The following is a 72,089-nucleotide window of genomic DNA, read 5'->3' as shown; positions in this document are numbered from 1 at the left end:
TGTACAAATTTTAAAACTCACATAACCTTTCATTGATCTTTCATCAACACACTGATGACCCTTTTGGTGTTGATGTGTACATATATGAATCTCTAATAAAGTAGGCTCACTTCCAAGTGCCTCTTTCTACAAATAAGGCGGGTTTTTAAAATAATAAAAAGAGTTGTGTTACTAGTTCGTTAATGTATCTGTGTAATAAAAGTTAATATTTTTCCAAATGTTGCCTTTGCTCAGAGCGAGTCACTAAACCACTGATATGGAGGGACCTCCTTAAGCCCCCACACATTTGGAAGCTTTATTTTGCTTATTTTGCTCCCTCCTAGTATAATCTAGGGAGCCCCGAGCTTTAATCAATTCACCCCAAATACTCTCACTAATCCATAAGGGGCGTTCGCCCAACTTTTTTATGTTCGTAAACATATATCACAAGCAATTTGAACCCTCATTTCAAAATTATTTCTTATCCATGCATTATGTTGAGGCAACCACCTAAGTCGTTTTGTCTAAAAAAAGTCAAATATATAAGATGTTAGCAGCTCTTGTATAAATATATGTATACTTATCATAATTACAACTAATATACCACAAACTCCCTGATTTACATATCTCGAACATCCTATGGGATTCTCTAAGATATATAAGGAGCATCATACTTAATCATAATGATGTCCCTAATTTTATGCATTGGTTGTGGAGGGATTAAATCTACATAAAATAATAAAATTCATATATTAATACAAGTTCATCAAACTAAGCAAATAAAAATAAATTAACATTACAAACTTATGTGTCCCCCTCGGGCTTTATGTACATCTTTCCTTTGATTGTGTTTCCTTCTCACCCCTCTGCTTTATAGAAGTAGATGATCTAGTTTGATGTGACTAGATTGGAGGTGGGTAACAATAAGGCTCTTGGAAGGAGGATGTATACATGTTGGCAGAATAGTCTGTGAAGGCGGTGGAGGATAACATAGATAATAGGAAGTAGAATACACATGATTTGGATATAGGAATCATGGGTTACTATCAGTAGGAGAGAGAAAGTGAGTGGTCTATCCTACTATGGGTTACGTGAGGTGCTTCATTGGCCCTAGTTGATTGGTCAAGCATATCACAACCCAACCTGATAAAACCCATAGACTAGATATGTTATATCATGTTACCTTGCAGTAAGCAAATCCTAAGATCTAATTTTGAAAAAAAAAAAGATTTTCTTTCAAATTCTTACTTGAAACTAACCACATACCATAGAGTTACTAATAATATCGAGCATTATAAATAACTCATTACAAAAAATTTCTTTTTTATTTATCATCAAAATGCATATAAGAAAATAGTGCATGATTATAGACAATTGACCTTGCTTTCCACTAAACTGGGGTTAAGGGGGGTTGACTTGGTCAAATTGACCAAGCTAGACCCTAAGACCACTTCTATTAAGTTCAGTGAGTCAACCTAAGTTTGTTGAGCCCATATTGAGGTCTTGGGTCAACTTGGTTCACCAAGTCAACCTAGTTTGACCAAACTAGCCTAAATCACCCTTATTTAGGTTTCAATCAATTTCAAATCCTCCTTTGCTCAATCCTTAATCAATTTGGGCTTGATTGACCATGCTGACCTAGTCAACACTTGGCTTGGTAAAGCCAAGCCTAATTTGGTCAAATTTGATTTATTTAGGTCAAATTAATGACTCCCTTAGCATTTAAACCCATCCAAGCCTCCCCTTGACCCAAAACACTGCCAAAGAGGCTTAGATCCCTCCTAAATAACCCTAAAAGTCATCCTAGTTGTCCATCATAAGTTTGGGACTACAAATAGGGGTCTAAGGCTTTATTAGAGAGGATCTTATTTTTTAATTTTGCCCTAAGCCTCCTCAAGCCTGATCCTTGGTTCCATTAAGCTCCCTTAGTCTCCCTCCACCTCTCCCAAGTCAAATCCACCATTGAGACCCGACTGGCGACAATTTTTTGGAGACCCAAAGCCTTAATCCATCCAAGGAGTATATCTTTCAATCTAGAGCATTTCGAGCCACGATTCTTTCTACATGGACAGCCTACAAGTGTAATAAGCCCAATATATCCTGAATCCAACATATGGATTAGATATAATCTCAAATCCTAGTTTAGAATACTTAGATTTAAATAACTTTTCATAAAGTACATTTTGGACTGCAATATTGGTTCCTCATGAATGCTTTTTATGTATATATTTTATGTTTAATATTTTGCTTGATTTTATCCACCTGATCGAGAGAGAGAGCCAAAAAAAACCCTCTCTAGGGGTTAGTTTATGTAAACTTTATATTACTTGTGATCTGAACCGTTGATCTTACGATCAACGGCTCGGATCTAGCCATTCTACGATTCATTTTGACTGCGAATTTGATCCTATGTTAGTTTTCTTCATCTAACATGATCTCCGCCATCCATTTAAAATAGTTCTCAATTGGATGGCCACAGTTAACTGCTGACGCAGATAAGTGGAAAGCATGTGGGGCCCGCCATCATTCCTATCATGAGGCGAATCGCCAATGATTGGCCTGCTATTATGAGGCTTGGATCTATAAACAGGATGCTGCCACGTAGCCTCCGACATCGTTTTGTTTTTAAAATTAGTTCTAAAATTTAATTTAAATCCTTTTTAAATTAGAATTCTTCAAAAAATTTATTTAAAATTATTTTTAAATAAAAAATATATATAATATATCAAAATTTTTAGAATTTAATAACTTTTAATTTAAAATTAAAATTACCTTAACATATATTATATATTTTAAACTGTTTTTAAAACCTTATATTTTTAAATGTTTAATTAATATTTAATTATATATTTTATTAATCATATTAAATTCAATTTATATCAAACAAATTAGTATAATACCTTAACATTTTTAGAAAATTAACTAATTTTATCTAAAATTTATTTTTGAGATTAAAAGTTTAATTAATCTTAATAATCTTTATTATTTAATTACTTTAATATTTAACTAATATTTAATTAAATATTTTCAAAATTAAAAATTTATTTTGAATTATCTTAAATTATTTTTAAATGATCAAAAGATATCTAAAAAATATTCTAAATATATATTTTTTACTTTATTTCAAAACTTATATTTATGTATATAGGTTAATAACCATATGAAATCCCCTCCACACTCTCTTGAAACTCCCTTTAAGGATTTTCTCCCTCTCAAACTCCACCCTTTCCTATCTCCGTTTCAAGCCTCTCTCTTCAAGTTTTTTCCAAAAGAATGAATACTCAATGCATTCCAAAGATACTTACAACATCTTTGAAGAAAGCTTAAATAGAGGGCTTCAAAAACTCTAGAAATTTAATTCGGTCGTTAAAGAACGTACAGTGCAATATTGAGATCGTCATGTATGATTAGTTCAAAATAGCCCTTTTAGCCAATACGATTAGCATTGCCTTGTACAATTAGTTCAAGTATTTGAGCAGATCATCCAGTATGATTATGAGATCATCCAAAATGATTAGTTCAATTGACATGCACTTTGTGTATCTTTTGATTTTGGCGTATATTGCACATCTTTCAACTTTTGGCTCATTTTGTTCCTCATTTCATTTTTGTAATTTTACTTATTTTCTTAATCTAAAAGATTCAAAGCAAACCCGGTTCAAAGCAAACCCGATTCAATGATAAAGATGAACAGCTTGATTAAAAAAATTTATGAAGTGGATTCATCATCTTGCAAAATATTCCAATAAGATAGAAGAAATGTAGGATGATAAAATAGATTTAATTTTAAAGTCCAATTCATAAATTGATATAGTTTTTTATTCAAAAGTACAACAGCCTCATTAAGAAAATGAGAAAGAGAGATACAATCATGAATTTTCTTCCTTTAATAATTTAGAAAAGTCAATCACCACTTGCTTAAATGTTTTAGGTGAAAAAGAGGTAATATTTTCATTAAAAAAAATTGATATAAGTGAATTGATTTTCTTATGTAAATATAATATGAAATGTGATTTGTGTGTGTTGATCAAAGATAAATCATAAAAATATACATAAAAATAAAATAAAATAAAATAATTACAAATAAAATATATAAAAATAGCAAATAAAATATTTATAATGAACAAAATAATACAAAGAACATATATACATGCATTATCTAATACACATAAACACACAAACAAAGCTTTATACCTCATTATTTTGTTCCTGATCTGGTGATTGAAAAGTTAGGTCTGCCTATGAGATCTTTTGCCTTTTATCATTTTCTCTTATTACAATCAGTTTATTTTTACTCTTTTCCTTTATAGGAAAAGTTTTTATATTAGGGCACTAATTTTTTATATATCCAGATTTCCTACACCTAAAGGAAATAACATCTGAGAAAAACTTAACATTCTTACATTTTTTATCTTTATTCCACTTTTGTCGTGTTGATATTTGTACTTTAGTAGATTTTCTAATCGGCTTGTAATTGATGATATCTTTTTTACTCTCAACATATACTAAGTTGCTTTTATCCATATATTCTGCTTTTAGCACTATAGTTTCACCTACATTAAAAAGTCTTTAACTAACATTGTTCTTGTAGGAAATGAGTTAGCCAATCAGATTATCAATAGAATAATCATTCAAGTGTTTTGATTCATACATAATAGTAAATTTAGCATGAAATTTATCAAGTAGAGAATGTGGAATTTCATTTACTTTTTTAAAGTTTGAAGTTCTTTAGCTAAAGCATGTAATGATGTTACAATTTGAGTAAACGTAATATACATGTCTAGGATTTTTTTATAAGATTTCATGCAAAATAGTTCATAATCGTACATTAAAATATTTAATTTAGATGCTTGACTTCAATAGTACCTATGTATGTAGCGCATAATTTATCCCAAATTTCTTTGTTAGTAGTACATGTAGATATTCTCATGCAATCGTCAAAATTTAAAGCACGAAAAAATAATTCAAGCATTTAGCATTCAATTGAGCATTAATTTATTCTATTCTACTTCATTTAGTAAAAGGATTATTAGTTTTAATTTCATTTATAGTACGAGATGGTACATAATAACCAATTTGAATCATATGTCACATTCGATAATCAATTGATTATAAAAACATATACATGAAAATTTTTCAAAAATAAAAAAAAAAATATTTTCAAATAAAAGTGGTCGCATGATTAAATATCCTCCCACAATGTTATAATTTCCAAAGTTAGCCTTTAATCTTTTTTCAAATGTTTTCTAAAACTTAATTTATGAATACCACTTTGATAGCACTTGAAAGTTCATGACTGGTGTTAGTTCCTAAAGAACTAGTCCTGATGCTAACCAAGAGAGGGTGAATTGGATATTTAAATGCTTTTTTATTGAAAAGAAAATCTTTTTATAACTCGATGTGGAAGCAAATTATATTCACAATAAAACGATAAATAAGATATTTCACCTATTAAATAAATATCACAAAAATATATGTAAAAAATAAAGTGCAAAAATAATAATAGGAATGAACATAATAGATTTATAGTGGTTTGGTCCTACCTGACTTACGTCCACTCCTCGAAGGCACCCTCTGAGTATTATACTAAAACCTTTTAATGTCTCTCATTTTCCCCCAGAGCAAGGTGAAGAAACCCTTATAAAACCTCTCCACCAACCTGGTACGATAGAGGATTGAAACTCCTTTCATAGATAGAGAATCTTGATGCCATTTTCTCCCTCTAGGAGATGGTAGAGAACTACAAATCCCTTTCATTGCCTTGGTGCAGAGGAGTAGCCGGGTCCTTCGACACCAAAGAGATCTTCTTCTTCCCAAAACTTTCCTCAAGATAAACCTTGAATCTGATAGTACTAAGATGCAAGCTTGCCATAGCAACCGTATGAAATCCCCTCCATATTGTCTTAAAATCCCCTACAAGGATCTTCTCCCTCTCAAACTCCACCCTTTCATCTCTATCCCTTTCAAGGCTCTCTCTTTAAGTTTTCTCCAAAAGAATAAAGACTCAATGCATTCCAAAGATACTTACAATGTCTTTATATAAAGCTTAAATAAATGGCTTTCAAAATCCTAAAAATTCAATATTGCAAATCTGGATTCATAGATTATAATTTTGATGATAGCAAACATTTTTGACACTTCTATTTTTCTACGATTATCCTGCCTACTAATATTTCAGGTCCACAAGATCAATTGCAAATCAATCCAGTTTAAGATTGGGTAGATTAAGTCTAAGTCAGTCTGTAAGCATTCGTTAAGTATTTTTACCTTTTCTTGAGTCAATTTTAATAAAGTGGTCCTGATTCTAAGTAACCTTGCACACACACACTCAGGGCAAAAAATTTTATCTATTTTTAGAGTTTTATATTTTTAATCATATCATCCGGGACAATCCAAAATCGTCTTGGATGATCAATTAAAAATTAAAACCCTAATTAGGGCATCCTAGTTAAGGTATTTTAAATTAAGCAAATCATCTTGGATGATATTAGCATCATCCTGGATGATAGGCTCTAATCAGAAAAATTCAGCCACCAACTCTTTTAGGCATGTTATTATTTTTGGACATCTTCTAGGACATCGTCCAGGACATCATTCTGGATGATGCTTTACAATTATGCCTACATTAGTTATATGATTAAGGAAAGCAATTAAGGTTTGATTGATCAATCATATCATCTTAGACGATCGTAAAATTATCTGAGATAATAAGTTAAACAAACCTTAGTTTCTTCTTAGATGACCAGAATGATATTCTGAATGATATGTATTGATTTGAACTAATCATACAGGATGGTCAATAAATCATCCTAGATGATCAATTATTTTTTCATCATCCAGATAAGTAATGTATGGCCGAATAGATTGATGGTTTGGATGATTTTGACATCTTGAACTAATTGTACGGGACGATGTCCTATCATCCTGGATGATCAGAACAAACAAACCTTCTAATTATTCAGCCTTAACCAGATCATCCTGGCTGATTAAGCTAAATTTATACTGATTGTCCTAGATGATCTTTGACGAATAATTATAAATTAGGGCAAATTTGAAGCCCTTCTATATAAGATCTCTTATTTACTCAAGATCTGATCTTTTAATGATGTCCTGGCCTAAGAGAGCCAAGAGGAGAGGGAGAGAAAGGGAGAGAGAGAGAATCTTATGAAGGGAAGTTTGTGAAGGTTTCATAAAGGTTATTCCAAATAAGGATCCGAGTCATCTTCTCTGGTCATCATCCTTGGTTCCTTAAAGATTCTAGAGAGGTTTACTTCAATAATTAATCGAGGTTCTTTGCTTGCTTCATGAGGAAGCAAAAGAAGTTGGGTTATCTACCTGCTTCAGGAGGAAGAGAAAGGAGCCAGGTTCTCTACCTCACTAGAGTCGGTGGAAAGCAGGTTTGTATAGGCTTCTCTACCTTATTGTGAGAGCAAAAGGACAGTCACTGAGTTTAGTGCAATACTTGGAGGAGAGGCTCTAGGGAGTGGACGTAGGTCAAGTTGACCAGACCACTATAAAATTTGTGTGTTCTTTTTTATTGCATTTTTGTATTTAATTTTCACTTTATTTTTGTGATGAATGATCATCTGGTTTGTGATTTTAAAATATTTCAAAAGATCATGATTTTTTGTTTAAGAATTTTTAAAATACCAATTCAACCCCCCCCCCCTCCCCTCTTGGTTATCCTCGGGCTAGTTCATAAGGGCTTAACATTCCTAACAAACTTTCATTCAATTCTACCATTAAAGATCATATAGTATGATCCTGAGTTCATCCTATATAATTAGTTCAAAATAGCTCTTTTAGCCAGTACGATCAGCATTACCTTATACGATTAGTTCAAGTATTTGAACATATTATCTAGTACAATTAAGAGATCATCCGGGACGATTAGTTTAACTGACATATATTTCATCTGGGATGAAACATGGAATGACTAAAATTATCCATGTTGATCGTCTAGTATGATCCAGTTAGTACAGTATAATCAGAATATTAAAATTAAGCATATTCAATTGACTACTCATATGATCAAATTAGGCATGATTTGTATAGATCGTCCAAAATGATGTACATCGTCCTATATGATTAGAATAAAATATGAAATTCAAAATCTTATCTAAATTATAATTGGCCGCTATTTTTTAAGAACATAACTTATCATCATGGACGATATAAATCATTCAATATGATTAGTTAGATGAGATAATAGTACAATATGATTAGTTCAAAAATTAAACTTCTGATTTTGACTCAATCTCACTCTTTCTGAATGTGTGTGTGTGCATGGTCACTAAGCTAGTATACACCCTTACAGGACTTAACTCAAAAAATCAAATATACATCAATAATTATTATAAAAATCTTTGCAGTATAACCTATTATACCCAATTCTGAGCCTTGAATCTTCGTTGGATGGTGCATGACATACTTGAAATCTTAGTACACACACAAATAAATATACATTACAAATATAATAAGATATAAGGATGTGAGTCATAATGTTTATTATCATAAAAAATATAAACTCATGAGCTCGAGTTGCAACAATTTATATTTATTAATTTACATTAACATATTATTTAATTATGTTCAAATGCATCATTTTTAGGCATCCAAGTGAAGAAAGTTATGTTAAAATGTCTAGAATAATGTAAACATTAAGTGTTCTTAATTAAAATGTATTTATCTTTGTCTAAATGTATAGGAGAAGATTACCATTTGTTTGAAATTATGGGAAATTCTATCAAAATCTAATAAGGAAGTTTGCAAGTATGTTATGTGTTCCATTATATTAAGGTGGAAATGGGAAATATCATCAAGAAGCTCTCATTAGGAAATGTTATCTTCTATTTGGAGAAACTGAATGGTGTTGTCAAAAGTTCCCTTTTAGACAAAATATCTGAAGGTTATCTTCTGCTAAAGGAACTTGAATATATTATGAAAATTTCTCTTTAAAAAAGAATACACGAAGGAAAATAATAAGTACAAATTTGAGTAACTCATACAACACTATCCAATGCAATTAACCTATCATTATGTATATTACTTAACAAATGTAAGAGACCATATGATACAATTCATGGTGCAGTAGTAGCTCTATCCATATCATTATCTCAAAAAAAAAATTGGATGGATATCTACATAATATAGTTTCAAGCATCTAGGCATATGCTTTATTTAGGATAACTTTCTTTTTGCTTTCTAAATCAGCTTTGTAGTACAAAAAGCTCTTGAACTAAAAAAATTTGTACAAAAAGTTGCTTTAGAAAGCACTAAGAAAGTTATCTCAACTGAATTCATAAAGAGTAAGATGTTTAACTAAAGCCATTAAAAGACAAATTACCCAAGCTACCTGGGTTTCCAACCTTCTTTCCCTTGTGCTGGAAATGGAATGGGTTTTACAACTACCAACTATGTCTATATGGCAAAAGTAGTTGAAGAAGGTCCACAAAAGTAGTTGAAGAATCTCTTCTTGGACCCTTTATTATCATTCCATTAGAAAATGCTAAGGCGTATGATCAAGTAAAAACTAGTCAAGTACTTGATGCAATCCAATGTTAATGATTTCAACCAACTGGCTATAAATAAACCCGACCTCCCCTAAGCTACATGCCATTTCATGAATGACCTAAATGGCATGCTCTAGTTTGTTTCAAAACTCTGGAGCCATGTAGTCCTTATCTTGTAGTACAGTTGGGAAAGGAAACATTACAGGTGGGAATGGTGAAATAATGGGAAAATAAATATATCTACAAATATCAATATAGTTCTAAATAAGATTAAAATATAGCTTCTACTTTATTCATCAATTTTGAATCAAACTATGTTGTTGTAGTAAATTGGTCTTCAAAGCTATCATCTTCCTATTTAGGAAGCTCTTTGGTAGGAATATAATTGAGGTAATATTAATGCAATGGCTGAGAATAATATCAATAATCTATAAATATGATAAAATATAAAAAAAATCCCCAATCAAATATCAAGATTGATCTTGAAAAGGATAATACATATGACTAAAAATTCTTTGATCTTTTTGTGTCAATCATCTTAGTAATTTTTTTCCATAAAACCTTATAAGGAGGTGTTTGTACTACTATTGAATTATTATCAAGATGTTATTTTTTAGATAATGACCTTTAAAAAGGGTCAATTGGTGGGTACCATGTTTATCCATTACATGATAATATCCTCCACTACCAAATCTATTATGCGAGGACCTTCCAACATAGATCTAATTTCCCACCTTGTCATTTATAAGTTAGAAAGGAGTAAAAATAAAAGATATTTCAAGTAGAATATTCATATGAAAAGATAGGAAGAGAAGTTCTCTAGAAAAATTCTAAACCACCACCTCCCAAAACTCATGAAAATTTTTATATTTTAACCCAAGAATTCACTTATAGTTGTAAATTTTTCATATTTTAATTTTATGGGTTATGGATCTCACAAATGAATTTTCTTCATAAACTTAATTATATCCTAAGAGGAGCTTAAGAATACTCTAAATAAAATAAATTAAGCTTATGTCAAATCTCGGGTTGATTTATCACATAATGATATAGTCATTTGAGTTTGAGGAGCCTAACGTTTTAAGGCTAAACCTAGCCATAAGATAGAGGGACATCTTTATATCACAATGGGCATCTTCCTTGCAACAAAATAATGAATGGGCTTTAATGGGTTAATGAGCATATTTTAAATATTAAGAAAAGGTAGATATGACCTTGTGGTTGATGCATGCCATCAACTTAAATATTAATACCTATCAATTTTGTCACCACTTAAAGTGATACACATCACCACCCATAAGCTCGATGCAAGTCAATTACACAAATGCTAATGTTGATTGACTTCATCGCCAGTTATCACCAATAATATCAATGCACATTACCATTAATACGATTGAGCACACCATCAACACCAATGCAAATGCCTACTAACTTCATCACGTAATGTTACTAACAACTAATTTAATGTATAATATTTCCAATAAAGTTATTGAACATCATCAATAACAACTCCGACACTCGATGTCAATAGTATTTATACTTGACTTCTTGGTCTATAATATCATCTACTCAAAGGATAGTAGAATAACAAACTATAAATGATCTCTTAAAAATAATTCCAATACCTCCAAGTTCCTCCAATTTTTATCATGAAATACATAATCCATAGTTCATACATTATAAATTGTATTAACATATTCTTCAATTACATTGAAGGACATAATTTACAAACAACAACATGCATTAGTTGAATCAGTTTAGCTGGCCCAGCCCTCATAATTTTTTCCCTTTTTAGGTTTCCAGGAAAAAAAATTGTATCACCTATGAGTTGTTCTTGCCTTGTCTTATATATATATGTGTGTGTGCGCGCGTGCGCGCGCGAGATCTTTGTATAATATTAAAATGAGAAAATCTATTTTTTCTAATCTCTTGAATTTTCTAAAATGTAATAAATAATAATAATGCCATCTTTCATTTAGTTGTGTTTGATTTTGAAATCTCATCAAGATTAGTAATGGGTCAAATTTTATGAATTGTTTGAAGTTATCCAAAGAAGAAAATTTGGGCTGGTACTACCCATCTTTAATTGACATACTCCTAAATGTTGTAATTGTAATACAATCACAAATATCAAATTGCCTTTTCCATGCAATATCATCAAAATCTTTCAAAAATTCAGCTTGCACATATCAAGGAGAAATTATTGCTATGTCATGTCATATATTTTAAAAATCTACATAATCATATGATGTGTCACATCTTGATTAACTCATATTAGATAAAATTCAAATCAATATTATTATTTAAATATTCTCAACAAACTTTTATGATTATTTATTTATTTTAATATAAATATAATATAAATTTTAATTAATTAGTTATATATTATATTTATCTTAAAATAAATTCCAACTCAAAAGTATCCAATCATATTTGATATTGACATTAATATCTTATAATTCAGTTGACAGACCTAATGGATTGATATGAACATCACAATCTTTTATTGTCTTCCATTACGTTTTCTATATTATATTCTTTATGTTAGGAATGTATGATCAAATTCAAATCATATTCAACAACTTTTGTGTATTATTTATTTAGAAATGAAGTTAGAATATATTAATTTATATAAGTTGAATGACAAAATTATGTCACAATATTTATTTTTATGACTCGTACCTTTAATTTTACACATTATGGGCTATATCTCAATGTAACTAAACTTGTTACGTGCTACAAAATTTATTGTGATAGAATGTTTTTAATATCTTAGAGAGTTCTTTAGCGGTCTTGCTTCTTGAACCTCCTTTTTTCATGTAGACAATTGGGAATGGGACATATTTTATATGTTTTTTTTTTTTTTTTTTTTTTTTTTTTTTTTGAGTGGCTTTTTGGTAAATCTAATTCTATGTCAATGCGGTTCATATTAATTTTCTTTATCATAGATTATTTATAAAATATTTGAGTATCTTAATAATCTCATAATCAAATGATATCTGACACGTTAGATATGCCTCATTGATCCGCTTAATTTTACTATAAGCTCACAATATATGAAGATTATTTGGTCCCTTAATTAATGTTCAAAAGTTGTTTAATATGTTTCATGTGTTTGATTGAAGCTAATTTGGAGTCAGATCGGATCATTCGTAATGTTGATTGGTGTGTGTCATCTTGATGTTCCGTTTGAAAATAAGTTTGATGAAATCACGGTTTTGATGGTCATGAATTCAATTTCGCTTGCTTCCAACTTAAATATTAGCTCAATATTTGTGCCAATCAATCAAATTTTTTAGATGTATCAAAATTAGCGAACAATATAACAAATATTTCAAGAAGAATAAAATCAATTCATTAAACAAATAGAGCTAAATCAACAAATATTTATAGCATTTTTTCTATCATAAACATCCTTATAAATGTCTAATAGTTTAATTATATTGTTCAATAATTTAGTTTTATTTATCTAATTTTTATTAGTTTTATCATCTAATAATTTTTAATATTAATATATATATATATATAACCCATAAAGTCATAATCAAAATCTATCATAAAAATAAATATGGAGATATTATGGTTTGACGACGGTTATTTGAAGACGGTGTTGAATGATGCTGGTTGAATGAAAGTTTTTATATGTCAATAGTCAGACAATATTAATTCAGTAATTGAGCTCTTTGATTTTATGGCAATTTCCAAGCTTAAGATTCATCTCCCATCCCTCCATTCATATGGATAAAGAAGATCTATTTATAATTTTTTAGAATGACAATATTCATAAATATAACCAAAATTCAGAATAATCTATCGAATGACATATATATATTGATTCCCTTAATTATATACTATACTTTGAGTATTCAAGTGTCTTCATAATGTTAAAATTATGTGATCTTATGCTCATTGAATTCATCACATCAAAACACTCAATTTGACTATAAGTATGTATGATCGTCCAATCGATTTCTTGAAATTTCTTCAAGTGCTTGATTTGAGCTCATTTAGAGTCGAATTTGAAAAATTTTGGTGGCGTAGCTTCATCTCGTCTACGCATTCAAATTAAGTCAAATTTGATCAATATATTTTCAAAACTTATGACTATTTATTCAAGTGTTATTCTCACATATATTTTAAAAATAGTGGAATACATAACTCAAATTTTATTCATACTTAGGTTTCGTTTAGGACGGCTTTCTTTCTGCTTCTTAAAGCGGCTTTTTAGTAAAAAAATTAAAAATTTTAAACTAAAAAGCTGCTTTAAGAAGTAGTAAGAAAGCCGTCACAAACAAAGTCTTTATATTTCAAACCTATCACCTTTTTAATGAATTATAAAAGTGAAAAAAAAAATCAATAGTTTCATCTCTAAAGTATCTGATTCAATAGGGACATCGATAGCATGAAATTGATGTGGAAAAAAAATTATGGAAATTGAGTTTAAAATGGCTACCGCCAATAATTGGGCTAACATCTACGCTTATGGCTCCCTAATGATAATGAAAATTTTGTTTAAAAAAAAAAAAAGAATAAATGTAAAAAAAAAATATTGCAAATAATCAAAGAAAGAGAGGTAGAGGATTGTTAGAATGAATGATTTAATAATTTAGGCAATGATATCAAACTCCTTTCCAAAATAGCACATTTAACTCTAGAAGAGTCATAAATCAATGAGAAGATGGAGCTGATGGAGGTTTATCATGGTAAAAAGGTTCTTAATATAATAAATAGACAATTGATTAAGAAGTCATTAGTCCTTTAAAGGGAAAAATTACTTGATTTGTTACTAACCAATTTTAGATGAATTTGGTTTGTTAAACTTAAGAGTGACTTTTCCTCGTATCAAGACGAGGCTAACCCAATTCACCTAAATTTGGCCACACTGCATTTTTTTTTTAAGGAAAAAAATTCCATTCATAAAAGGAAGAATACAAACAAGTCCTACAAAGGATAAAGTCAAAAATACATAGCTAAAGCAAAAAAGATACATCAATCAGTAATGAAGGCAAAAGCCAGTTAGGCTAAGTCATTGGCAAAGACTCTTTTTGCAACCACCCAGTAGCTAGGTAAGGACCATACATAGAAGCAATCAAATAATAATCCACACTAATGGAATGGGCAAATCAAATCTCATAACCCAAAAAGGCCACCAATCAGAGCAAAAAGAAGTACCACCAAACGTTATCTACAAGCCATAATTCAGCTTGTACATATCAAGGAGAAAACCTTGCTATGTCATGTCATATATCTTTAAAAATCTACATAATTATATGATGTGTCACATCTTGATTAACTCATATTAGATAAAATTTAAATTTTCTCAACAAAAATTTATAATTTATTATTTATTTTAATATAAATATAATGTAAAATCTAATTAATTAGTTATATATTATATTTATCTTAAAATAAATTCCAACTCAAAATTATCCAATCATATTTGATATTGACATTAATATCTCATAATTCAATTGACAAACCTAATGGTCCAATGGATGATGTGAACTTCACAATCTTTTGTTGTGTTCCATTATATTTTCTATTGCATATATTCTTTATGTTAGATGTATATGATCATATTCAAACACTTTTATGTATTATTTATTTTAAAATGAAGTTAAAATATATTAATTTTTGTAAGTTGATATAACATTTCTCTAAGATTCTTCATGTCCCTCCTCTCATTATTTTGTGCAATGACAAAATTATGTCACAATATTTATTTTTATGACACATATCTTTAATTTAACACATTATGTATAATTTATCTGTCGATGTAACTAAACTTATTACATACTACAAAATTTTTTGGTGATAGAGTGCTTTTAATATATTACAGTTCTTTAGTTCTCCTGTTTCTCAAATCTCTTTTTTCATGTAGAAAATATTTTAGAGGGGTTTTTTTTTTGTAAATCTTATTAGAATTTAAAACACTTTGTACATACAGTCCATATTGATCCTCTTAATCATAGATTATTTATCGAAATGCGAATATCTTAATAATGTCATAATCAAATGACGTTTGACTCGTCAATTCTCTCGATTTGACTTCAAGCACACAATATATGTACGCTGTTTGATCCACCAATTAATATTCATAAGTTTTTGAATGCATTTTACATGCTTGATTGAAGCAAATTTGGAGTCAAATAGAATCATTGGTGAAATATATTGATGGTAGCATGCGGTCAAGATGTTCAATTTGATTATAAATTTATTGAAATGAGAGCTTTCATTGTCATGAATTTAATTATGCCATCTTCCAATTTAAATCCTACCTTTTTATTCAGGCCAATCATTTAATATGAATTTTCATTGGTTAAGCTGCATTGTCCTTATCAAGAACTGCATACAATATAAGACTTGTCGGGCATCTTCTTCTTCCTCACATTCACACAATAATTATTTTCTACTGTAATGCCCTATTTAACAATGCTTGAAGCCCCCCCTTTTTTTTGTCTTAATCCCCAAAAGATGCCTTTGAGAAGTCCCATTAGCTTGAAATCCGAGTCATGGACAGCTTCTTCAATGGGATAAATATTTAATTCTTAACTATTTTCTTTTTTAAATTATTTTTATGGTAGCTGTGTGTGAGATAGTTGATGTGATATTTTTTGAAATTAGTATTTAATTTCTCATATTTTATCTGTTGTTTAGTCTATCAAGGTATTTCACTTTTTTTTTAATATTTAAATTAATTAAGATAACTTTATATACATATCATATATGCAAGATTCGAACTCAAAACTTCTTAGTTGACAGTCAAAGCTCACAACAAATAGACCAACGAGAATTGCTTATATTTCACTTGTGAATGCTATATTTTCTTTCGAATAAAATAATTTAAATTTCATTTGTGATGATTGTAAAATTAGTTATGGAAAAATATATATTTTTTAAATTATAATAATGACTATTTGGTTAATAAAAAATGGTGTAACTTATTTTAAAGATGGGGTTTTTTTAAACTTTAGCATTTACTTTAAACAATAGGAATGTGAAGTAAAATTTTGACAAATTTCAAATTTAGTCTATAATTCTTTTCCAATATATTTAAAATTTGTTATTTTTTTATCTAATTCCAAAATACACATTTTTCAAAGTTAGGTGGTTTCAATAATTTCAGCCGCAAGCTCTGCTAGGGTTTCGCATGTGTTTTCCCGGCGGCGGATCTTCTCGGTAGTCCTGTCCGTCTGGATGGAATAGGAATGTGAAGTAAAATTTTGACAAATTTCAAATTTAGTCTATAATTCTTTTCCAATATATTTAAAATTTGTTATTTTTTTTATCTAATTCCAAAATACACAAGTTGTTTCAGCTATCATAGCCGACTGCAACAAATGGCTACTGTCTTTGTTTAATGCTGCCTCCACTACTATCGGTCATTGACCACCATCATCATTAGGCCCTACACTGTATTCATTTTGCTTCAAACCTAACAAGAAAAAAAAACATCACTTAAATTTATTTTACCCAAATCCAAATAACTCTAAATATTTCAAATAGATTAAAATTTTAAAAAATAATAGTTCTTTTCAACAAACCAATTAGCCCCTAAGAGTTAGAGTTTCTTCTTTAAAAATTTTGAAAAGTAATATTTAATAACTATCATGTGCTAGAATATTTTAATTATCAAAAGTTCTATTAAATTCTCACCACAAAAATTAAAAATAAAAATAAAAATAGTGAAGATTATTATAAATAAAATATTTTACAGTCGACTTAAGTGCAGCCTTAGATAGCTTATTATTATTATTTTCTAAAATTTAAAAAAAAATCATATATTTAAATGAATTTTATTATTTAATAAAATAGTAAAATGTGAAATATGCTGAATTGGATATAAATTTGATCATTCCAATGCTTTAAATGATATTTTTTAAAAAATATGCTAATGATTTATTTAATTTTGTTTATCTATTCTCAGCATCACAGTGAAAATGGATAATAAGGGTCTCTTTGAGGGGAAATTATTACATGTGGTCACCAGACGCCGTTCAGATATGAATTCGAGAGCGCCACATCATCATTTTGTTGCGTACTGGTAATGTTTATCGCTGTGTATCGTTGTGTACCAAGTGACGTGATGCATCCTAATTTTCCTATTGACAGTCCTGTGACCACAGATACAGCTTTTTTATTGCTTTGTTTTTCATATAGCAATTAAAATTTTATTTGGCTACTATATTCTCACTATTTTGTTTTTCATTACTTTTTCAGAAATATCGACAGTAAAAAGCTATTTTTTGCAACTAAAATAATTAAGATGTTTTTTCTAAAAAGTTATAGTTCTTCTAAATAAATTCTAAATATTGATAAAAGGGCATAATTAACTTCAAAAATGTATCCATCCTCTTGTCCCCATTAAACAAAGCCTCCATGATTGCGCTAATGTACTTTTGTGTATTAAGTTTTTGCATGTCCTTTTTCAATTAGAAAATACTTTTAAAAAAAAATTATATTTAAATCAATATATTGTTTTAGTCAATTCAGCTTCGTTTCATCATAACTCTTGTATCTGCCTCCTCGACTCTAATGTCAAATCCTCTTTTTTTTTTTTTTTCTGTGCTTGAAAAGAAATATTTCACTAAAAAAATAAAGAGATTATTAGAAAGTGATATGTTTCACAAAGCTTGTATGAAATATAATTTTCTTTATAAAATATATTGTACTTGGTTCAATTTTTATTTTTTATTTTTAAGTAGAAAATCTTTTTTAAAATTTTTCTTATATGATATTGCTCAAAAAAGTAATTGGATCAAATATTAATTTTCTCATAATTTTTTGCTAAAAAATAAAAAAATTAAGATAGTAAAAATTAAAAAAATAATTTTGTGAACACCGCGATTTTTTATTGCAATAAATTTGTAGTTGAAATGACCACACAACAAGATGGTTTTGTTAATACAAAAATCATATAAAATGACCACAAAAGTGAGCTCAAAAGTATTATTAGACCTTCCAAAAGTTATTTAAAGGGTTGAACAAAATCTGAGTTTTAAGCAAGGTTTCAAAAACTAGATCGGACTAGCTGGTTTGATCGATTCAACCGTGTACTGATCAACTGTCCGATCTGATCCAGTTTAAAAATTAGCTTCGCATCAAACCAGCTATAATTGGTGTTTCAATTGGTAAATCTTTAAACCAGTTCAGGTTGGAAAGAACTGACCGATTCTATAAATTTTTTTTAGATTCTAAATAAAGTATAACAATATATTTTAATTTGGTAAATTCTTTAAAATTTTTTAATTTTTTTATTAAACATTGAGATTAATTACACCATAATACATGAATGTCATCTCACAATATATATTTTATTAAAAAAGAATGTATTTCACATAATATAAAAGGTTAAAAGGCAATCATCTCAAACTCTCATATGATGTTGGACAAAAAAGTTATGTGAATACTATATGAGCTAAAATGTGAGTTTGCACTTCATTGGGCCTCAAATTTGGACTAGTTGGGCAGCAAATTTGGGTTGGTTTTATTATATTATCCGACTCGACCGATCGAATCATGAACCTCTCCTTCTTTATATTCGTTGTCCGGTCTGATTTTCACAACCTTGGTTTTAAGTACTCAGTTTAAAAAAGTGTATTAGTGATACGACTTCAAAAGCCAAAGATCACATAATTGATAGGATCTTTACTGATATTGATACAACATGGCATAATATATATTAATGGACATTGATAGGTAATGTAGTACACATACACAACATATTATCATGGCATATCAATTAATAAACCTGTTATTATTTGATACATTATTAATGTTATCTCAGGTGGACGGATTTCTTTTGCTTACTGAATCGCTTTTCTATTTCTCGTCTTATTGGTTTTATTTATGATTACTGGTCATGCAAAGATGGAATGATGTGTTTGTACGAGTTATATTGATGGCATAATGATTGATATGAGTTTAGACTAAGCATGCATATTGATCCTTTGGTTTTGCATTGAATATAGTGGTAAGATTTAATCTTTTTTTGGACTTTTTAAGCTCATTATGTGCTTTTATCAATTTCAGGTCAGGGAAAAGGTCGGCATACTGCTGAGTGAGGCTAATCTCATATTATCAAGTTACTTTTATTTTCTTTTATATTTTCTTTGTTTCTTTTTTAGTCAAGAGCTTCAAATATATTATTAATTATATATGGTATGCTGACTATTGTAAATGAGATTTTGATGAATGATATAGTGATATATATATAACTTTAGTTGCTTGTGCTGAAAGTAATGTATATTAAATAGATTTTATAGAAGCTCTAGTAGATGAATAAAAAAATAGATAATTCTTTTAAGTTAGAACTTGCGAGTGTTACATTACTTTATTTTGAGTACATTCAAAACATTGAGATTTTTAATGTGGATCACACCTTGTCTCTTCCCTTTTTTATATCCTTGCATGAATATCTTGTAATGAAACTCACTATTTTAATGGTCTCTACTACTGCCAAAGTCTTTTGTAATACAATTGACTAGTATCCATCATTTCTCATCAACGTCATCAGTATTCAACACCCTTGACCATCACCTTAGACTATAGCCTCCAATAGTCCAAATTTTTATATTCTATTCTAGCTTCTCTAGCTATTGAGGAGGGCAGGTTTCTATGCTTTATACTCAACCTAATTGCTCTATTTCAATTGGGTTATGTCTCATGATTTTTTTTTTCTTTTGAGATTTTTCATATGATTTTTTGTTGTTGTTTATGTGGGCAAATTTCTATCTGTTTATATGAGTGTGAGAACTATTTTTTTGTTGGTTAAGAAGTAAAACTCAATCTCCATATCCATGAACTTTATCACAAGTAACATTTTAATAGTATTTATAGGAAGCATTCTTACCCTCATCAATAAACAACTAAATCATGTGAAGATAGTCCACACATTGGAGCCTTAACATCCTTTATTTATGCATTCATAATCAATAATCAAGATTGAAAGAACTTATGGCACGAGAGAAACTAGAGAACTGCTATAACATTAATTGTAAATCTTAACATTATTGTTTACATTGTTTGAGATATATAGAGAGAAAGGGGAGACAGTCCGTTACACAGGACAGAGCTTTTTTCAAAGAAGTAATAATGTAAGAAGATGGTTTAGTGCTTCCTGTGCTTCTATTATGCATGTAGTGGTTGATGGATAAGTGCAGATATGGTTGGCTATCTTTTCACCAAATGTATATAGCTTATCACCGCCCCTCAAACTAAGTATCATGGGATTCGATAGTTAGTTTGGAGCGAAGTTCATTGATCTGTTTCGAAGGTAGAGCCTTGGTCAAGATGTCCGATGGTTGATCCTGGGAGGAAATATGGTGAACTGTGATCTCCTTTGCACTGATCCTATCGCGGATGAAGTGGTAGTCTATTTCGATGTGTTTGGTGCGAGCATGAAAAATTAGGTTATTGGCTAAGGCCATAACTGAAATGTTATCGCAATGTAGAGGTGTGGCAAGTGGCTAAGGGATGGCAAAATATGTTAGTAGATGGCTTAGCCACACTATATCAGTTGCTGCTATTGCTAGAGCCCGGTACTCCGCTTCCATGGATGATTTAGCGACTGTTGGTTGTTTCTTGACGCTCCATGAGATAAGCATGTTGCCAAGGTAGGAGTAGTGTCCAATGGTGGACTTGCGGTCTGATGGATCAGACGCCCAATTAGCATCTGACTAAGAATGGAGAATGAGATCTCCACGAGTGATCAGCAATCCAAAAGCTGTTGTTCCCTTGATATAGAGTAGGAGACGTTTAAGTTTGTGGAATTGAATATTGAGAGGTTGATGCATGGCTTGGCAGAGGAGATTTGTAGTAAAGGCTATGTCTGGGCGTGTAATGGTGATGTACTGGAGCGAACCTATTATCTTGCAATATAGGAGTGGATCAGTGAAGGGTAGATGGCTGTCTGCAGTAGATTTGGACTGAACGTAGATGGGGGTAGGCACGGGTTTGCAGGTTTCCATACCAGCAAGGCGTAGAATGGAGTCAACATATGTGGCTTGGTGAAGAAAATAGGAGTTGGGTAGTTGAGTGACTTGAATGCCTAGGGATCGTGATATAGGACCAAGATCTTTGTGTTTAAAGTGATGTTGGAGATTTGAAGGATGAGTGTGATGTGATTATTGTTATTTTCTGTGTTGTGACGCTTTAGATTCTAATTTGGAAGAAATTTTCTTTTATCTTTTAATATACAATAACTAGAGTGACCTAATTTCTTTTATCAATATAAATATCAACAAAAATAAAATGATCGATTAAAATATCAATGTATACATATGTATTCATTTTCTTAAAAAATATATACACTACTCAAAATCTATATAATCATATTAAAGTTACTTTGTCCTGAGTATAAAAGAATAACTGAAATAATAAAAATTTGAACTTAAAGAATCCTAATTAATCTCACCCCCTATGCCATTGCCTTGATATAAAATTATTTAATCACATATAATAAGCTCAAGAGCCCATCAAGTAACTAAATCCTATACAGAGCATAACAAAGGAGCGGTAAACATGTTAGTAATCAAATCATAACATTAGCATTCATATGATTATGAATCAATGTAGAAGTAGTGAAACTCACATGTAGTAGCAGTAAAGTCTATAAATGGTAAAATAATATAGTATTTAAGCCAGTATAGTAGTATAGTGGAGAAATTAGTAAAACAATATGGGTGTTAAATTAATAAAGCAGTCACTATATTGATACTATCAATAAGTAAAAAAATATATATAAAGTGATAAAACAAAATATCAGATAGAACTATCAAAATCATACCAATACATTAAAATTATATAAATGTATGCACACGCATCATATCAATATCTTAATTATATGCTTAGTATATCACATGCTCAATATCAATAATTAATACAATGAATTAATAATAGTAACAATAACATTAAATCAGTAATAATATCAATAATATTATCAATGTTCATATTAACATCAATAAAACTAGTGGCAGTAGCAGTAAAATAATGCATTAAAAATAAATTAGTACAATATTAATAAATCTATATAATAATAAGAATAATGCCTTAAAAATATGTATTTCAATACTCACACAAAATAAGTATTGGTTTAGGTAGTATTTTTTCAATAGTAAGTTGTTTGTAACCATTAACACAATAAATAGAGTCATCACTCCTTGTTTGTGGCATAGTAATCACCTCTTTATAATTTTCAATCATTGTCATATATATAAATTAGTAGAGGATAATACCAAATCACAGTATTTAAAGAAAAACTCATTGGCCCTCCATTATGTACAGTTCAAATAAATAAGATTTTACTTATCTTCACACGTATTATTATCACATTATTATAACAATAATAATGATCAGCTATTACCCAATCGTAGACCCATTTTCATTCTTATTGCATGTATTATGAGTATGATTAAATAAAAATGATAAACTTTTTATTTGGTATAAATCATACAAAATTCAATAACTTTTATTTTAATTGAAAAAATTCAATAATATTGCAGTTAAAATGCTCATATTGACGATATCTATTGCATACCAAAAGTTATGTTGTGAAGTTTCCAAAAACTCAAGCTATTAAAACTTTTATAAGTTTTGACCAAATTTAAATACATAAAACATAGAATATACTAAATATTTGAAAATAAAAAATATGGTAATTGTTCGTTAAAATGAGACAAGCAAAATTTACAATAGGGTCGATTGAGAAGATCGCTTCATGATCTCCAAATTTTAACTTTTATTTTCTCTCTCCTAACTTTCTCTCTCCTAACTTTCTCTCTTAAATTCCACTTTTCATTCTCTAGCATGAGGAATCTTAAAAATGAATGGTTTTTAAAGAAATGGCTTAAGTGGTAATAAATATTTAAATTAAAATAATAATATTAAGTAAATATAATTATGTAATTATTTAATTTTTAGCAAACTATTTTTAAAAATTCTTTAATATTTTCAAATCAAAAGCTCCAAAAATTATTTAAAAAAATCATAAAATAACTCATTATATTTAAAAAAAATTGGTTAAATTGATTTACAAAATGAACACCTAACAATTCCCCCCCGCACCCGCCCCACCAACACACACACACACTTATAGCTGATATTATGTCAATTATCTTTTAAGGATTTTTGCTCTAATACCCAAAAAGTAAAGAAAAATTAATATAATTAAAGCACTATAATATCTATGTTATGGCAAAGATGATTTATGATTTAAACTTATATTGACTCCTAAACATATTTATTTAACTAGGTCAAAATATGATTTATTATACAAGTATAATCAAATATTTTGAAATAAGTATATATTGAACTCTATAAATTATGTTATATTAGTATTTCATTTTTTTAACTTAAGTTATTGAAATTTCATTAAACTGTTATTTAATATTTAGAATTGGATATTGATATATGTGATAGATAAGGGAAGATCGAATTCTATTGAGTTGGATGTGCTCACACTATTATTTTTAATATTTTAGGAGAAGGAAACAACCTGATAGAGTAGAAAAGTACGTGCAGAAGTAGGAGCTTTTAAGCCTTAATATTTGAGGTATTAATTTTTGTAATCGAGTCTTTCAAAATTTAGAAAATTGGAAAGCTAACTAGATTAGTGTAATTATGCTTTAATGAAATAAAATTTGTGATATGAGTTAATATATATCCATTTTAATAAAATGGATTATGTTTATACTGCTTAAATTAGTAAATTTTTTGTATCTCTATTCATCTCTAATTGATGGATGAGTTAATTAATTATATAATTAAAGATTTCAATTATTCCATTAGATCTTAGGGCATCAAAAAAGTAAGTCATGACATCATGTGGGCTTCAAAAGAGTGAGATTGTTTACCAGACATTGAGATAGAATCTGATATATCGGAAAGACCCATAGATATAAGGTGGGTTCATGAGCTTTAATGGGAGTAATACTAGGATAAGGTCCCAAAAAATTTTGCTAACTACTTATAAGGGATAATAAATATTTTTTTATTATTTTAGATTCTAAGAATTAAAATTTTCTTTGGGCATAAGCCTTATTGTAAATTATATTTTAGGGTATAATACTAAGGGATTGTTTGGCTGGCTAAAAAAGAAATGCATTGTAAAAGGAATGTAGTGTAAAAGGAATGCAATGTAAAATGAATACTTTGTAGTTATTTGAATAAATGTAAAGTAAATGCAAGTGAATTATATTTTTTTGTTTGGTTTGAAGTAATGAATATAGTGTAAAGTTTAAAAATGGTATGACCAATGATGGAGGTGGCAGTGGTGGTGGTGATTAGCGACGAGTGTTGGTCGTCGTCAGTGGTGGCCAAAGGCAGCACGGTGGTTGTCAACAATGGGAGTTGCTAGCCAGTGGTTGTCATGGCCAACGACAAGTGGTGGTGGCCATCGACAATGGTGGCCAGCGGTGGGGGCTAGTGGGGATAGGAGCGGTGGTTAGCGATAGTCAAGCGACCTTGCTTGTGGTGTGAATAGTTCTCATTCAAAATTGGCCGAGTTTGATTTACTCCAAAAATGAATTAAAATTATTCGCACTACATTTATTTTACATTGCTCCACTTGTATTCCAACCAAACACCAAAATTTTAAAAACCCCTTCATTTGGAAAACGTTACACCACTTGTATTTCAGCCAAATTGCCCCTAAATAAAACTCTCGATTAGGGATATTTTTTCAATTGAAATAAGGATTGAAAGCCAAAGTATTTCAATGTTAAGGATCTCATCATGAGATTCGAATATCTCAAGATACCTTCCTAATTATAGAGGTTAATATCTATAGCATAATGTATATGATCGTACAATGGGTTACCTTGGGTGGAAATTTTGAAAAACTTTAAACTCACCAAAAGTATCAACACAAACATACTATGTGGGTGTATTAATCTCAATGAAATGTAAAAAGGTGTTGTTGTTCACAACTTAAAACATAAGGTAACCCATCAAGTAGGTATCTGGTAGCATTTAGGCAACTTAGCTAAGACAACTATGTTTTTCTTTAGGTTAAAATTCATTAGGTATTTATATTGAGTGAATATTGAAGGATTGGGCAAGAGTATAAAAATGGATGTGATCTCTTCTCAAGAGTGCAAGATATTTCTAAGCAACCCATTGAGCTATATGTTAAAGGGTTGGACATAAAATTATGGGCTTAGTTATTGATAAGAGATTTACTCTCTATGAGGAAGATAATGATTCATATGGAATTAACTCTTGGAGGAAGGATTTCTCAAGAGAGACTTAAAAGTGTTCATCAAAGTCTATAAGAGATATATGATAAACTTAATAATCATAAGACCATAGATGCATTATGACACCATTGTTTTATAATGCAAATCAAATTGAATCTAAATATTGGTCTAAAGCAAATGATCTAGTCTTATGATTTGATAAAGGAAGAAATTAAGAGTTAAAATCATGAATTAAGGTACTAAAAGCAAATATCAAAACTCTTAGATTTGTGACTCACAACATAACATTCTCAAGAAATTTGGTAGCAACATAACACATAGCATAAGGTGTTTGTAAAGGATAAGCTATAAATTCTATTGAGAAAATGTTTTCCCAAGATGGGAGAAAAATATTATATTGAGAGAATGTGATACTCAAGAAATGTTGCAAAGTGAGAATCTAGTTCTTGAGGTAAAGCACCAACATTATGTCAAGAGAAGTGAAACTTCTAAAAGATTTTCACCATAATTGTGTGGCTAATAATGGTAAGAGCCATATGATAACTCATATAGGGATGGTCCACTAAGTCTCAGGTAGCTTGTTTAGGCACAAAGGAAGGCTTTAGATGTTGAGAAAAGATTATCTTTAAACAAACATCTAATAAACATGGCATGATGTTCACGATATGTCTAGCATGTTGGCATTGAATGGGCTTCACATAAAGATATATAATCATCAAATAGAATTGCATGCCAACGTTGTAGTATTGGTTCATGCAAATATCTCTAAAGAAGATGCTAAGATCATTGAAAACTCTAGGATCTTCAAAGTTAGAAAAGGTGTTGTGATCTTTAAAGTTGTAAAAGATGTTGAGATCTTTAAAGTTGGACAAGACATTGTGATATTTAAAGTTTGAGAAGACATTGTAATTTTTAGATTTGGAGAATGTGATAAATCTTCAAAGGAGATGAGAATTTTAGCATCTTCAATATTAGAGAATATGTTTATATCTTTATAGTTGGAGAAGATGTTGAGATTTTGTATGCTTGAAAATGCACTAATATCTTCAAAGTTCAAAAAGATGCTTAGATCTTTGAAGTTGAAGAATGCACTAAGACCTTTGAAGTTAGAAATATACTTAGATCTATTTGGTTAGTTTAGAGGTAAAAAAAGAGAAGATTCATGGATGATATTAGAAGATCAATAATAGGATTACTTATTATCAAGATCATAGACATAGTAATATATTAAGGTTTTAGTGACACCTTTTAATTATTGAATTAAGAGGGAATGAACCTTGGAGAATTTCAACTATGGGTAGGGGAGAGAGAGATGTTTAAGATTTAACTATGAATGTAATTACACAATAAAATTAAGAGTAGATTGTAAACTAGAGAGTTAGGGTTACTAATAAAGAAATTCATTTTTGGTTGATGATGAATTCAATCTTAAAATCTTTGCACTTAATGAACTCTTCTTTGTTGAATTTTTTTAATCAGAACATTCCTTGTCCACTTTGTAGCTCTCAAATTGGTGAGAGAATTTGAGTGGGCCAGTGACGAGAGAGGGAGATGCCTAAAAGAAGAGGGAAAAAGTAAGTAATAACTATGGGTTTGAAGAATAATCCTTACATTTAATTAATAAGGAGATTTTTTATAATTAAAAACTTCATTATAATATTAAGAAAATACGAGACTGATAAATAAATTTATGGATATATCCTAAACGTTGTCCTTACTTCTATTAGCTTCTCATAAATAAATTCATTATATAATTCGGTTGCTATATTATATAACTTATCCTCTTAATTATGAATACAATTAAGATTAGATTTCTCTTTCTCTTAAGGTAGTTAACCCCATATTTATAGATATTTAATTCATATTTTAAATGTTAGCATTGATATTCTCTCTCTTACATTTATATCAAATATTGCATCCTTAATGTAGCATGATATGCTTTATACACCCATTTAGATACGTTGGGCTTGACTTAGGCTTTGTTTGGGACGGCTTTCTTACTGCTTCTTAAAGCAGCTTTCTAGTATAAAATTTAAAAATTTTATACTAAAAAGCCGCTTTAAGAAGCAGTAAGAAAGTAGTCCCAAACAAAGCCTTAGTCCAACTATTTGACTTGATTTTTGGGTTTGACTTCTCATATGACTTAACTTTGAACATAGGGTTGGCTTTGTGTTTAATGATCAACTTTTTTAAGAGTCTATTGAATAATGAGGAAACTACATTTTACTTACAAATGAATTTAGCATATAAATAAATCACTTACAAGTATTCACTAGCTTCACCATCAAGTTCATGTTAGTGGTCTTAATTGATACTCTTCATGGTAGTTTTATTTATTGATGCAATTTAAAAAATTTCTATATAAAACATTTTATTAGACAACTATTTTTTGGGAGAATTTGATTCTTATAATAAAAGTGGAAGATTGCTAGAATTTACTTATATAGAATAATACTTGTGTATCGTTCCATAAATTAGAGTAACAAAATGGCCCTAAACTCTAATATATCATGGTTTGGCTAGAATAATATATAAATATCTAATTATTTTGATGGATACTTTTTTGTCGTTATTTTATTATGAAATATATATAATGACTCTTTACTTGTTCAATTTTGAGGGATTAACTAGTTGGTTAGATAAAGTCAAGTGGCCAACTCTTAAGTGGTTGACAATCATACCAAACAAAGTAAGAATCAAATATCTTAAAGAAAGAGTCATCTTCAAGCAATTATTAAAAGGGAAAACAAAATTCATTTCATAAATAAAGCTGAAAAATGTCACAAGAGTTTCACACATTTATAAAATAGGTATTGCATTCTATAACCTTATGGTTAATACTAAAAGATAATAAATAAACATATAATTAAAGGCTGGTCTACTTGACCCAAATTTCCTCCTAATCATTTTCCTTTGCCCTGCCCAAATTTAACATATCACTTGGAGATATAAATAACGATAAGAACTAAGATATTTGTACTGGATTTGGGTTGTGACAAACTATTTTTACTTTTTTTAATATATATATTTTATATTTATTTCCTTAATGTCTTCTAGTTTAAATTTGATTTGTATTTGTGATCAAATTTTTTTATGATTTTAAGAATTTTATACTTTAAAAACAAAGTTGTGAACCAAATCAATCATGTTATTTTTTATATGTGTTGTACTATCATTCCCTAGCGATAACAAATGGATTAATCAAAATCATAGCCATAAGATTAGTGTTCATAAAATTTGAATTAGATAACAAGATCCTTACTGATAACTCTAAGAATGATAACATAATGATCTAAATTAGATGTTGTGCAATGATTTTTAAACTGGGGTTAATAGGGATATGCTTTATTAAAATTAATCTATGAGTTGATAATACTTTGACATAATTGTGTGTTGTACAAGATAGAACATTATCCTCCTTTTTCAAATCTCATTGTTAGAAGATCATCATCCTTTTCAAATCCCATTGTGTGAAAATCATCTAAACAAAAATCATAGTAACTTTGACTAAACACTTAAAAATTAATCAGTAATATACGTTATGATCAAATTAATAATTATCTACATAATGATTAACTAAACAATGTAAAGATTTGCTGTGATTGCCCTTACTAGGCATGAAAAAAAAAAAGATTTATGAATATGCTACTTAAATTTATCATATATAGTTATGTTATGAATATTCTTTAGAAAAGAATCATTTTATTAGAAATTGAGAAAAAAATTAGCTTTAAGTTATGTTATGAATATTGATAAGTAGTGAAAATTTGATGAATAGAAGCAGGAGAACATGAATTAGAGAGCATAGAAGTCATCATGCTCTCAGAAATTGTGAGGAGATTTTAGGGTTCCTCTTCAAGATCTCCTTTGTCTCGTATGGGGGCGATTCTTTGGCTAGTTTTGTTGTCTTTGTTCTCTTTAGTTTTCTCATTGGTGCTCTTAGTGTTTTCTTCCTTTTTTGTTGAAGTGTTTTCTTGGATGGGTGTAGATGATGGCCTCGCCATCGTCTTCCAACCCATGGCTTTCAAATAATGATACTAAATCTAGATCTTTTAAAGATGTCCTCACGGGCTCCTCTTCTTTTCTGAAACTTGATTTTGTTTACTCAACTTACAAGGGTTTGTCGGCTTTGATGTTCGATGATAAAGTTGTATCTGTTACAAACGTAGATTTGATGATAACAAATATTTTTAGCTTTCTTGTTTATCTACTACTGTTACTACTACACGTCTATTTTGGTTGCCTTGCCTACTAACTTCTTAGGTCCACAAGGTCAATTGCAAATTAAGCTAACTTAAGATTGGGTAGATTAGGACTGAGTCTATCTATAAGTGTAATTCTAGTATTTTTATCTTTTCTTGAGTCAAATGTAATAAGGTGGATCCTGATGCTTAGTAACCTTGCACACACACACTAAGGGGAAGAAATTCTAAAGGCTTAAGTATTTGTCTATTTTTGATCATATTGTACAAGGCGATCCAAAAATCATCTTGGATGATGAGTTAAAAATATAATTCCCGATTAGGCCATCTGTGTTAAGTCTGCTGAATTAAGCAAATCATCCTAGACGATCTTTACATCATTTTGGACGATATGCTCAAATTAAAAAATCTCAGTTGCCAAACTCATTTAGTTAAGATTTTATTTAAAGGATTTTATTCTAATCGTACAGGATGATCACATATCGTACTAGATGATGCATTACAATCATGTTTAAATTACTCAAGTGATTAAGGAAAGTAATTAAGGTTTGATTGATCGATCATATCATCCTGGATGATCGCAGGATCGTCTTAGACGATCAGTTAGAAAAATCTTAGTTTTCTCCTGAATCTTCTGGATGACTAGAACGATTTGGTGGCTGATCAATTGAAATTCTTCATAATCCAGATGAATCACTTGAATGACAAGAATGATATGCTGGATGATAATCCTTGATTTTAAACAAATCGTATAGGACGATCCAAGAATCGTACTGGATGATATGTTATATTTCTTCATCGTCCAACATGTATCTCTTGGACGACCAGAATGATATGCTGGATGATTTGTACAATTTTGAACTAATCGTACAGGATGATGTCCACATCATCCAGGATGATCAAAACAAAGAGTGAGTTTTAATCGTCTAGCCCACCTAGATCATCCAGGGTGAAACGACTGAAATAGACTAATCGTACAGGACGATCTGTCGATCATCTTGAATGATCTTTGACAACAAGTTGAAAATTAGGGTAAATTTTAAGCCCTTATTTATAAGATCTCTTTGTTTATTCATGTAGAGATCTTTTGTTGCTTTTTTGACCTAAGATAGTTTAGAGAAAGAGAGGGAGAGCTTGGGAGATAGAGAGAGAATCTTATGAAGAAAAGTTTATGAGGTGTTCAAAAATGTTGCTTCAAGCAAGGATTTGATTTGTCTTCTCCATTCATCATTATTGGCTCCTTGGTGGCTCAAGGAAGGTCTTTTTCAGCAATTGATCAAGGTTTTCTGCTTGCATTAGGAGGAAGCAAAAAGAGGTAAGGTTCTCTAACTCATCGGAGTCAGTGAAAAGGAGTTTGTAAAGACTTCTCTGCCTTGTCGTGGGAGCAAAGGGAGAGTCACTATGTTTTAGTGCAATATCCAGAAGAGAGGCTCCGGGGAGTGGACGTAGGTCAAGTTGACCGAACAACTATAAAATTCTGGTGTGTTCTTTCCATATTTTTTCTTGCACTTTATTTTTTCATATATTAATTTTTGTGGTTGATTGTGCTTGTTTTAAAATATTCAAAAATGTTTCAAAAAGTTTTTATTTCATATTTAAGAATTTTTAAAATGACCAATTCACCCCCCTCTTGGTTAGCCTCGAGCTAGTTCATAAGGGCTTAACAACCCTAATGAACCTTTAGTATCTTAACTTGCTGCTCATTTTGCTTTTACTTTGGTGGGTAAATTTGTTCTTTGTAGACCTAATCTAGATGTTATTCTCAAGTTTTTTGTGAATCTAAAACTTTCCGACTCTTTTTCGATGGGTCTTATGGATCAATGACACATTGCTATTTTAACTAACGAATGATCTGGACTATAGTCAAATTTTTTTTCTAGGATATCTTATTATATCGTTGGATATCAAATGTGGATACTAAAATGGACTATGACTTTTAATGTTCATGAGGAATCTCTGATAATTCCTTTGGATTTCATTTCAAAATCTAAGATAACATTTCTTTAATTCTCAAGTTCTTTTTGCCCTTGCCTCCATTTTTGGTCGACCACTCCAAACCGACCAAACTACTTCTAACATTTCCCGGCTCTTAGTGGCTAGGGTTATGGTTAAATTGGATGTTTCTGAGAAACATCCTAAGGAAAATTGGATTGGATATGAACTGAATGGCTACTTTCAAGAAGTCAAATTTGAGAATTTTCCTACCTTTTGCTCACATTGTAAAATGCATGGTCATTGTGTGTATGATTGCTTTATTTTACATCCATAATGATGAAATCAAAAAGATAAATCAAAAGTTCCTGAGGGGGGAAATATCGGAATAAATGACTGGGAAATAATATCATCTCTAAATAATGAGGATGCTTTGGTGGAACAACAAAATTTGGAGAAGGTGCAAAATGTTACCATTGAAGGTGAAATAGTAATGAGGCTAGAAAGATTAAACTTTATGATGGTTCTAAGGTGTAGGGAGTTAAGCAACAAGCCAATCAAAAAGCTTATGCTAATGAAATAGAGATATTAAAGATGGGGAATTTGTGGATGAGCAAATGTTAGCTTTAGTGATGTCGGATGCTACTAACATAAAAGTTTCATAATTGGTTACTAATGTTAAAAATATTGAGTGCAGTAACGTGCCAACTAATCCTTCTATGTTGAATGTGCAGGAAGGAGAATTCATTTCTACTTCCAATCTTATGGAAGGAGGCGCCACAAATTATAAGAGTGCGACTTTAGATAATGGTAAATGTTTGACTAGTATTATGACCTCCATGTCTCTTCATACTGTTGATGAATTAGTGAAATGTAATGATGAAGTTGACATTGATATGCACTTATCTCATATGAAAGACTTTACGGTTGTTTCACATAAAAAAATAAGAAATAAAAAAGCCAAGGTGCTAAATCACCTAGAAGTACTCAATCTCAAACTTCGAATAAAATGATTTTAATGATTAAGTCCATTATTTGGAATGTTAGGGGCATTGGGTGCCCTTCTTCTAGGATTAGAGTTAGGAATTTATGTCGTGTTCATAATATTTTCTTTATCATTATTATTGAACCTGTTATTTTGGCTTCTAAATTGAATTAGACGACTACTTTGCTTGGTTTCAAACATAGTTGGGCCAATGTTTCTAATAAAGTTTGGATTCTATGGAAAGATCCAATTACTATTTATGTTGTTGGAGATTTTACTCAAGTTTTGCATTGTAAAATAGAATGCATGAATTTTGTTTTATATGCATCCTTTGTTTATGTTGCATCATCTCGTTTAATAAAAAAAAATCTTTGGCAATAAATGTCTAATTTTTGTGGTCTTATAGATGCTCCTTGTCTTGTTGGTGGTGACTTTAATGCCATATGTAACTCGAGTGAGAGGCTTGGCAGTTTCCCTTCGAATTATCAATCTATGGATGATTTTAATAATATGATTTTGGATTGTAAGCTGGTTGATATAGGTTTCTCTGATAATTCTTACACTTGGGATCATGGTAACATGTGGCAAAGGCTTGATAGGGTGCTTTTTAATTATTTATGGATGAATGCTTCTAGTAATACTTTTATTGAACATCTTAGTAAAACATTTTTAGATCACTCTTCCCTCCTGATTGGAGTTAAGTCTAGGAATAATAATTATATTCCTTCTTTTAAATTCCAAAACATGTGGCTCCTTAATGATACTATTTTTAATTTAGTCAAGGAGAATTTGGAAGCTCCCCTTCACCCTGATAATTCTATTAAAGGAATGATTAGACTTTGGCTTAAGCTTAAAAGACTTAAGTTTATAATTAATTGGTGGAATAGGCACAATTGCAATAATACTGAATCTAAGATATGGCATAATAATATTCCTTCTTCTATTGTTATCTTTTTTTGGCGTCTTATGAACAACTATGTGGCTACCGATGATATTTTAATTAAGAGAGGTTTTATTATGCTTCTAAGTGTCAATGTTGCTACCATGTGGAAAACTTGCATCATGTTTTCCTTTTGGGTCCTATTGTTGTAAAATTTGGATCTATTTTGAGGATATTTTTCAAGTTAATTATTTCAATGTTAATTTGTCTATTAGGGATATGATTAATCAGTGGTTTACTAAACCCAAAGGTCATATTACTCATCTTATATCTTTTCTTATTTTATAGCACCTTTGGCTAGTTAGAACAACTCCCTTTTTAATGGTTTTCCCATGAAGGTTGATCAAATTATTCATACCATTAAAGATAAAATGAATATATTGTTTAATGTCTATCTTTTAACTGTGAAGAATTTTAAAGGTTGTACCTTTTTTGCTAAGGAGTTGGGTATTGTTTTAAATATTCATGAGCACATCGACGTTCCCAAGTTGGTGTACTGGCTTAAACCTCTGATTAATACTTATAAGCTTAATTGTGATGGGTCAGTGAAAAATAATTCGTGCTGATGTGGTGGTATTATTAGAGATTTGATTGGTAATTTTGTCATTGCTTATGCCATTCCTCTTCATAAGCGTTCTGTTAATTTTGTTGAGCTATATGCTATCTTTTATGGTTTGAACCTTTGTTTATCCTTTGGAATTAGTCACATTTGGATTGAAGTTGATGCAATGCATATGATTTTTTGTCTCAAAGACATGTATGATAAAGTTTGTAGTCCTTATTTATTCTATCTCATTAGGGGTACTTAATAAATGCTTCTTTATTTTCAAGTAAAATTTACTCATATTCATAGAGAAGAAAATTATTGCGCCAATTGGTTTCTTATCCTGGGCTCCAACTTGCAAAATGCTACTGAATTATTTTATGTTGATTTGTCAATCTTTATTGAAGGCCTTATCTGGTTGGATAAATTGGGTTTGCCTTATGTTAGAGGTTAAGTGGGTATGTTTTTTGGTTTTATTTTGATATCTGTACAAAATGCATTATTTTTCATTAAGCGGTTGCTGAGCCTTTGGTTTCTGCCGGTTAAGAATTATTTGAGCCTTATTAATGTCCCCTACATCTAGATTTTCCCTTTGAATGGTAATTTGGATAACCTGTTGTTTGGTTTACTGGTTCATTACACTCTTTCTGGGTCTATATGATTTTATGTTTCTTTCTTATTATCTGATGACCTGCTGCTTCTTGTTTTGTTGGATGTGGATTTGTTGATGGATGAGTAGAATTCTGGCCTTATTGATGGGTCATATTTGGAGGTTTGCTGGAGTTTTTCTGGATCTGGGTGGTGGGGCGGCTTGCCTGCATCCCTCCCTTTATGAGTATTCTTTGTGGTGTAGTATCCCTTGCTGTTAGTTTGGAAGTGGAATTAGATGGTATAAACAATCTCTTATTGTGGTGTTTTACTTTATTGGATGTTGGTTGATTATATTAAGTCCGTTAGCCTTTATGCTGCAATGCGCAGGTGTAGTTTGGATGTACTGTTTTGGTTTTTACTCCATTTATATGATTGGTTTTCGTTTCTTTCATTACATGTATTTTGGTTTCTCACTTTTCCTTTTTGCAGGGAATTTTAATTTGATTGATAACGGCTATACCAGGTTTAATTTTCAGTTTTTGTTATTTTATTATTTTAATAGAATTTTGCAGGAACATTTTGGTGCTGATTGTTTAGTTCCTAATTTTTTGCGAGAAAAAATCGTGATGATTGAGTATCCTTTTTTCTTCCTTTATGTTTGGGTGATGGCTACTGGCCAACCTAGAGTGTTCTTAGGAGATTTTGAATATGGTAGTAGGGAACTTGAGTTTATATGTTTTTTTTATTACTATTGTAGCTCTTTTGAGCATTAGCGGCTCGAGATCCTTTCAAGGATCTTGTATTCTTTTATTTTAATTAACGCGTAGGCCTCTTCGTGAGTTTCTACTTAAAAAGAAGAATTTTATTTTATAAATAATTAAAATTTAAAAAAAGTATGAAATTGCAACAATATACATATATTTGCAAAGAATATTCGGGCGAGTAATTGGGAAATGGGAAGAGACTGAGCCTACTAGTGACTGCAAGGTAAATTTGAATTCCCGTGAGAGCTAGGGCAGTAGTGGGAGGGAAATGAAGTAAAAGGGCCTCAAGTACCCAGCCGCTGCTGTGGCGTTGGAGTCATTGTGTTGGGGACAGCGGAAATAATGGGGTAATTGAAAGAGAAAAGCTGTCTTAGCTTTGACCCCTCTCTTCTTTACATACGCAAAACATGAAATCAAATATAACGCACACCCGACCCCATCAAGACTTGCCTTTTATTTTTCTTTATTCGCTTTTGTTCCTTTGCGTTTCTCTTCGCACTCCCATCTCTCTCGCCATCTCCTTTTCTGGATGCCGGAGGAAGTTCGGAGCTGGAGGAAGGGTTGTGGAACTCTAAAGTTGCGATCTTTTTTATCAAGGTAGTACTTTTTGGTCATTTTGTTTTTCTTAAATTTCTATCTTTTTGCTAGGTTTTTTTTGCTGCTCTTTTATGCCTTTTTCTTTTCTTTTTTGTAGCTGGGTTTTCTTTAGTTGATGTTTATGTTGAAATTGGTCTTGATTCATGATAATTAGTAGCTGTTGTTGTGATATCTGTGTTGGTTTATGCTTTTGTGCCGGGATAATTCATGAGAAGGGGAAAGCAATGGGGTTTTGATGACTGGCTAGGTTTTATCTCTAGTGCTGCTGTTATTACTGAGGTTCTTCGCTCATTGATGATCTTTGCTTTATCAGATTTTTGCATAAAGATTTGAAATTTGGTGAGGCTTGCATGTTCTTCCGTCCATGATTTTCAAAAATTTTAACATGTTTCCCGTTTTTTGAAAGAAAGGACATTTTTAAAAGGTAAGTATGCAATGCTCTGAAACTTCCCTTTTTTTTCGGTTCTCACTTTAATGAATGTCACTTTTTTAGATGGGATTTTTATTCTAGTTCGACGTTTCGTGCGAAAGATTGTATTCTGATTCTCCAGCTTCTCATAAGCTTCGAACTAGATGTTTCCTCTGACTTACCTTTCTCTTTGTTGTGGTATCATTATGGCATCGCTCATTATACGCTTTGCTCTGTCATTCCCCCTTTAGAAAAATCTCGCATTGCAATGAGTGCTTCGTACGTTTTACTGTAGATTTGAGTGACTTGTTTGTCGCTTTGCTTCAGTTGCTCCTACCTTCTTCTGTATGATCTCATTTTACAAGTTTCACTCCTTGTACCAAAATCAAGGGCTTAGATGTTCTTTTTTTTGAAGTTTCAAGAAGATATAATATAAGTGGTGGTACAGTTTCTGGATCTGCAGCGTAATTTTATTTTTTTTCAGAGAATAGTTGATTTAATTAGCGTAATTACCCAAAATTTTGTCTTTTTGTGAGGATTCAAACATTTGACCCTTTGTTTGGAGGGAACAACAGTTATATTGCTGGTGCTATGCCTTCGGTTTACTTGAATATTGTCTTCTATGGTCTGGGCCGTGTTATTTAGTCAATTCTATGATAGTATTTCATTTTTCTTTTTCCCTATATGTAGCTTTATTATTTCATTTACTATAAGGACTATACAATCTTCATGTTTTAGCTGTTCTGTTAAATGTTTTCCCTTGCATAATTAGTGAATCCTACGGCTTCGATGTGATGGCAGATAATTTACTAAGGCGTGCATATAATATTAACGGAGAAAGTTGCAATCAAATCTAATGCTGTGGGTCGGAATGCTTGCTTTTTTCATTTGAACCTATGGAACATGCCGTTTGCTGCACAGTTTTCGTAGGTATATAAAGTCCTTTCTTAATTGATGGCTTCAAAGGCTATCACTAGTGCAATTCAAGAGCAGCAAATGAAAGGAGCTATTGATCAAGCAATAGAGTCAAGCCATGACAGGTCTCCTTTGCAGATTCCTAAGCCCACCAAGTCAGAACCTGCTGCGCCAAGAAGGTTTCCAGAATCTGCATGCCATAACGCAACAAAGAATACTTCCACCGATATAGCTGAACAAAGGCCAAGCCACCATAGAAAGTGTTCGGTTGACTCTTTACCTGCTTGCATTAATTCAATGTCCATTCATTCTTCTGAGCCCAATATGCATTCCCTTGTTGAAAATCTAAAAGATTCAATTAAAAAAGTTGATACACGAGAAATTATTCAGTTAAATGGGCACAAAATCTTAGAAGGTAGTGGGGATCAAGAAAAGAAAATCTCCGAGCAGAACAGTGTAAAGGATAGTTCAGCATCTGCAAAAATGAGTGATGGAACAAGTAGCTTAGCGAAGACTAGTGGAAGTGCTAAGATCAGTGGCCGGGCTGACCTTTTTGAAAGTGGTAAGAGTAGCATGTGCAGGGCCAGCACAAGTAGTGATATCAGTGATGAGAGTTCCTGTAGCAGTTTCAGTAGCAGTATTAACAAACCTCATAAAGCAAATGATTCAAGATGGGAAGCAATTCAGGTTGTCAGGGCTAGAGATGGGGTTCTTGGTTTAAGCCATTTCAGGCTTCTAAGGAAGTTGGGATGTGGCGATATTGGGAGCGTATACCTTTCAGAGCTGAGTGGTACAAAGTGTTACTTTGCTATGAAGGTTATGGACAAGGGTTCTCTTGCAAGTCGCAAAAAGCTTCTTAGAGCTCAAACAGAAAGGGAAATACTGCAAACCTTAGACCATCCTTTTCTTCCAACTTTATATACTCATTTTGAGACTGATAAGTTCTCATGTTTGGTAATGGAGTTCTGTCCTGGTGGAGATCTACACACCCTTCGCCAGAGACAACCAGCCAAGCATTTTACAGAGCAAGCTGTGAAGTATGGACTATATCTTATGTCTTTGCTTTTACTGTATTGATATGTTCTCTTTCTGAGCCATTTGTACTTGATTACTTGCCTTTCAATGGCTTGCTTGAATATCTGTTTTACTTGGCTTTTTTCAAGTATGGCATATTGCTAGTTCTTAATGAGATGCATAAATAAATAATGTTTTACTGTATTTTGTATATTCGTCATCATCATTGTCATCATTAGCCTTAAGCAAACTATCATTCACTTTGTGAATCCTCATTCTATGTTCTTCCTATTGAGTGTTACATGAGATGTTAACTCTTAATTAAACAAGCTTTTAGTACAACTCTTGATCATATTATTTTTCATTTACTATTTTATCATCATGTTCCTTCAATCTTTATTTCATCTATTTGTGTTATCATGCATCTTTTGCCCTCCCTTGTCGTATATAACTCTATTTTTTACTGTCTTATTATGAATAGTTGTTGTCTCACTCTTCATTTAGGGGTTGTTTGGTTGGAATACAAAGTAATGTAAAGTATTCCAATGCAGGTGTTTGGTTGGAATACAAATTCATACAAAGTAAAACAAAGTAAATGTAGTGTAAATAATTTTAGTTCATTTTTGAAGTAAACCAAACTCGCTCAGTTTTGAGCGAGAATTATTTATACCACAAGCAAGCTCGCTTTATTGCCGACCACCACCGCCGCCACCTGTCGGGCTCACCACCGTCAGTCACTGCCGCGGCCACCACCACCAGCTGGCGGTTGCCGCAAGCCACCACTATTGTCGGCCATCACCACCACCCGTCGGTTTCCGCCGCCACACGTTGCTGGCCACCACCCATTGCTGGCCACCACCAGCCGTGGGCCACCTTCACTGCCGCCACCTACTATCAACCGCCGGTTGCCATCGATCACCACCGCCGTTGCCCCCTATCGACCGCCATCATGTTTGGACTTTACAATACATTCATTACTTTAAACCAAACAAAAAGAATCATTCGCACATTCATCCGAACTACATCAAAGTATTTCTTTTATTTGGCATTCTTTCTTTAACCAACTAAAGAACCCCTTAGTATATTAGTTTCAGTTTATCCATTTTAGTTTTACCAGTCGTTCATCATAAGTTCTCATTTACCATGCTCAACTTAATTTTCAATGACCTCATTTTTGCTTAATACTTGGATTCATATAAAATATCTTATCTAATTGGAAGTTTAGAAAACTTTCCTTTGAATCTATGTGATTTTACTCTTTTACATAGCACTCTTGAAGTAGTGATTTTATTAGGATAACTTTTTAAGTCCAGAATTTATTCTCATCTATATTTCATTTTTTATACTACATTATAGATATCTATTGCTATGACATTTCTTTATCACTTGATCTTTCTACAATATTAATTGATAATTATCTATTTTACTTTCAGTGAAATTGCATATCATGCAATCAATTGAAGATTTCCAATATTCTTCCTTTTTTACTTTAACAGGCATCTCAACTAATATAAGAATGTTTTTCACAAAGAATATATATACTAAGATGCCTTACTTTAAATCTCTCTTTTATGCATCTCAGTAAGTAACATGATTAATATAAACTTAATGACGACCTTTTATATAATGTTGCAATGAAATACAAACCTTTGACCGCAGTTACTAATGCTTCTCTCATATCTCTATTTTCAATGCATCTTTGGTAGAAATTCTCTTTAATTCTCACTAATAAATTATTGTGGTACTAAATTATTTATTATTTTGATCATCAATAAACACGACATGATGACTTCTTGCTCTCTACATTTTCAATAATTGGCAAAGCAAAAAGATGACTCAGCTGTAAATTGGCTCTATGTACTCTGATTACTTCTTGCATACTAGCAATGTTTTGAAAGCAAGCTTTAAGCAAAATAAAGCACACTTTGAAGCAGAGCAATCCCAAAATATGTTAAAGTTTGAGCCTTAAATTGTTCGTGGTATGAAGCTGTTGCTTCCTGATGTAAAACCTATGCTTCATGCTGCCTTTGAAACATAGAAAGCTCGCACTTTTTTTTTTTTTTTTAATTCTGACAGCTGATTCAAATTTTTATCCTATTCAAAAGAAAGTGAAGAAAAATATATTAACAAAAAGGGGGAAAAAACCCACACTTTTCATCTATCTCAAAATCCCTCTTCTACAGGTTCAGGATAAAAATGCTTCATATCATTCCCATCTCAGCATCTCTTTTATCATATTTTTGTATCTCACCTCACTTTATCTATACTCTCTTTTCCTATAAACCTTAAGCATTACAAGTATTTTTTTTAATTATTTATGATATTCTTTTCCTCATTCATCCAAATGAAAAAGAATTTTTTTTATTAATCTCCTTATTGTAATACTGAAATGAGCACTTTAATGGTTTTAGTTTGAACTTGCCATTCTTTATTGTTCATTTAAAACTTTTGTTCATCTTAAGCTTGTTTCATAATTCTTATTTATTATAATAATGTTATTTTAATATAAATAGGTATTACATAACTAACTACTTTCATCATGAAGTATTTTATGCTGTTTTTGGGTGATTTGGTTGTTATCAAAAGCTTCTAGTGCTAATGAAACCCTCCTGAAGTAAATGGATGCATTCACTTGCAAGGGTTTTGGTGAATACAGTAGGTTGAAAGATGATTTAATGCAAACTAGATTTAAGGGGCTGTTTGGTTTGTTGCATTTAGGTGTAGAGTAATCTAAATGTAGTGGTTTTGATAATTTGAGTGTTTAGTTGGATGAAAATAAATTCAAGGTAAAGTAAAGCAAATGCAGTGCATTCCATTCTTGTTCATTTTTGGTGTATTTGAAATTCTTCTGAGTTGGGCGATTTTCAAATACGCCGCAAACTCAAGGGCATTGCCACCCCTTGCCCGCAACCTCCGCCTGCTAGCAGCCACCGCCGTCCGGCCGCCACTGCCAGTCACCTCCTCTGGCCACTGCTGCAACTGCTGCCGGTCACCCCCACCTCCAACTCTCTAGCCACCGTATTAAGTATTCACTTTACATAGCAATCACTTTACTTCAAATTAAAAGAAAAAAAGTAATGTCACCCTAAACCTTTTATATTCATCAAAACAACTCTAAAGTATTTCTTTTACACTGCATTCCTATTTCAAGCAACCAAACAACTCCTAAGTAATTTTTAAACCTCAAGGCATGCACAACACTGAAAGTAAAGTAAGTTTACCTTCATCATGTTTTGCTTTACACATCTCTTGGAACCAGCCAAACAACTAGAGAAGCAAAACAGTTGTGTGTTTAGACTTCTTCCAAACTTCAGAGATTTGATTTCTTCATTTTACCTTGCGTGGCCATGCTAGATCATCTTGGCTATCTTTAAAGAAATGACATATGCCAGCTGATCAACAATAAGCTAAATTAGTACTATTCATGATTAGTTCTTGAAATGAGTAGCTCATTGCTTCATTTTGAGTACCACAAGATTTATATTGCACGTGGTTTGTGAGGTGTCACTTTCGTCTGCCTCACATAGAATGGCTACGTTTCTTTAGTGCTTCTGGCATTCTAGCTTTCTTTTGTTTGAAACAGGGTTGGAGCTAGTTTAGGCCTGGGGTTTTCTAGTGAAAATGCAAACTTCATTATGAACAGGAAATTATTCCTAATCCGAATGTTTGTTTTACTTTCAGGTCTCGTGCTGAAATCTCAGAAACTTTTAGAATCCGCTTGGAATTTATATTTATCTTCCTATCCTCTAATCAATAATAATCAATAAAAATTAAGAATATTATTTAAATTTGAAACAACTTCAAATACCTAAATCTTTATAAATTTTAGATACCTTTTTCTTTAATTCCTGTGGATTTGTATTACTAATATTCATCTTGTTTTTTTCCCATCAAAGAAATTAATATTTAAATCTTTTTGAAAATCGAATGGTGTGATTTCATTATCATCATTCGCAAGCCATTCATTGTCTGATGGTATGTCAAAAAAAAAAAAAAAAAACTGAAGTATACTTGTCCTTTTTTTAATATTTTTTTCTTTCAAATTTCTATCTTTCAATCTCTTGTTGTATTATGATGTTTACTAAGAATTTCATCTTTAAGTTAATAAGATGATTTATCCTTTTCATACGACTTGTTTATATGTATTCTAATTTTGGTTAAATTCAAATAATGGAGTTGTAAGCCTCAATACAACAAAAATCTATGTAGCTTTAGAGTGCCATTACCAAATGGGACCTACCATTTAATTGAATTTAAAAGAATAAATGCATAGTTAGAATAGGGAGTCCGTTCTTATTTGAATCAATTGATATTAAAAATTATCTAGAGAATGTTTTGCAACTGTATTTTTGGCTTGATGTAGTTCAAAGAATTCTTCCTTATTTTTGAATGGTACAAGTTATATATCAGCATTCACTTTTTTTAGTTTAGTCAACTATTAGTTTATCCAAAGAATGGTATAGAACTAATTTAATTTCATGATTGGTTAACTTGTTCTTAGCGCATCGAAATTGACAATTAAGGTAATATACAACAACATATGAATAATAATGGAGCTAAAGCCCTCACTATTCATCATTTATCAAATCTTCTTATAGTTGGACTCATTTCCTCTTTAAGTTATAGACAATAAACTACTTAGGCTTGTCTATTGCTTTGTAAATGAAGCCCATAGTTGACTTTTCCTATGCATCCTCAGAACTTAAATCAATTGCATTGTTGTTATTGCATATATAATTGCAAAATATTTCATTTAACTTCTTCCCCCTTAGGTTTCTTTGCCCAAGTAATGCTAAGCTATTGTGCTGAAGTGAACATGGATTCCAAATGTTGCATTGGTTCTAAAGTGCTCTATATGATCAAATAGGTAGTAGCAAATGTCATTGTGTTAGGTTGTAAGAGCTTCTTTCTTAAGAATTTTTTCATCAAAGCGAAGACACGTGAATGATTGTAGATGAATTTACTTATCTTCTTTGTTTTGGCCAATGTGTTCTTGTGCCTAGGCAAATCACCCATTTCTCTAAAACCAAATCTACATAGTGTGCCACACAAGGTGTTTGGTACGGTTCTCCATCAACTTATTTTCAACTGTCCTATAAACACTAGCATTGTATGTCACAACTTACACCACCTAAAAACTTAAAGCTATGAACATTAACACATAAGACATGATATTCTCACTTCTGAACATTTTTTGGTGTATGGTTGCATTAAAAACTGTATTCCATAGGTTCATATCTGCTGCCAGTTCACTTTCTATGCATGTCAAAGTAGATGAAGTGGTTGTCATTCTGGTTCGACCTGCCAAAAAGGCATGAGAAGTTCCTGTTGATGCATTTCATGGTGAACTCTTAAATTGTTATTGTTGGAGTATATTGGAGTTCCAAAATAAAAAAAACAATGTCCTTTACGTAGACAAAAAGTTCATTTTTAAAAGAAAAACGTTAATAAGAGAGCTTCAATGAAAAAAAAAAAAAAAAGGATAAAACCTTGTTAGCATATGAAATTAGTCCACTTGAAATACCAGGGCTTCTAAGCATTACTTCCTTTCATAGCTGTAAATAGAAAAATAGCATGCACTATATCCCATAGCATAGTGAGGTACACTTCTAGTACTATTGGTGTAGCAGGCACAAAAAAACAAGAAAAAAAAAGTGTTATGTATGCTTTTAATGCACTGTGTATGAGCGCTTAATGCACATGGTATGCATTTTTTGTTTGTTCAAAATGTTTACTAGTTTTTTATTGCTTTGATTTATATGTTTTTTATGTTAGGGCTTGAGCATTAGTTATTTTGTTTTTCTTAAAATATAATAGGAGCTTAACTTGGAGATAGTTATGGTAATGTAATTGGCCCATTTATTTTGCAGACATTGATGATGCTAATAAGTGATTAATAGGAAAATTAGATGGTTGGTTAAATGAACATGATGTTAGTCTTTGGTGAACAAAATTTGACATGGAATAATGTTGTGAGAGCTGGTGGTGTTTATAAAAAAAATCAATTCATGATTAATCTAAAAAAAGAAAGAAAATGAATCTTTATCTTGACCTAACACAATTATGGTTGTACATGAAAATGATGAGGATAATGAAGAAGATGATAATGATGAAGGGGTGAGATTATTTTGGTTTATGATGAGTTTGAAGATGACTTGTTTAATTCTTTTATGAATATGGAACTTGCAAACAAACTACTCTTGTTTAATAAAATTTTCTAATATTATACATTGTCATGATCGTGATAGTTTTTCTCTTTTTTTTTTTCAAATCCATTAACCATATTGATTACAATTCTTAACCTTCATGTATGTTGAATAAATTTTAGGTTCAATTTGTATCACATTGCTTTTGTCTTTCTACTTCTAAGGATATTTTCTTGTACAATGTTATTAATAAATTATTCATGATGTATTGTTCTTTGCACTATTTTTTATTGTTTTGATTTTAGATGGTGAGACCTGCAATGCTTTACGGCGCAAAATGTTGGCCATTAAAAGAGAAACATAAAATTAAGTTAAGTGTTGTAGAGATGAGGATGCTTAGGTGGATGAGTGGCTTCACTCTTAGCGATAGAATGTGAAATGAGTATATATGTGAAAAGGTTGGAGTAGCTTCAATGGAAGATGAAATTAAATAGAGTTGCCTTAGATGGTTTGGACATATATTTTGGTTTATGATGAGTTTGAAGATGACTTGTTTAATTCTTTTATGAATATGGAACTTGCAAAACAACTACTCTTGTTTAATAAAATTTTCTAATATTATACATTGTCATGATCATGATAGTTTTTTTTTCTCTTTTTTTTTTCAAATCCATTCACCATATTGATTACAATTCTTAACCTTCATGTATGTTGAATAAATTTTATTTTCAATTTGTATCGCATTGCTTTTGTCTTTCTACTTCTAAGGATATTTTCTTGTACAATGTTATTAATAAATTATTCATGATGTATTGTTCTTTGCACTATTTTTTGTTGTTTTGATTTTAGGTGGTGAGACCTGCAATGCTTTTCGGCACAAAATGTTGGCCATTAAAAGAGAAACATAAAATTAAGTTAAGTGTTGTAGAGATGAGGATGCTTAGGTGGATGAGTGGCTTCACTCTTAGCGATAGAATGTGAAATGAATATATATGTGAAAATGTTGGAGTAGCTTCAATGGAAGATGAAATTAAATAGAGTTGCCTTAGATGGTTTGGACACATATTTTGGTTTATGATGAGTTTGAAGATGACTTGTTTAATTCTTTTATGAATATGGAACTTGCAAACAAACTACTCTTGTTTAATAAAATTTTCTAATATTATACATTTTCATGATCATGATAGTTTTTTTCTCTTTTTTTTTTTCAAATCCATTCACCATATTGATTACAATTCTTAACCTTCATGTATGTTGAATAAATTTTAGGTTCAATTTGTATCACATTGCTTTTGTCTTTCTACTTCTAAGGATATTTTCTTGTAAATTATAAATAAATTATTCATGATGTATTGTTCTTTGCACTATTTTTTATTGTTTTGATTTTAGGTGGTGAGACCTGCAATGCTTTACGGCGCAAAATGTTGGCCATTAAAAGAGAAACATAAAATTAATTAAGTGTTGTAGAGATGAGGATGCTTAGGTGGATGAGTGACTTTACTCTTAGCGATAAAATGTGAAAAGGTTGTAGTAGCTTCAATAAAAGATAAAATTAAATAGAGTTGCCTTAGATGGTTTGGACACATAAAACGTCGGCCTTCTGATGGTCCGATTAGGAGAGTAGATGTATCAGATTTGACCTATATTAAGAACCATAAATGTAGACTTAAAAATGCTAGGTTAAATTTTTTTTTATTAGATTTAAATGAGAATTTGACTTGTAACAAGACACAAGGGAGAAAAAGGATTCATATAGCCGACTCCAAATAGGTTGATAAAGGCTTGATATTGTTGTTGTTGTTGATGATGATGATTTTAGGTTCTATTTAAATTAGATTGCTTTTGTTATTCTACTTCTTTGTTGGTGAATACCTCTTTTGTGAATCCTGTTTTCATTTGCATGCTCAATATGCTATTAGTTTATTCAGATTTCAGAATGTTCTTCATGGATGAATTTTCTAGCCATATAGCATTTCCTTTTCTTTCTAGTTTTAGGATAGTGCATGCTAGATATGAGCTGTGATGATCTAATTTGAGAAGAATTGTCAATCTGCACTGTATTATTTTTTTCATTTTTTGTGTTTTCAGCTTCTTCACTAATATATTTATGCTATTTGAAAAGATAGAGAAAGAGATCTTAGGCTGCTTTCACGGCCTGAATATAGACTCTTTATGTGGAAGTTATTATTGTAAAATCCAGTTTGAAATCTGTTGAGGACCTAGTAAGTGGTTGTGTAGATCATTGACATGCTCTTTTTACCTGTCATCGCTTTATCCTTTCCCCTTCGTCACATTAACTTTTAATTAGGTTTCATATACACATATTATAGCCATTCTCTTTTCCATAAATTTTCTTGTATTCATTTTATATGCCATGGATGTCTAAGCCAATTTTACCGCAGCACCACATCAAAACATGGCAATCTATACAAAAGTAATATGATCTATCTACTGTTTTATATTCAGTAATGCTTTATCATAATCTATCTACTGTTTGATATTGCTGTAACTTAAGCAAAAGAAGTTTTCAAGCGGCAGGAAAAGTTTGCTATAATTTTCTCCACTATACTACCCATCAACACCAAATAAATGCTAATATGTCAAAATGCTAGTAGATTCTCTTTTGACAATATGCAGATTCTAATGAACTGAAAGCATTAATAAATCTACTTCTTTTCTTTGTTCCATGCATAATATTTGCTTCATACATTGCAGATTCTATGTGGCAGAAGTCCTCCTTGCTCTGGAATACCTGCACATGTTAGGCATTATATACCGAGACCTCAAGCCTGAAAATGTTCTTGTTCGAGAAGATGGCCACATTATGCTTTCAGACTTTGACCTCTCCCTCAGGTGTGTGGTAAACCCAACTGTCATTAAATCCTGCAACCCTGATTCAGAATCTTTGAAGAGGAATAACAACCAGGTTTACTGTGTCCAACCTGCTTGCATTGAGCCATCATGCATTCAGCCTTCTTGTGTGGTTCCCACAACCTGCTTTGGCCCTCGTCTCTTCTCCTCCAAGTCCAAGAAGGACCGCAAACCGAAACTAGAGATTGGAAATCAGGTCAACCCACTGCCTGAGCTTGTCGCTGAGCCGACGGATGCACGGTCCATGTCATTCGTAGGCACCCATGAGTACTTGGCTCCTGAAATCATCAAGGGTGAGGGCCATGGGAGTGCAGTGGATTGGTGGACCTTTGGCATCTTTTTGTATGAACTTTTGTTTGGTAAGACTCCTTTCAAGGGATCAGGCAACCGAGCAACATTGTTCAACGTTGTGGGCCAACCATTGCGGTTTCCAGATTCTCCTATGGTGAGCTTTTCTGCTAGAGATCTAATAAGGGGATTGCTTGTGAAAGAGCCGCAACATCGGCTCGCATACAAGCGAGGGGCGACAGAGATTAAACAACATCCTTTCTTTGAAGGTGTGAACTGGGCATTGATACGATGTGCGACCCCACCTGAGATCCCAAAATTGGCAGAAATTGAACGGGCTCCTGGGCTGATCGCTCGAACAGCTGAAAAGGTTGCTAGTGGTATTGATCACAAAGGTTTGGAGACTTATCTTGAATTTGATTTCTTTTAAGATTTTCTTATTAAGGGAAGAGCAAGATTTTGTTTCAAGGGGAGGTGTTAAGTTTCTAATGGGTAATTCTATTCTATGTAGATTATTGTAATTCTGTGCGAAATATGTTGTTTTCTTAGGACTTTTTTCTATTTTCTTGCACTTGCCACTGAATGCTGAAATATTTATCTTTTTTTATGGTTTAAATTTTAAAAAGATGCTCTTATTTAGCTTGGAATGTTTCCTGTGAGCTGATTCTATTATGAAACTATTTCGATACCTGATACTGAAGATGAATGGAAGGGTTAACTGTTAAGTTCATATCTTTACTTTCATTCCCTTCAATCTTTGATGCAAGTTGGTTCTTCTGACCAATTAGCCATTTGCAAAATGTTTGGCTAATTTAACATTGTGAAATTTCAGCTCAATTTTTGTGGGAAATGCACTTGAGAAGATCTAAAGTAAACTCATTGAATTGTGTTTTTCACGTCAAAATGCAATTTTTGTTTGGATACATGAAAAATTGAGAGGCATTCTAACTTTTGCTAATCCGTAGCAGAGCTGCTACTCAGCAGATACACATCAAATGAAACTATATATTAAAAAAAAAACTTCAGATGATGAATTGTATGAAGAATGCTACATAAACTTTCTAGGGAACCATGTACAACTCATAACATTCCTGTTTTTTCTTCCATTTCCATTTCCCTGAATGCTACTGGAATTATTGGAGGGTGAGGAAGATGACTGTGTCTGATCTGCAGCTTTAACTTCTTTTCCTTGACAGATTATCTTCACTGCACAATATTGAGGTGCATTGTTATATATTACCTCTGCTTTACTGCGTTTCTTCCTCAGCTTTCCATTCCTGCATTGCTTATAATATTATTTGTTCTTCCTGTCGTCTCATATTTGCAAAACTATTATCTCTAAAACTCTACTGAATATCCCTTAAATGAAATATGAGTATTATTTGTTTAGCTTGCATTCCTTTCAGTATTTCAAATTCTTACCTGAGGTTTGATTTTGTGGTTCCTATGATTAGTCTCTTGATATGTAGAACTGGAATAAGATCTACAATGGCCTTTTCAATTAAATCACTCTCAATTAGCAGAGTATCTGCTTGTATCTGTTCTTAACATTGAAAGCAAATTTAAAAAAGAAAAAAAATCATCAACCAAGTAATAAAAAGCTTGAACATTTATTCAAGGTATGCACCTTGGAAGCCATGCATAGATTCAGAAATTTCTGGAGCAATTCCCTTCTCTTGTTTCTCTCTTGATTCATAAATGCGTCTACTTGCTGTGGATTCACGTTGCTCTTTGGGAGCATTCCCACTGGTTCACAGGCTTCTTTCATGTTAGCCAAAATGTTGGAAACTTCATTCTACAATCTTTATAGAAACTAGTCTGTAACTCATACTACTCAAGATTGAGACCATATTTGCGTATTTAATTCTTCTTAATATATTATAGGTTTGCGTACAAAAATCTAGAAATAGTTCAGATCTTTTTGAACCACTGGTTAGAGATATCACCATCAATGATGTTATTAGACGCTACAAGTCGCCAAGGTTAATAAAAATTTGAGTCACCCAATTGAGTCAGCCTAAAAGAAAAATCATTCATTCAAAATTTGATCAAATAAAACAGTATAAGGCTTCATTTCACATTAAAATAAGAGTCCCCATTCTCCATATTAATTGATTATGCATGCCGGTAAGATAAAGAAGCATAAGGCTTCATTTTGGTACAGCTTTCTTACTATTTCGATTTTCATATCGCAACCATATTTTTTATTTGACAATTATTTTTTTCATTATTTTCAATAAAAATTTATATTACGAAGTTCATTTTATAATAGTTTTAAAAAGTTACATTCTTTATTGTAACTTTGCAAAACAGTAAAAAATCATCCCAACGAAGCTCTATTTCTTTTAATTTCATGCATACAACAAGAAGAATATTTTAGTAAACAAAAAAAATGTGAAGTAATCAATAAAAGAATAAAATTTGAATCATGATGAGTGCAATACATAAATAATCAAGTAGGGTCACCTTAAAAAAAAAATCTGACGACCATCCAAATTAAAGTTTAATAGAGATATCATAAAAAAATTTATTTGTTGAGAAAAAAAGGACGGTGAATGAAAAATCATATAAATGAAATATGATTATTGGATAATTTTTTTTATTTGGGAAATTTTGGGGCCTTAGCCCATATATTTCAAGAGTGAAAAAGAATTACAAGTAAATAACTTACATGTAAAGACAAGTCCACATAAGTAGAAACAAAAACTTATGCAGGGAAAAAGAAATAAACCCCAACTATATCACCTATTACATATCTAAAGTATAAGATGAAGATCCAAAAACGTGGTAGTTGCAAAAATTTGGATAGAAAACTTCTGTAGAAGAGAAGCAGGCAGAGCAACAACTTCAGAAATCCTGAGTGAGAAGAGGCCAAATTGAACCACAGACAGCCAATAAAGTGAGGCATTAAAGTAAGGCAACACCAAAATGAAACCTGTAGCACCAATGAGTAAGCATATCCTGAGTTGAACCACAAAGAGCCAATAGAACTCCCCAGCCAAAAGTCTGGACTCAGATTGTAAAATGTCTACGTCGAATTCTCAGAAACCTGGTTGCCCGAAGGCCGTCCAAGGGGCCTGCTTTGGGAGCTTCATCATTGTCCAGACAAGGCAATCTATGCAGGCATAAAGCGACGGGACAGAAGGGCCAAGAAGGAGCACCTGCCAATTTATAATTCTTCTAGCAATTTGATTCCACCTTTCCATTTTGAAACTTTTTCAAAAAGAGTCCTTTTGATACAAAGCAGAACAGAGGTAAAACATTGAAAATTACCTCCAAACCTCTTGTTATTTCTTTCTCTCCAAGTATAATAGATAACGCAGCCAACAGCAAGTTTATAAAAATTCAACTTCTCAGAATTTTTCCCATTAACATCAGATAGCCAATCATACAGCTGCATAATAGATGGTCTCAAAAGGAAACAACTACTCCCAGGAATGAGGGTTTTCAAAATAGAGAAAGAGTACGGGCAATCAAAGTATAAATGGGAAACAAATTCAGTGTTAGAATGACAAAAATTGCATAATAACGGAACATGCATCTGTCTAAAGTTAAGAGCCACAGCAGTCTTCAAACCCCCCACCAAAGCTAGCCATACAAATACTGTATGCTTTAGAATGTTTCGTTTATACCAAATCATTTTATACCAACCGCAATTTGGTAACCCAGAATAATACTCATCAATAAAATGCTTGAATTTATAGTTCTTTTTGTTGTTCCAACACAGAGAAGGCCCAGAACTATCCGAAATGGAAATGGCATTAAAGGTGTTTTGTATCAAAGAAGAAAAGTGCCCAGGTAAATTCCAGGTGGCACCAGCCACTAGTTCATGTAAGAAATAGTCCAGCAATGAATCCAAGGAGGCATCCCCAGTGTAATCGAAAAGAGTTAAATTATGACACCAGTGGTCCCAAAGCAGAGAAATAGAAGCATTCGACGTAATATTGAATTTAAAACAAGATTTAGCTTGTAAAGCTGTTTTACAAATGAATTTCCATAGTTTTGAATCATTTTTGTGAGGCAGTTTCCAGGGGCTTCTGTATTTATGCAGCAGCTAAGAAGAGAGAGGAGTATAGTCATTTATACATCCTGAAAATCACAGAGCAATTATAGGAGAATTACATTGCATAAATGGAAGGGATACCCAGACCTCCCTTGTGTTTAGGCTTACAAATTTTGTCCCAAGAAACCATGTGGAGTTTCTTAGAAGAAGAAGTCTCCCCAAAGAACAAGAACCGAGAACTTTGCTTTTTAAAAAACTTATAAACAAATTTAAGTAAAATAGATCCCCTAATCCAATAAGCAATAGAGTTTTGAATGGTGAATTTTAAGAACTGTAACCCCCCAGCAAAAGACAGCAGATTGGCCTTCCATCCGTTCAATTTCCTGCTAATACTATCCAAAAGAGGCAAAAAAATCCTCAATTTTAAGCCTATAAAAAGAGAGAGGAATTCCCAGATAGTTAATTTTATTGACAATATTATGAATATCCAGAGCATTACAAATGTCAAGCTGATTAACTTGATGCTTGGGGAACATAATAGAGCACTTGTCATGATTAATATGAAGCCCAGTGGAACCGGCAAAATCTCAAAGAACAGAATTTAAAACATTGTAGTTGTCTAATGAAGCTTCTCCAAATATCAGAACATCATCTGCATAGAGCAAATGAGTGAGGGAGAAATTGTCAGAAGAAATACCTTTAAAACCTCTCACCTCAAGAAGGTTGGAAAAAGCATCCATAACCAGGCAGAAAAGATAAGGACTGAGGGGGCACCCTTGTCTCAGTCCAGCAATGGTAGAAAAATAACCCTCTAAAGCTCCATTAAGAACAATGGAAAAGTTGACATATGAAATACAAGCTTTAACCCAGCAAACAAACTCCTTAGGAATCCCTTTTTGGATTAACCTAGCCAACACAAATTCCCGAGAAACAGAGTCAAAGGCCTTCTTGATGTCAAGTTTTGCACATAAAAGTTTAGAACCTCCTCTTTTACCAGAGTAATAGAGGATATCACTACCAAGAAGAATACTATCAGTAGATACTCTGGATTTCACAAAACCAGCTTGATTATTTTTAACAATCAAACTAATAACCGGTTTAAGATATTCTGCCATCTCTTTAGCAATAATTTTGTACAAGACGTTACACAAAGCAATAGGTCTAAACTCATTAATATTAGCAGCATTTTTGTGTTTTGGAATGATAGCAAGAGCAGTGGCTTTAACCCCATTAGGTAAATAACCTTTAAGGAAAAAATATTTAATAGCCCTACAGACTATTGGCCCAAAAATATGCCACCCAGACTTATAAAAATGGAAGTTAAAGCCGTCTGGACCGGGAGCAGAAGTGGAGGACCCATTAAAAACAGCTTGCTTGATTTCTTCATCCAGCACAGTAGAAGAGATCAAGCTAACATGAGAATCAGGAAAAGCCGAGCCTATAGGAAAAATGTCCATATCCAAACAAGTAGGAAGAGGAGGGTTATATAAATCCTGAAAGTAGTGAATAATAGAAGATATCACCTCAGTTCTAGTGGAGTTCGGGTTATAAGCCATCAGATTAACAATGGATTTAGAACTACCCATTCTTCTTTTGATTTTGCCGTATAGAAATTTAAGATCATCTTCACCATGCTTGAGCCAATTCACTTTGGCTCTTTGGATAATCCATGAAGATTGCATAGAGATAAAATTGGCCAAGGCAGCATTGTTAACCTTATAATCATGATTCAGATTAGAGTTGAGAGGATCAACTTGCAAAAAATCCAATCAATCACTTTGTTTTTGGTGAAGGGAATCAAGGTGCCTGTTGACAGATGTGGAAGAAGTCCATTTCTCTTTTTTAATACCACTTTTAAAACTCTCAAGGAGTTACAAAGATGAATCAGAGGGTTACCCGTGCAAGGTAAATTAATAAAATGAAGGAGATGAGCCCAATAATAATCAATATTAGTCCAATAGTTTTTAAATAAAAACCTATGACTAACCCGATTGTAATAACCCGAATGAAGGATAATTGGTCAGTGATCCGAGCACGAAGGACTTTGGAAAGAGCAATATGAGTCTGAAAAAGCATTCAACTAGCCATCATTAACAAGGACTCTGTCAAGCTTAATGTGAATGGGATTGTCAGGTCTTTGATTAAACCAAGTAAATTTGCAACCAACAGAGTGTAAGTCCACAAGCTTATTACTGAAAAATCATGCTATTGAAGTCTAACAAGTTAGATTGAGTAATGGGAGTGCCCCCCAATTTTTTAGAGGCAAATCTGCAGCAATTATAATCCCCAATGAGAGCCCAAGGGAAGTTACCAGACGGGGCGAATTTAGTAATAGAATCCCATAACTATTTACGATCTAAACTTTTATTAGAAGCATAAATCACAGAAATTTCCATAAGGGGAGAATTAGCAACCAGAACAGTCCCAGAAATAAATTGAGTAGTGACAAATTTAGTAATGAAATCCAGCTTATCAGCGTTCCACTTAACCCAAATTCTCCCAAATTGAGAGAGAGTAAAATTATACAGCTATCTTCGTTGGCAAAAAGAGAGTGAGAAGACTGAAAAAAAGGGTCATGGATAGAGTGAGCATGAACCCTATTCTCCAAGATACAAATCATATCTAATTTGAAGGAATCAATAAGACGCTTACAGCCCAAAACTTGATCAGGACGGTTAAACTCCCTGATATTCCACGCCGCAATGGGTGGAAAAGACATTAAGAGTTGAATTGGTTTTGGGGCTTTTTGACCTGCTTCCTCTTAGCAGACTTCTTAGAGACCACATTAGCATATAAAGGTTTAACCTTCTCATTTGCTTTAATGATTTTATCCTGATCCCCTTCAGCATTGTTTGCTAATATGACATTGACTGGCCCAACTAAGACATCAGTTTGGACACTATTGTCTTCCTCGATATTTAAGACTCCAAATTTGTTTGGTGAAATGATATCTTTTTGCTGTTGACTATTTTTGGGTTGTGTTCTGTTTGAAGAAGAAGAGGCAGCCTCTTGAGGGGAATTAAGATTCGGAATATCTGTTGCCAAGTTGTCATCCGAGAGTGGAATTTTCGAAGGAGAGGAACAGGTTGGTGGAATATGTGGTTTGGGGGAGTGAGGATGGTACAGTAATGTCATCCCTAACTCATTGGTTTCCTCATGAATAAGGGATATATTCTCTAAGACAGTTTTGTTAGGCTCAGAACTTATGGGCTGAACAACGACGGTTTTGGAAGGCTCAGAATTTATGGGCTGAACAGCCGTCGTTTCCGGGATAGTAGAAACAGTCGGGTTTTTAGAAAAGGAACGAAAACATGGTTTCCTACTATTTCTTCTTCCATGCTTAGTATTCCCGTCGTTCACTTGAACAATATGATCCTTTTCTGGAATAGTGGGGCATGTTGTAGTTAAATGCATTAAAGACTTATAGTGGGTACAAGGAAAAGGTCTCCATTCATATTGCACTTTGAGGCAAACTATGTCCCCATCCAAAGACACCTTGATCTCCTCCGGGTATGTGGCATTACGATCAACCAAAACACATATGCGAGCATAGGTCAATCTAGTTTTTTGCTCTGTCAAACTATCGGCAGCTAGTGGAACACCGATCTTGCTTGCGATACGCGAAATACCCTCCGAATTCCAGCAAGTAAGAGGCAGGTCGTGAATCTTCACCCAGATTGGAACCGTAGAAAAATCCTCCTTAGTGGGAGTGAATTTCGGGTGCCACTTTTGCAAAACAAACGGTTTCCCTAGCAGAAACTAAACTCCCCTTGACCAAACCATCTCAAAGTCTTCACAGTAATAAAATCTAAGAAGGAAAAACCCATCATTTAATGAAAGCAACTGCACTGAACCTTTTAAACTCCAAGTTTTTTTTATTGCTCCAAGTGGCGATTCATAATAGGGACGACGCCCTATAGAGTAACCAACGAGACAGAGTTTCCAATCTTCACTGCCTTGCTAAAGCTTGTCTCCCGAGAAAGGGATAACCTCTGGCTCTGAAGGGAAATGAGAGAAACTGAAAGCTTTGGGAGTAGTATTCTCGGACACAAACACCTGGCTCCAGTCTTTCGGGGAAGAGCGAGCTCCTACACCAGAAGAAGAGGCGAGTGGGGGTAAATTAGTTAGGTGAAGAGAAGACTCCATAATAAGGTGGAAGAGAAGAGATCCTCTGGCAGAGCCGGAGGGAGAGGAGAGGGGAGAAGATCAGCAGAGAGCAAGAGTAGGGAGAAAAAACCCTAGCCGCCGCTCTCAAAATATCCCGCTCCACAATTATCATTGGGCAGTAAGAGAAGTCATAGATGTTAGAGCCATTAGCTTTAAATTACTTTTCAACTTGGAATTTGAGAGAACCGATGGGCCGTAAATAAACCCAACTGAAAGGCTTTTTATTTATTTATTTTCATAAGTTGATATCCTACTATTTTGTTTTGTTTTGTTTTTTTTTTTTTTTTTTAACGAGGAGTATCGGCCCGCTGCCACATCAGCTTGTGACGTGCTTGGCGATGTCCACTAGTCTCCTCAGCTGACCTAGACGAGCAAGCCACACCTATTACTACTCGTGGCCCGCACTTATTATGCCCCCCTAGAGGGACGCTGCCGCCCGAGGGAATCGAGCACTGGTTGGGGGGTTCCCAACCGTACTCGCCAACCAACCAAGCTAAGCATCGATGGATCTGATATCCTACTTGACATACATTGCTTAATTTCCAGAAAAGCTATATTTTATCCATGCCTTGTTGACTTCAAAATCTCCATCAAGATTTATTTATTTAATTATTTTTATGATTTTGCACAATTAAAAAAAATTATGAAAGAATTTTACATCGATCTGCCCATTGTCACGTCCACACTAATTGAGTTTGCCCGTCGTCACACTGAGTGCCCACATTGACTGTCTCTGCTCGCGTCACCATCGTGTTGAGGGCCCATCCCATCCCGAGTTCCCGCCGCCGCATTGAGTCCCGCAAGCATCGTCACCGTCGACTTGCCAAGTAACTGACACCTCACTCGAAGGGTCAGATCGAGTCAACCCGGCAACCCGTGCTGGTCACGTCCAAGTTGAAAAACATTACCTGTATGTAAAAACAGGTTGGGTTCGAGTTAAGTCAACTAGAGTTGGGTCAGTTCCGAATTCGACCCGAACTCGGCCCGTGACTCGATTTTGACAAGCCCTACTATAACTCTATTACTAATTTATTAAACTTAAATATATTAAGTAAAAAAAATTAATAACTTAAATATTGGAAATTAAATAGCTTAAGATATATTATATAATTTATGAATTACTTAATCAAAATAATTAGCATGTATTAATGATTATAATCAAATTTTAGGCATATGATATTTTAATTAGGTTAATTACTATTTTTGATTAATTGAACATAAATTTGCCAAATAAAAAGAATTTAAGTAATTAATTAACTAGTTGATTAACAAAAAAAATGATTAGTAACTATTTAATAATACTTCTATTAATTTAAGTTAAGTGTATGCTATAAGAAGGTTAATTATAGTTTATATGAATAAATTATAAATTATTAATATTTAGTAATATAATTACGTACAAATTAGTTAATTAATAAACCAGCATGGGCAATCAGTAATTATTTAATAATAACATTTAATTTGGTCAAATTATGCTTTAAATTATCTAAATAATGTTTGAATATGATAACTATCATTAATTAGCTTAACTGGTCTAATTAAATTAAAAATAAAAATAAATTTACTTGGCCTAGCTATAATTCTGCATTAATTAAGAAAACTACATCTTAAATGATTATAAATTATTTATGCTTATTTAGCTATTAAAATTTATATTAATGATTCACAAAATTAAGTAGTCAAAACAATTAGTAATTGTTGTGATGAACTTGATGTCTTAACTCTAAAAAAAGATGTAACACACATAGATATGAGGGAGGGGTACAACAATCATAAGTGACATCAAATTTTAACGTAGAAAACTCATGAAAGAGAAAAATCACAGGGCCTGACACAATTAAAATGAGTTAACTAGTATTTGTTGTTGATTACAAATAATGCCCTTCCTCGGGGGAAAGTGTTTGCATGATATAGCAAATATACATCATATTGAGTACATTATATAGTTAGAGTTGAAAGAATCTAATGACAACATAATTGTTCTTTAAAGATTGATGACATATTTGATTGGTCAACAAGACCATAGTGGGGCGATGATGGTCAAAGGACCATAGTCAGGTGATTGAGGTTGAAGGGTCATAATCGGGCAACTAAGGTCTGTGGGACCGTAATCTAGCAATATAAGTTAGAGGGATTGTAGTAATGTGATTGAGGTCGGAGGAACCATAGTTGGGTGATTGAGGTCAGATGGACTATAATTAGGCATGTGATTGAGGTCAGAGGAACCATAGTCAGGTGATTGAGATCAAAGGGACTGTAATCGAGCAATGGTGGGGTTGGAGAGACTGTAGTTTGGTGACTAAGATTAGAGGGATCGTAATTGGGTGACGGTAGTATGAGGGACCATAATCAAGTGATGGTGGTCGAAGGATCCATAATCGGGCGATGAGGTTGGAAGGACTATATATTACGAATGATGGATGTTGGAGGGGCCGTAGTCGGGAAACTATGCTCCAAGGGCCATAGTTGGCGAGGGACTAAGATTGGAAGGCTCATCTTCAAGTGGACCATAGTCGGGCGATGATGGTCGGAAGGACCGTAGTCTAGTAATGATGGTCTGAGGACTATATTCAAGTGATGGTGGTTTGAGGATCATAGTAGGGAGGTTACAAAGGTCTAAATGAATAGCTATTAAGTAACTAAGGTTGAAAGGACTATAGTTGATGTGTAACAAAGGTCAAAAGGACTATGGTCGAGCGATGGTGGTCTGAGGACCATAATCAGTGGGCAACTGTGGTCGAAAGGATAATAGTTGGGCAATGATGGCCCGAGGGCCGTAGTTCACGAGCGACATGGGTCACAAGAATCACAGTTGGGTGATGGCGGTCCAAGGATTGTAGTCGACAGATCACAAAAATTGCAATGATCGTACTCTTCAGGTAATTGAGGTTAGAAGGCTAGTAATTAGGAGACGGAGGTCGAAGCGACTATAATCAGGTGACCATGGTCGATGGAATTATAGTCGGGCTACCGAGACCAAAGGGATCAGTCACAAGTGGTAGTCTGAGAGTTGTAGTTGAATAATGTTATTCTAAGGACCATGGCCGGTGTCTAACTGAGCTTAGAAGAACCACAATGAGGCAATGGTGGTCTAGTGACTATAGTTGGAGGGTGATCGAGGTTGGAAGGATCATAGTTAGGCAATGGTGGTCTGTGGATTGTAGTTGGGTGACGGTGGTCTGAGATCGATGACGATAATGTTTCACCAATAGTGGTGCTCAGGTGGAGATTAGATATTCTTCAAGCTTCAAAGTTCTTTTGAATCTCCACCCCAAGGTCTAAGCCCAACCCCCTCCTAAAAGCTCCCTTCGTGAAGAGAGTGTGGGTCTATATTTATAGATTTTGAAATTGATATGCTCATAAACATGGAGAGGATCAAAGGAAAATTTGAAATGCTCCATCAGATAGCCTATATTAATTCCTTCGAGGACTCGATTATAGAGCTTTCTTCAAGCATTTATGTGACTTAATGATATCAAAATTAAGCAACCTTGTGCTTGTTGATTGTTTTCATCAAACTGCTATATTAGATTATAAGCATGTCATATTTCGATATCATTTGATCATCCAATAAATATTATTAAAAAATTGCTAATTATATATAAAGTAATTGATTTGGGCCCATTTGACCTCAAAATAAACCCATTTTGATGTCGTTCGATTTGTCTCATCAAGAATTCTAGTTTTACTATAAGTTTGCTGAAAACGGAGTTCAAATGGTTCTGTATGAAATATTAAAAGTTTTCAATTCAAATATACCTTGAGATTCATGCTTGATCAAGGCAATTTTTTTGTAACGTATCAATAATTATTTGAATTAACTACACTTATTATCCTTATTAATTACAGATAGTTAATATTACACGTTGAATCCAAATTTATTTGTGAATGATACTAGGAACCTCACTAACAGATGATAATTGGAAATTAAAAAAAATGAGTTGGGGGGGGCGGGGGGTAAGGACTCGTTATTTTATTGCTAAAGAATACATATATAGCAAAAAAATAGTCTAAATCCGATCTAATCTGACCCGAGAGATCAATCTTTTAACCAACTGGTTTAATTGCATGACCTATTTATGATAACATCATGATGCCTCTCTTGTGTATTTTCTAAAATTACACTCAACTCTATTTCTCGAAGTTCTAGAATAACAAATTTGGTTACTATCGTAATATATATATAACAAAAAGTGGATGTAAAGAACAAATTTTTAATATATATATAATATTTATTATATATTATATATATATATTAAATTATTATATAAAGTACATATTTGTTTATTAAGGTGTATGTTGTTGAAAATGAAAGTTGTAATGAAATGATCTATGTAAAAATATTAGTTTGTCGCGTCGGCAACGGTCGGCTACGGTGACAATGGCGGGCGGCAATGACAGTGGCGGCGGGAGGCGTGATCAGAGGTGGTGCTGGATGGTAGTATGCAATGAAGTTCTGAAATATTTGAAAATCTCTCAAATATGAGGAATTACAGATACACCAAAATTGAACTAGATGCATGGTGAATTCCTATAACACCAAAATTTTATACTTCATTTAATTTACTTCAAATCAAACATCAATATTCTTAAAACCCCTATATTTAGAATATTTTACATCACTTTTAATTCAAACCAAACAACCCCTAAATATAATAGATAATCAACTCTTTTGAATAAATAAGAATTTCCGTTGTCTATCCCCCATCACTTTCACTGTCTATTTCAGCAGAACTTGCAAGGTCGTCTCCTTCCTACTTAGTTTAATGTTCAAAGATTCCTTTGTGAAGCTTCAAGAGAAAAGTCTTTTTTTAAATTGTAAAAATAGACCAGATTATTAAACAGCACAAAAGCCAAGACAACGATGCAGGAACTTCGAAGCAAAACCATGGAACCTCATCTAAAGCTTGCCAAACTCTTAAGTTAATTGTTTATTAGTAAATTACTTCAGAATTTGAATTGGCATTTGGAATATCCAATATTCCAATTCAGAGTTGAATTAGAACAAAAGACTTATTTCATCAAATTATATTTTAATAATGAATAGGATCTAATTGACAGACTTAACATACAATAAGAAAATCATAAAAATTTCAAAATAGTTGTTAGATTATTTGTTTATGATCAATTTAAGTTTCATTTAGAATGACTTTTTTTATTGCTTTCTATAGCAGCTTTTTAGTGCATAAGTTTTTGAATTAAACGTGAATTTACTCATATTTTTAGCTCCTTCTATCAAGCATAAACCTCATAAATCATTAACTTCGAAGAACATTGACTGAATGATCTTCTTCAGAACACCAATTTTATAGTTTTATACTCTGAATTTATGACTTTTCTTTAAAAAAATAATAATTTGTATAGTTCTTTTGCTAAATGATTAGATTGAAGAAGGGGAAGAAAGCAGAAGAGTTCATCGGCAAAGACTTACATGGAGTTGGAATACTAAGCACCTCAGGGAAGACATGTATGAGGTAGACAATACTTGAAGGCTTTGCAACATGCTTCAGAGCCCAGGACAAGGCTTCCATGCTTGAGCTGTTCTTTCCCACAGCCACATAAATCTCATCGCCGTCGACTGCCGCCGCCGCCAACAAGCTCAGAGAGTTTCTGGGCGCACCTGTGGAGGCTTGAATCTCCTCGACCACCTCCTCTATCTCCCACTCGCTGCCGCCACTCTTCGTCTTGCTGGTGATCTGCCATGATAAATGATCATTTAACCCCTCCCCATAGAGTTTTTGCATATTTTTTTCCGGTGATGTCGGTGTCTGGTGGTGGTGGATTTTCTAAAAGAGCTTCGGATTGAGTGGTGAAGGTTACAAATGAACGCTCTGTGTCTTCTTTCACATTCGCTTTGTCGTATGCAAACAGCTGAAACTTGTAAGATTTGAACGCAATATTTATTTGTGTTTGAAATTTGTGACCATTAGGCGTAAGCTTGATGGAGTAGACCCAACTCTTTTGCCACTTGGAACTTCGAAAAGTCCGGTTTGTTGGACTTCGGGATATCTTTTGCACATGTGGTTCACAAAATTTGGTGTTTATTTATTATTATTGGATTTAGGGGTTTTCTGGGTTGAAGTAAAAGAGAGAGAGTGTTTCACATGTAAGAGCTTTGAAAATATTAGTATTTGATTTGAAGTAAATGAAATTTGAGTAAAAATTTGAAGTATTTAGAGTTCACCATCTAGTCCAATTTTAATATATTTGAAAATCGTTAAATCGGACATATTTTCAAATATAGTGTAAATTCTCTATCATTGATTCCACTAGTCACTCGCCATTGTTTGTACCCTACTTTCGCTGCTATTGGCCATTGGTCGTCACCTGTGGCCAATGCCTGCGATCGCTTGCTATCAACCGCTGGCCACAATCGTCATCAGCGGCAACCGACCACTATCATTGTTGAAATTTATTTTGCATTTATTTTACTTCATGCCAAATAATAATAATTTACATTTACATTTATTTTATAATCATCCAAATAATTTTAAATATTTTTAATATATTGTATTTTTTTACATTACATTTCATTTGGCTTTTCTTTTTTTTTTTTTCAAATCAAATGGGCCTTTATTCTTTAATGGAATGGTCAATTTTTTATCTTGGAAAGTGAGTAAATGCTCTTTCATAGATAAAGTGGTATTGACCTCTTGCAATAGTAAAGACCGAATTGAATTTGAGTGCCATAAAGCCATAAAGGCATCATTGCTTGTTGTAGGACACTCTTTGCCCTATTAAATTCTGTTCATTCATTTAATGCAGACATATAATGTTTAGATGGAACTAAAATGATAAGTTGAGCTTTTTGGGATAGTTGTGGATGGGTTCCTTAAAAGTGTTTTGATGGGCTTCAAGGCAGACATGATGTGATCCCACACACTGGCTTTGCTCCTATGTTGGGGAAATTATTTTGTGCGGAGTCCGGAAGTAGCTCTATGTCCGGACTCCAATACAATGCCGCCACATGGCGGCCCGACAACCTGATGACCCGCACTCAATGAAGTTATATTATTTGTCTGTCTTTTTCAACTTACTATGCGACCCGACGACGCGGCCTGGACCAGACATGAAAATTGAAAAGAAATGTGCCAATATTTTAGGTTTAGGATATTAGAGGACTATTTTCGCCACCTGAGACAAGATTTCTCATCATAATAAAGCTAATAAAGAAAAAAAGAGAGAGATTATGAAAATGGACATTGGTTTGGAGGAAGTCCAATTCTGCGAGGAGATGGAAGGCGTTACACAAAATGTCCAGGAAGACTTATCGTAGCAAACTATGAGAGATAAATCGAGGATATTATTGGTAAATTCAAAACTCCGAAGAGGTTTATATAATTTTCATTTCAAAATGTAGGGTTTTTAATGGGTTAGGGTGTATCATTCAAATATTTTTTGCTCCTCCGAATTTATATTCCTCTGCACATCCTTAGATGTAAGTTTGTATTATGTGTGCAAGTCAAGATAAAAATATAATTTGCTATGTATTATTATTGTGTATTACCTCTTTTATGCACCACTACTGTGTACTGCTGTGTGTTGCTGTTGTTTACCACTACTATGTACCTCTGTGTATTGCTGTATTTTTTATGTATTATCATTTTTATATCTGAATTTTAAATAAGTTTCTCTTGTGCACCTGGTGTTTATAACTATGAGAAGAAGCATATGAATGTATTGTCATTATGCTCATAATTTTAGTTTTAATATTCATAAAGAGCATCATAGTTACTAGGCTAATTCGAGAAAAATAAGATGCAAGAACTTTGTCTGTTCGAAAGCTGGATTTAAGAAAGGTATTAACTTAAATTCCCAATCAAAATAATGAAAATCAAATACAAGAAGGGGTGTCCCTCTATGATTAGATTTTTTAGTTGATGAAGATGGAGTTTGGACGGTGCAAGAATGCACTGAGAGCCATAATCATGAATTAGATAGGCTGAAAGATCAACTTCTACTTAGATCATGTTGAAATATTAGTGATGAGAAAGCATCAGTTCTTAAATCAATGATAGAAGTCAGGATAAGACTAATTAATGCATTTACCTACCTAGCCGATGAAGTTGGAGGTTTTGAAAATATTGGATTCTTTAAGTGAGATGCATATAACTACATTCAAAAAGAGAAAAGAGTGAAGAATGAGTATGGGGATACCAATTCGCTAATTGAACTATTTAAAGATCGACTAGTTGATGACAACATATTTACATGTGATGTCTAAACTGATGAAGATGATAGATTGTTAATTTTTTTTAGGTTGATGGGTTGGGGAGAATAGATTATAACAGCTTTGGAGATGTGATAATTTTTATACTACCTATAAGCTTAACAAATATTATTTAGCTTGCATATCTTTAGTTGGAGTTAGGGATGAATTTTTTTTCAGATGAGATAATTGAATCATTTATCTAGTTATTTGGAATAATTTTACAAATGATGGGTGATAAAACTCCCATAATAATATTTACTGATTAGGACCAGACAATGGTTAGGGAAATAGAAATTACATTACCTTAAACACACAATAGGCTGTACTAATGACACATCACTAAAAAGGCTCCATTCAAGGTGTGGTGCTTCAATAACAATAATAAAGTCATAGGCCTTTTTTATAGGTTGTTGACGTTGTTTTTCTCCAAACCCTTAGTTGAAGGGGTTGATCTGGTCAAATTCACCAGGCCAGACCCCAAGACCCCTCCCATTCAATTTAGTGGGTCAAACTAAGTCTGATAAGCCCAGTCCCAGACCCCAGGCCAGCCTGGTTGACCTGGTCAATCTGGGTTGACCCAATTTGACCCAAATCTCCTTTACTTGATTTCAAATCCATTACAGGGCTTCTCAAGCCCGGATCTTACCTCCCTTGGACATAATAGGTCAGACCCAACCTATTGGGCCTAGACCCATGCCCTTGGTAAACCTGGTTAACCAGGTTAACTGAGGTTGACCCAATTTGCCTAAATGGGTCTATTCAAGTTCTAATCCAATTCAAATTCATCTTGAGCTCAAACCTAAGTCTTAAATAGGTCAATTTGACCTCTTTATGCCAAATTAAAGCCATTAAATTCATTTAAATCCTTTCCAAATGCTCAATTCTATCAAATCTCATAATAATCAAATATAATTCCCTCATAATTGACCTTAGATTAGATCTAGGCCGTTAATCATGATTCTAATCCCCTAAATACCTCCTTTAGGATTCTTAGAATCCTTTCTTGCTTTTTCTTTCACCCTACAGCCTCCTAACCTGATAACTCTCGTGTGTGAGCTCCCATAAATCTCCTTTACATTCTTCCACTCAAATCCACTGCCAAACCCCCACTGGAGGCGAGCTTTCCGGTGAACCGAAGGCCAAATCGTTCCAAGGAGATTTCCCGTTAATCCATGACTTTTCAAAATATGATTTCTTCTACAAAATGTTGTATATACATACTATAAGTGTAACAAGCTATTAAACGGGTCAAACCGTCCATTAACAAAGGTGAAATCACAAACCCTAGCCTAGGAGACATGGGATTAAATTGTTGCGGATCTATGGTTTATGATTTTGATAATAGCAAACAATTCTTATTTCTCTACAACTGCCTTATCTACTAACATTTCAGATTCACACGATCGGACTGCAATTTGGAACCAGCTAAAGATTGGGTAGACTAGATCTGAGTCAGTTTGTTCACTTTTTTCTTTCTTGAGTCTATTGTATTTGGTGTGGCTCCTGATGATTTGTAACTTGAAAGATTTTCTGACTATTCCCTAGAGTTTACTGTTTTTGGTAACATCGTCCGGGATGATTTTATATCATCCTGGACGATCAATTCAAAAGTAGAAACCCTAATTAGGGCATCCTCATTAAGGCACCCGTTATATGTTAATCGGCCTGGACGATACCTGTATCAGCTAGGACGATAGGCTCAATTCAGAAACAATCAACCGCCATAATCAGATTAGGTATTCTTTATTTTAGGAAATCGGCCATGATGATATACATATCGTCCAGGACGATCTAACTCAATTATGCCTAATTTGATCTAGTATCTTTGGAAAGCATTAATGGCTGATTGATACGATCACATCGTCCGGGATGATCGTAGGATCGGCCGGTGCGTTGTCCTAGACGATTTACATCGGGTAGCATTGATTACAGACGATGATCAGGACAATTGAAATCGATTTTAAACTAATAATCCGGGACGATCGTGAGATCGGCCAGGATGATGTAACCAATTTTCTTCTGATCGTCCCAAATCATCTCGGGTGAATGAGCTGAATTTGTACTGATCATACAGGATGATATGCCTATCATCCTGGACTATTATGTCGGCAACTTGCATTAATGAGCTCGTTTTGAGCCCTTCTATTTAAGAGATATCAAGGCACTTTGTAAAGTGTCTTTGACAGCCATTGTAACTTCGTTCTTTTGGGGGAAACTTGAAGATAGAGCTTGAAAGGGAGTGAGGAAAGGGTGGAGTTTGAGAGAGGGAGAAGATCCTATGAGGGGGGACTCAAGGGAGTGTGGAGGGGGTTCCACACGGTTGCTCCAACAAGCTCGCACCTGAATATCATCGGATTCAAGGCTTGTCTCGAGGTAAGTTCACCAAAGAGAGGTTTTGAAAATATTGGATTCTTTAAGTGAGATGCATATAACTACATTCAAAAAGAGAAAAGAGTGAAGAATGAGTATGGGGATACCAATTCGCTAATTGAACTATTTAAAGATCGACTAGTTGATGACAACATATTTACATGTGATGTCTAAACTGATGAAGATGATAGATTGTTAATTTTTTTTAGGTTGATGGGTTGGGGAGAATAGATTATAACAGCTTTGGAGATGTGATAATTTTTATACTACCTATAAGCTTAACAAATATTATTTAGCTTGCATATCTTTAGTTGGAGTTAGGGGTGAATTTTTTATCAGATGAGATAATTGAATCATTTATCTAGTCATTTGGAATAATTTTACAAATAATGGGTGATAAAACTCCCATAATAATATTTACTGATTAGGACCAGACAATGGTTAGGGAAATAGAAATTACATTACCTTAAACACACAATAGGCTGTACTAATGACACATCACTAAAAAGGCTCCATTCAAGGTGTGGTGCTTCAATAACAATAATAAAGTCAGAGGCCTTTTTTATAGGTTGTTGACGTTGTTTTTCTCCAAACCCTTAGTTGAAGGGGTTGATCTGGTCAAATTCACCAGGCCAGACCCCAAGACCCCTCCCATTCAATTTAGTGGGTCAAACTAAGTCTGATAAGCCCAGTCCCAGACCCCAGGCCAGCCTGGTTGACCTGGTCAATCTGGGTTGACCCAATTTGACCCAAATCTCCTTTACTTGATTTCAAATCCATTACAGGGCTTCTCAAGCCCGAATCTTACCTCCCTTGGACATAATAGATCAGACCCAAAATATTGGGCCTAGACCCATGCCCTTGGTAAACCTGGTTAACCAGGTTAACTGAGGTTGACCCAATTTGCCTAAATGAGTCTATTCAAGTTCTAATCCAATTCAAATTCATCTTGAGCTCAAACCTAAGTCTTAAATAGGTTAATTTGACCTCTTTAGGCCAAATTAAAGCCATTAAATTCATTTAAATCCTTTCCAAATGCTCAATTCAATCAAATCTCATACTAATCAAATATAATTCCCTCCTAATTGACCTTAGATTAGATCTAGGCCGTTAATCATGGTTATAATCCCCAAAATACCTCCTTTAGGATTCTTAGAATGCTTTCTTGCTTTTTCTTTCACCCTAGAGCCTCCTAACCTGAGAACTCTCGTGTGTGAGCTCCCATAAATCTCCTTCACATTCTTCCACTCAAATCCACCGCCAAACCCCAACTGGCGGCGAGCTTTCCGGCGAACCTAAGGCCAAATCGTTCCAAGGAGATTTCCCGTTGATCCATGACTTTTCAAAATATGATTTCTTCTACAAAAAGTTGTATAGACATACTATAAGTGCAACAAGATATTAAACGGGTCAAACCGTCCATTAACAAAGGTGAAATCACAAACCCTAGCCTAGGACACATGGGATTAAATTGTTGCGGATCTATGGTTTATGATTTTGATAATAGCCAACAATTCTTATTTCTCTACAAATGCCTTATCTACTAACATTTCAGGTTCACACGATCGGACTGCAATTTGGAACCAGTTAAAGATTGGGTAGACTAGGTCTGAGTCAGTTTGTACACTTTTTCCTTTCTTGGGTCTATTGTATTTGGTGTGGCTCATGATGATTTGTAACTTGAAAGATTTTTTGACTATTCCCTAGAGTTTACTATTTTTGGTAACATCGTTCGGGACGATTTTATATCATCCTGGATGATCAATTCAAAAGTAGAAACCCTAATTAGGGCATCCTCATTAAGGCACCTATTTTATGTTAACCGGCCTGGACGATACATGTATCAGCTAGGACGATAGGCTCAATTCAAAAACAATCAACCGCTATAATCAGATTAGGTATTCTTTATTTTAGGAAATCGGCCAGGATGATATACATATAGTCCAGGACGATCTAACTCAATTATGCCTAATTTGATCTAGTATCTTTGGAAAGCATTAATGGCTGATTGATACGATCATATCGTCCGGGATGATCGTAGGATCGGCCCGTGCGATGTCCTAGACGATTTACATCGGGCAGCATTGATTATGGATGATGATCAGGACAATTGAAATTGGTTTTAAACTAATCATCCGGGACGATTGTGAGATCGGCCAGGATGATGTAACCAATTTTCTTCTGATCGTCCCAAATTATCTCGGGCGGATGAGCTGAATTTGTATTGATCGTATAGGATGATATGCCTATCATCCTGGATGATAATGTCGACAACTTGCATTAATGACCTCATTTTGAGCCCTTCTATTTAAGAGATATCAAGGCACTTTGTAAAGTGTCTTTGACAGCCATTGTAACTTCATTCTTTTGGGGAAACTTGAAGAGAGAGCTTGAAAGGGAGTGAGGAAAGGGTGGAGTTTGAGAGAGGGAGAAGATCCTATGAGGGGGGACTCAAGGGAGTGTGGAGGGGGTTCCACACGGTTGCTCCAACAAGCTCGCACCTGAATATCGTCGGATTCAAGGCTTGTCTCGAGGTAAGTTCACCAAAGAATAAGATCTCTTTGGTTTCAAAGGACCCAACGACTCCGCCGCACCGGGGAAGGTGGAAGTAATTTTGTAAGGGCTTCTCCGCCTAGCTGTGGGGGCTAAAGGAGAGACACTTAGTTTAGTGCAATACTTGGAGGGTGCCTCCAAGGCGTGGACGTAGGTCAAGATTTGACCAAACCACTATAAATCCAGTGTGTTCTTTCTTTATTGCTTTCGCATTTAATTTCCGCACTTTAGTTTTTACTATGGTGATATTGGTTTGAGTTTTGTTTTAGTTTTTACCAATTCACCTCTCTCTCTTAATTAGCTTTGGGCCAGTTCATAGGGCCTAACATCCCTAACGAACTTTCATAAATAGCATTTCAATAAGCACATTTTACACCGCACAAAGTATCCCCCATGAATGCTCTTCATGTATAGAGCTTATGTTTTAAATTTTGTTTGATTTGGTGCACCCGATCAAGAGAACGAGCCAAAATAGATTTTAGGGCTCATATTAGATCTTACATTCATCAGGGAATGATCTCGATCATTGATCTCGGGATCAACGGTCAAGATTCTGTCATTCCGCAGTCTAGAGCGACCACGAAATCCGATCCCGTAGCTATGCTGCTCGTCCGGCTTAATCAGAGCTAATGGTTTAAAATCACAAGAGATCGGACGGCTCTCCGCCGCATCAACCATGGTTTAAAACTGCAGCGCTGATTCCAACATCGTGGTAGTTATTACAAATGATTGTGTGGTGGCGCAATCATTGGTAATGATTGCCCCATAGTTTTAGGGGCAAATTCGAGCCTGACAAGTGTCTCGACCGCTATTTTTATTTAAAAATTAATTTATATATTTAATTTAAATCTTTTTAAAATAGAATTATTTAAATAATTAATTTAAAAATAATTTTAAATATAAAACTTATAATATTAATTAAAAAATATGTTTATTATTATTATTATTATTATTATTATTATTAAATTATTTCATTATTGTTATTATATTATTAACTATTTCATTATTTATTATTACTATTATTAAACTAATAGAATTATTATTATTATTATTATTATTTTTTAAATGTTATTTATTATATTATAATTTTAATCTTTATTATTATTATATTATTATTATTATTATTATTATTATTAAAATTATATTTTAAATTATTATTATTATATTATTATTATTATTATTATTATTATTATTATTATTATTATGTTTTTTTAAGTTATTTTTTTTAAAATTATTATTATTATCATTTTTTTGAAGTTATTTTAAAATTGTTTTATTATTATTTTTTAATTAACTCTTATATTATTATTATTTATTAAAATACAGTTTATTTATTTTAAAAATAAAAAAACTCATTCATTTTTTAATAAAATTTATTTAAGTTAAAAATTTAAAATTTATTATTATTTTAATATATTTTTCTTTTCTTTTATTAATTTAATATTTAAAATTTTAATTACTATTTAATTAAATTGATTTAAATAATATTATTGAATTAAAGTTATTTTAAATTATTCTAATTTCAGAAAGTTAAATAATTAATTTTTTTAATTTAATAATATTTTAAAATAATAAATATTTTAAAAAACCCTTTTAATGTATTAAATTTCCATAATTCGTAATAAACTCATTTTAAATTGGATTTTAACGTACAATACCTCTTATTTTTTAAAACATTATGTATTTTATTTTAAAATTAATTTTAGATATTAAAAGTTATTTTTTGTTTTATTTATGTATTATTTAATTAGTTGACTATTTAAAAAATATTTAAATAGTTAATATAATAAATATTTTGAAATTAAAAATTATTTTTAATTATTTTGAAACTTATTTGGGTGGTCAGTAGATCTCTCTGATATTTACATATGTGTTTACATTAATTATTTTTAATTATTCTACTTTCAAATTTATATATTTAATTTATGTGTATTTTTAAATTATACAAATTATTAATCCCTTTAATTTTGAGAGATATACCCTTTGAAATTTTAAATATGGATTGTATATGGATAACATTCATGGGGGATAGATTAGTGGGTGGTTGAGTTCCAATCATACACTAATCGTATCGTAAAGCGTGCTTAATTACTATTTTTGTTATCTCTTGAATGTGTGAGATGCACGAGCAATTAGTTTAGGCCCTCATAGATCTTAGAATTAGTGTGTTTACTTGTTTACTGTATTTACTTGCATGTTATCCTAATGGTTAGTCTAAAACTCTATTTATTCCCACGTAGCAACACCCTAAGGACAATAATTAAGAACCCGTCTAGCGGACTTAAAAAAAATTTAGGAGTTACGATAGATCCCTGATTGTCATGAAAATTTGAGCAATTAAACTTAGTGACATCCTAAATCTCCTAGAATTTTCAAAGAATTTTTAGGACCCTTTAAACCCCTTAATTAACAAATCCTAATTTACCCATTAATTAGGCTCTCATAACTTTAATCATAAAATTACCCGTAATACCTCAAACTCTTCAAATTTAATACTTAATCTTAGATAATTAGGGCCCATTATTTAGATTTTAAATTAATCCTTAATTTAACTTTAATTAAAAATTATATTTTTGCTGTTATTAAATAATTAAAAATTATTAAAAATTTCAAATTTTTTCCAAACATTTGGGAACATCTCTTTAGGTCATTTCTGACCTTTGGGAGTGATTCCAATTAGTTTGGAGTTAATTTGGATCAAAATCCTTAAAATACTCCTTTCAAACAATTTTGATAATTCCATAATTACGTGAAACTTCTAAAATTTATAACTTTGCCTAGAAAACTCTAAATCAGCAAACTCAAAGCCTAACTACTCCTTATAAGATCTAATATTTAATTAAAATTCCAGAACCCCAAAACATAGCCTATTTCTAATAGTGACCTTTTGGACCCACCT

At 32.5% G+C, this 72,089-nt stretch overlaps 2 protein-coding genes across 3 annotated transcripts; one reads left to right on the top strand and one right to left on the bottom strand.

Moving 5' to 3' along the window:
• The first annotated feature begins 35,944 nt into the window (after window positions 1–35,944).
• On the top strand, window positions 35,945–48,524 carry LOC110116489 (serine/threonine-protein kinase D6PKL2). Of its 2 annotated transcripts, none has more exons than XM_020850061.2 (3): window positions 35,945–36,242; window positions 37,453–38,603; window positions 47,442–48,524. In XM_020850061.2, exons 2-3 carry the CDS (start codon window positions 37,606–37,608, stop codon window positions 48,313–48,315), a joined length of 1,872 nt encoding a protein of 623 aa, XP_020705720.1. In that variant the 5' UTR covers window positions 35,945–36,242; window positions 37,453–37,605; the 3' UTR covers window positions 48,316–48,524. The 2 variants fall into 2 exon arrangements, with proteins under 2 accessions (XP_020705720.1, XP_020705721.1); XM_020850062.2 differs by having other exon boundaries at window positions 37,424–38,603.
• Window positions 48,525–48,745: 221 nt separating this feature from the next.
• LOC110116492 (U-box domain-containing protein 35) lies at window positions 48,746–62,035 on the bottom strand. The gene is made up of 4 exons (XM_020850068.2): window positions 61,487–62,035; window positions 49,513–49,631; window positions 49,308–49,423; window positions 48,746–49,162 (listed from the first exon to the last, which is right to left on the bottom strand). The coding sequence occupies exons 1-4, from the start codon at window positions 61,797–61,799 to the stop codon at window positions 48,934–48,936; spliced, it is 777 nt and encodes a 258-aa protein (XP_020705727.1). The 5' UTR covers window positions 61,800–62,035; the 3' UTR covers window positions 48,746–48,933.
• Between the last annotated feature and the right edge of the window lie 10,054 nt (window positions 62,036–72,089).

Source organism: Dendrobium catenatum, unplaced genomic scaffold (assembly GCF_001605985.2).
Source record: "Dendrobium catenatum unplaced genomic scaffold, ASM160598v2 fragScaff_scaffold_370, whole genome shotgun sequence".
NCBI classification, from domain to species: domain Eukaryota; kingdom Viridiplantae; phylum Streptophyta; class Magnoliopsida; order Asparagales; family Orchidaceae; genus Dendrobium; species Dendrobium catenatum.
The sequence above is the reverse complement of the archived record's forward strand: the minus strand, read 5'-3'. Positions and strand labels throughout refer to the sequence as shown.

Excerpts from the sequence above, each read along its gene's own strand:
- LOC110116492 (XM_020850068.2), bottom strand. The coding sequence starts at position 61,799 with ATGCAAAAACTCTATGGGGAGGGGTTAAATGATCATTTATCATGGCAG. Across the intron at positions 49,632-61,486 it reads GCTTAGTATTCCAACTCCAT|TGGGAATGCTCCCAAAGAGC; the intron begins GTAAGTCTTTGC and ends CCTGTGAACCAG. Across the intron at positions 49,163-49,307 it reads ACCACAAAATCAAACCTCAG|GAATGGAAAGCTGAGGAAGA; the intron begins GTAAGAATTTGA and ends TAAGCAATGCAG.
- LOC110116489 (XM_020850061.2), top strand. The coding sequence starts at position 37,606 with ATGGCTTCAAAGGCTATCACTAGTGCAATTCAAGAGCAGCAAATGAAA. Across the intron at positions 38,604-47,441 it reads TTTACAGAGCAAGCTGTGAA|ATTCTATGTGGCAGAAGTCC; the intron begins GTATGGACTATA and ends CATACATTGCAG.